A 72,089-nucleotide genomic window follows, 5' to 3' on the forward strand; every position below is an offset into this window, starting at 1 on the left:
ATGCGTCAGTACATTTGACAGGCGCACAGCTAAAGGCTCTGATCAACAATGCTGTCCAGGCAGCTATTGATCGTCAAAATACTGAGTCTCAAGGCAGAACTGTGTCAAAACCACCCTCTAAACCAAAGACACACTCCAAACCACCCTCTGAACCCAAGAAAGATGACGACAAGCACTCGTCTACTGAGCACAGCGTTCATCGCGATAGAGAATATACTGATGCGTCAAGTGCTAAGGGTTGCACCTACAAATACTTTGTATCATGTAAGCCCCGTGAATTTACAGGGGAGAAAGGTGCGGTTGACTGTATCACCTGGCTGGACGAGATGGACACGATTGTGGACATCAGCGGGTGCGCTGAGAGGGACGTGGTTAAGTTTGTGTCCCAATCATTCAAGGGCGAGGCCCTGGCATGGTGGAGAGCTCTGGTGCAGGCTTCAGGTAAGTCTGCCTTGTACAAAATGTCATGGGGGGAGTTTATTACCCTCATAAAAGAAAACTACTGCCCTCAGCACGAGGTTGAGAAGATTGAGGCAGATTTTGTCTCACTAGTGATGACAAACCTGGATTGTCAAGCTTATTTGACAAGCTTTAACACTATGTCACGCCTGGTGCCATATCTTGTGACACCAGAACCTAGAAGGATTGCCCGATTCATTGGGGGCTTAGAGCCGGCGATCAAGGCCAGTGTGAAGGCCTCTAGGCCGACGACCTTCAGGTCAGTTACTGACCTCTCCTTGTCTCTTACACTTGATGCTGTCCGTCTGAGGGCACAAAGGAGCAAGGAGGCTGAAAAGCGAAAACGTGAGGATGATACCTCACGAAAGTCTGGGAAGAAGCACCGTGGAAACGGTGAAGGAAAGAGAGGGTCGGAGGCAAAGAAGGAGGGGCAAGCTGATGGAAGACCTCACTGCAAGGTCTGCAAGAAACCTCACTCCGGGAAGTGTAGGTTTGCGTCTGGTTCACAGTCGCAACAAAGGACTCCACCCTGTGGGCTATGCAAGTCCAAGGATCATAAGACAGTGGAGTGCAAAAAGATAAAGGATGCAACCTGCTTTAATTATAACGAAAAGGGGCACATAAAGAGTAATTGCCCGAAGTATGCCAAGAAGGCGGAAGAGACGAAGAAGACAAATGCGAGAGTTTTTCGCTTGGATGCAAAGGAAGCGGTCAAGGACGACAATGTGCTTACAGGTACTTTTCTCGTAAATAATATATTTGCAAGAGTACTGTTCGATTCTGGCGCTGACAAGTCCTTTGTAGACCAGAAATTTTGCCAACTACTAAATATGCCAATCAAAACCCTTGACGTGAAATACGAAGTAGAGTTAGCAGACGGCACGATAGAAACCGTCTCTACTATTCTAGAAGGATGTGAAATATCCATTAGGAACCATTCTTTTCCTTTATCTCTACTTCCTTTCAAACTTGCGGGTTTTGACATCGTGCTAGGCATGGACTGGTTATCCCATAACCAGGCCCAAATCATTTGTGGCAAGAGACAAATAGTTTTAAAGACGCCGAGTGGTGAATCTCTTACCATTCAAGGGGATACGCATTACGGATTGCCCAAAGACGTCTCTATGCTGAAAGCTTCAAGGTGTTTGAACAGAGGCTGTGTAATTTACATGGCTCAGGTGATAATAGAAGAACCAAAGCCGAAGATCGAGGATCTTCCTGTCATTTCTGAATACCCCGAGGTTTTTCCTGAAGAACTACCTGGTTTGCCACCAGATAGACAAGTGGAGTTCAGAATTGACATCATTCCTGGAGCAGCTCCGATAGCCAGAGCACCTTACAGATTAGCTCCGACGGAAATGAAAGAACTGAGGACCCAGTTGGATGAACTGCTGGCGAAAGGTTTTATCAGACCTAGTTCATCTCCCTGGGGAGCTCCTGTCCTATTTGTAAAGAAGAAGGATGGATCGATGCGGTTGTGCATCGACTATAGAGAACTGAATAAAGTTACCATAAAGAATAGATATCCCTTACCAAGGATCGATGATCTGTTCGACCAGCTGCAAGGAGCAAGCTACTTCTCCAAGATCGACTTAAGGTCGGGTTATCATCAACTAAGGGTCAGAGATGAAGATGTACACAAGACTGCATTTAGGACTCGCTATGGTCATTACGAGTTCCTAGTGATGCCTTTTGGGCTCACAAATGCACCGGCTGCGTTCATGGACCTCATGAATCGCGTGTGCAAGCCGTATTTAGATAAATTCGTCATAGTCTTCATCGACGATATCCTTATCTATTCCAAGAATCAAGATGACCACGAGAAGCACCTCCGTTGCATTCTCGAATTACTACAGCGTGAGAAACTCTACGCCAAATTCTCGAAATGTGAATTCTGGCTACGAGAAGTTCAGTTTTTAGGACACGTTGTAAGTGAGCGTGGTATCCAAGTGGATCCCGCTAAGGTGGAGGCAGTCATGAACTGGCAAGAGCCAAAGACGCCTACCGAAATTCGTAGCTTCCTGGGATTAGCAGGATACTACCGGAGATTTATTGAAAATTTTTCGAGGATTGCTGCGCCCTTGACTTCCTTGACCAAGAAGAAAGAAAAGTACATTTGGGGCCCGAAGCAGCAAGAGTCCTTTGAAATACTGAAGCAGAAGCTAAGCAACGCACCTGTGTTGACCTTACCTGAGGGTACAGATGAATTCGTAGTTTACTGCGATGCATCACACACAGGCATGGGGTGTGTGCTTATGCAGAAGGGCAAGGTGATTGCCTATGCTTCAAGGCAATTAAAGGTGCATGAAAAGAATTACACCACCCATGATTTGGAGTTGGGTGCCGTTGTATTTGCACTTAAGTTGTGGAGGCACTACCTTTATGGTATCAAATTTGTGATTTATTCAGATCACAAAAGCCTTCAGCACTTGTTCAACCAGAAAGAGTTGAACATGAGACAGCGCCGTTGGATGGAAACCCTGAATGATTATGACTGCGAAATCAGGTACCATCCCGGCAAGGCGAATGTAGTCGCCGATGCCTTGAGCAGAAAGGAAAGGGTAAAACCCATTCGAATCAATGCCAAGAGCATTGAAGTTAAGAATAATTTGATTGAAAGGATTTTGGCTGCACAGCGAGAGGCTGTGTTGGAAGCTAATTATCCTAAAGAAAAGCTGGGAGTAACTGAAGAGCAGTTGACTCTTAGCAAGGATGGAATTCTTAGGCTGAATGGACGTATATGGGTTCCGATTTATGGGGGACTACGAGATGTTGTTCTCCAGGAAGCCCATAGTTCCAAATACTCGGTCCATCCTGGTGCTGACAAAATGTACCAAGACTTAAAGGCAAATTATTGGTGGATAGGCTTGAAAAAGTCTGTTGCCGCCCATGTAGCAAAGTGCTTGACTTGTGCTCAAGTCAAAGCCGAGCACCAAAAGCCGTCTGGCTTGCTACAACAGCCTGAACTTCCCGAGTGGAAGTGGGAATGCGTAACTATGGACTTCATAACCAAGTTACCCAAAACCAGGAAAGGAAACGATACAATATGGGTCATAGTTGATAGGCTGACTAAATCAGCTCATTTTCTACCCATCAAGGAGACGTATAGCTCCGATATGTTAGCCCAACTTTATGTTGATAAGATTGTAGCCTTACACGGCATACCTGTGTCTATTATCTCTGACAGGGATACTAGATACACATCTCACTTCTGGAAAAGTTTCCAGCAATCTTTGGGCACGCGTTTAAACTTTAGTACGGCTTACCATCCACAGACGGACGGTCAAAGTGAGCGTACTATCCAAACGCTGGAAGACATGCTACGTGCATGTGCAATCGATTTAGGTGGTAACTGGGATAAAAACCTACCCCTGATCGAATTCTCCTACAATAATAGCTACCACACCAGCATAAAGGCTGCGCCTTTTGAGGCATTATATGGTAGGAAATGTAGATCGCCTGTTTGTTGGGCGGAAGTAGGAGAGGTCCAATTATCGGGACCAGAGATTGTTTTCCAGACAACGGACAAGATTGTCCAGATCCGGGAACGTCTCAAGGCTGCCCGCGATAGGCAGAAAAGCTACGCTGATCCAAAGCGTAAAGATTTTCACTTCGAAGTGGGTGAAAAAGTATTACTTAAGGTGTCACCCTGGAAGGGGGTGATGCGTTTCGGCAAGAAAGGCAAACTGAGTCCGAGATACATAGGACCTTTTGAGGTCATTGAACGGGTCGGATCAGTCGCCTATAAGTTGAACTTGCCTGAAGAGCTCAATGGAATTCACAATGTGTTCCACATCTGCAATCTCAAAAAGTGCTTCGCCGACGAATCGTTGGTGATTCCACACACAGATGTGCATGTAGATGACAGGTGAAGAAGCTTCGCAGAAAGCACGTACCGATTGTAAAAGTCAAATGGGATGCTCGTAGAGGTCCTGAATATACGTGGGAAGTCGAAGCTACAATGAAAGAAAAATACCCCTATATATTTGAGTAAATCTCGGGTCGAGATTTATTTTAAGGGGGTGAGGATGTAACACCTCGAAATTTTGTGTCCAATGATGTGTTAACACGTGTAATTCGTTTACACGTGGCATCTATAATAAATAAAGGACTAATTTTGACAAACCTTGAAAGTATATAGATTCGAGGGTTATAAATGTCAACAAGGGTAAATATACTGTATAGTATCCCTAAATAATGCTTAAACCTTCAAACGAATAAATTATAGATCGTACAAAAACAAAACGCGGAAGAAAGTGAGAGATTACAAACTACAGGGGTTAACTGTGTCAACATGTTTAATAATACCTCTGAGTGACCCTTTAACGTTCCAAAGACTTTGTAACGGTATTATACCCTCACTAAAATAATATATATGAATTTCGCGAAGTTTCGATATGAAACGAGAAAGTTACGATCGAATTCGTAGAAGAAGGGTTAAAAGCGTCAACAGTGAAAGTTAAGGCTTTCCAATATAATTAATAAATAAACTGGGGACTTAATAATGCGGGTAATTAACACGAGGCCCCTATCGGTAAATAACCGAGGGCCAAACCGCAAAGTTACCCCTTCAAAACCGAAAGGTCAGGTGAATCATTACGAAAGATTTCGTTATTAATGGCCAGATTCTGTAATCATTACAAAAAGATTTAAAAATCCTGAAATCTTAACCTTAGGCGGCCCGCGTGAAGGTTAAGGATTAGTTGAGGCGGGCCGCGAGCCTCCTTTGTTTCGCGTCTGTTATTTGATCTTTAGGCGACCCGCATTAAAATGCATGGGAACTCCCATGCGGGCCGCGTAAAGTGCCCAGATGCAGAATGGTTGTAACTACTTGGCTTTTGGAGCTTTTGAACGATCAAACAACCAATTAATTGAGCATGGGTGCCCCCTACACGACCCATACCACTTAGGGACACCTGCCCATGATCCATGATCAATTGTAGATTGTTGTGTAATGATCTTGAAGGCTCTTAAGCACTATAAATAAGCTACATTGGCTCATACCATTCACAACATCAAAACACACAACTACTGATCATTCTAAGTGCTCCCAAGCATTCTCTTCTGCTCCATATTCAAGTTCTAACTTCTGTAAGTTACCTTGATCATCCATTGTTCAGTTTATGCTTAATTTTTAGCTAAAAACCAAACCGTCGTAACTACGGTTTGACTTTACGATAAATCAGTAATGGTTCAGTCTTATGACGAATCAAAAGTGGTTATGAGTTGGTATTTATGTGAGTATTAAACCTCTAAAATGGTTCCCCCTGATCACCACTCTAACTATGTCAAATGTCGAGTCAAACGTGCGGTTAAAAAGTCAACAGAAAGCTATTTTAGCGATTTATGCATAATCTGTAATGTATATGTTATGGAACCTGTTTTGATAATCATAAAACATGATAATAAGTATATAAACTTGTTTGCGCTCGTTTGAATCGATCATTTACTATATTGAACCGGTTCGGAGCCGAAAGTCGCATAAGTTTGACTTTTGCTTTGACTTCGGTTCTGACCCGTTTTAGTGAGGTATAAAGATACCTTAGGACTCTCTTAGGACCAGGTCACATGTTGGTATACGCCTCTGTGGTCGGTTCATGAGTTATCCGAGTCTTTTACATATTTCCGTCATTCGCCTAAAAGTTGACCGTAACGGCCTTTTAAAATTAAAACGAGTATTTCGGACACGTGAACGGACCAAAACCTTGCTTGTTAAATTATAAGCATGTCCTTAAAGTTTCACGTCAATCCGAGGTCTAGAATGAGAGTTATGCTAAAAGGCGCACTTTTAAGAAAGTTTTGTAATTAACGGCGCAATTAGCATAACGCCCATCTAACCCAAGTTTTCGTCACCAAAACTTTTACCCACTGTGGTAAAATAATATTTTGGGAATTTTAAAGATTTTTAATAATTTTTACCTTGCTCATAACCTGCGGTTATGGCTACGGTTCGGTAAATACCGAATATGCCCTTTTCGGCCAAAACGGGAGTTCTACAAGGTCTTTTGACCCGATTCCAGTTGCCACTGGTTTTAAATAATAAATAAAGTATTTTAAGCTTTATAAGCTGTTCGGGAAACTCAGATTTCCTGTAGAACTCGAAAAACCTTTTTAAAGTCTTTAAAATGACCGAAAAGCCCCTACGGGGCATATTACCAACTTAAACTCGTTACGGGCATTACGGAAGGTATCCTACTGATACCAAAATACTTTTAAGGCATATTGACTTAGGAAATAAGCGTACGACTCTTATGATTAACCGTTTCGCCTATTTGCGCACACGGTACGGCTCATGGAACTAGTTTTCGTGCAATAGCCGATATGGGTCAAATTATATTATTTGAACCCCAAAATCCAGAGTATGAACTATAAACCCATATAAAACAAGTCACTGAACTTGTTGGGTCCAAATCATACTCCATTCTCGGTTTTCGCCTTTTCGTGCGAATTAACCATATCTATATATCGGAATCAACCGGTTTAAGCTACGGCTAATATAAGGACCGTTAGGATTCTAAGAGGTTAATTAAAACCTTCGTTCCAGATTAGGAGCCCCAGTAAAAGCTATCGGTGACTTGATCTAAATTAAGGATTAATACTTGCAAAGGTAAATACTTTTGACTTATTTCCCCTATATGGGCTTGGGTTACGGTATATTAATACCGCTTGATTGAGCATTATATAATTCCATCGCTTAGGTGGTTAATTGATTAAATATGATCGGCTCATTTAAACAGTTTTGTTGCTTATAAGCCTTTGGGGGGTTTAATGACCGTTGTCCCGGATATCCTTGGCATCATTTTACGAAATAGCCACGACCATCGACATCCCGGTGTAGGCGTACACCCGGTATAAAGTGTCGACATTAAAATTAAAAGACGTAGCCGTTGGTTTTCATACTACGGTTTTACGCAAACGTGGTGTGTCTATAAATCTTTAACCCGGCACGACCCGGGCTACTGAACGCATAAAAGAACATGTAAAACGTTCACAAGATTTCATTATAATTTTCCCAAGTTATAAAAGAGTTTGTGCCTTGTGCATTCAAATCAATTTTAATAAACATTTTCAAATGTGTCAGTTGAATGTATTTACCAGTGTAAACTGACGTATTTTCCCCAAAAAGATTAAGTGCAGGTACCTAAACGTAATTGGCTGGTATTAGCTCCCTAGCGTCGGGATAAGCCTCGCAAGCTTGATTGCAGTATCTAATGGAACAATACTTTACTTTTATTTACGATCCACTGTGGATATATCCAACCCCTGTAATACATTTTGATATTACATTCAGAGGTTGAAATTTATATATTTATCTTATGCTTCCGCTGTGCATTATATAATTGTGTGGTTTGACTATATTGTTGCCAACATCGTCACGGTAATCCCCCACCGGGCCCACCGGTGAGACACGTGGAAATCGGGGTGTGACACCTTGGCACCATACTGCAAATCGTCAAGTTGGCTCACCGTCTCACTGATCAGGCAGTTGAGCAGAACAAACTGCCCAAACGTATTAGCGCCACTACTTCTGATGCTCCCAACGACAACAAGCGAAAATGGGATGAAAACTCCAGTAAGGGTTCTGCTTCGGTTCAGTCTCAGCAGAGAAAGACTGATGGCTACCAGAGTCCTGGTCAGCAATCCTCCGGTAATCAAGGATAGGGTGGGTATCGAGGAAACCACCCGAAGTGCAACAAATGTAACAGACACCATAGTGGTCAATGCAACAAAGGTCGTTGTCAGAGATGTCATAAGTTGGGTCATGAAGCTAAGGATTGCAGGAGCCCGCGTCCTGCGAGTCAGAATCGCCAACAACAACAAGCCCCACAGAATCACCATCAGCAGCAGCAGGGAAATAAAGGATGCTTTCAGTGTGGCGCTGAAGGCCACTTTAAGAAGAACTGCCCCCAGCTGAACCAAAACCAGAATCAGAACAACCCAAGAAACGGGAATCATAATAGGAACAACAATGGAGGCAACAACGGGGGTAACAATAATGGCAATGGCGCCCAGGGTCGTGTGTTCGTGATTGGTCAGGGAGAAGCAAGGAACGATCCCAACGTTGTGATGGGTAAGTTTCTTCTGGACGACTTCTTTGTTACTGTTTTGTTTGATTCGGGTGCCGATACTAGTTATGTGTCCGTAAAAGTTGGCCAAATGCTTAAGCGCACTCCAACACTTCTGAACACCAAACACACGGTAGAACTAGCTAACGGTAAAAGTCTTGAAGCCACACACGTAGTTAAAGGTTGTAACCTTGTCTTAGCTGGTCAGACTTTCTCTATCGATCTTATTCCTATCACACTGGGTAGTTTCGACGTCGTTATTGGGATGGATTGGCTATCTCATCATCAAGTGGAGATTGTTTGCAAGGAGAAAATCATCCGCATTCCCTCGTTCTGGTGAAGAACCTCTTGTGATTCGTGGCGACAAGAGTGGTGCTGTCGAAGGCATCATCTCTTTCCTTAAGGCCCAAAAGTGTTTGCGAAAGGGCCACACTGCCATTCTAGCACTCGTTACCGACACATCAACGGAAGAGAAGAGAATTGAAGACATACCTGTTGTACGCGATTTTCCTGAGGTATTCGCTGAGGAATTACCTGGTCTTCCTCCTCACCGCCAAGTTGAATTTCAAATCGAGCTAGCTCCTGGAGCAGCGCCAGTAGCTCGAGCACCATATCGTCTAGCTCCATCAGAACTCGAAGAACTGTCCACACAACTACAAGAGCTCTTGGAAAAGGGTTTTATACGTCCTAGCTCTTCGCCCTGGGGAGCTCCAGTACTATTCGTAAAGAAGAAAGATGGTACTTTCAGAATGTGTATTGACTACCGCGAACTCAACAAGGTGACTGTGAAGAATCGTTATCCTCTTCCACATATTGACGACTTGTTCGACCAGTTGCAAGGGTCGAGCTATTACTCCAAGATTGACTTGAGATCGGGATACCATCAGCTGAGGGTCCGAGATGAGGACGTCTCCAAAAGAGCATTCAGAACTCGTTACGGCCATTACGAGTTTCTGGTTATGCTATTCGGGCTGACGAATGCACCAGCGGTCTTCATGGATCTCATGAACCGAGTGTGCAAGCCTTACCTAGATAAGTTCGTTATTGTGTTCATCGACGATATCCTGATCTATTCTAAGAGTCAGGAGGAACACGAGCAGCATCTACGACTTATGTTGGAACTTCTTCGAAAGGAGCAATTGTATGCCAAGTTTTCGAAATGTGACTTCTGGCTTCGCGAAGTCCACTTTCTAGGCCATGTGGTAAACAAGGATGGGATTCATGTTGATCCATCCAAGGTTGACTCAATCAAGAACTGGCCTGCACCCCGCACACCAAAAGAAATCCGCCAATTCTTGGGTTTGGCAGGATATTACAGAAGGTTTATCAAAGACTTCTCCAAGATTGCGCAACCTCTCACTTCACTGACTCAGAAGGGTGTCATCTATCGTTGGAGTGATGCACAAGAGTCCGCATTTCAACATCTAAAGGATAGACTTTGTAGCGCGCCTATCCTCTCATTGCCCGAAGGCACCGATGATTTTGTGGTTTATTGCGACGCTTCCATCCAAGGACTTGGTTGCGTGTTGATGCAACGTGACAAGGTCATTTCCTACGCATCGCGCCAACTCAAGGTTCACGAAAGAAATTACACTACTCACGACCTGGAGCTGGGAGCAGTTGTATTCGCGCTTAAGATATGGAGACATTACCTGTACGGTACCAAGTGCACCATTTACACCGATCACAGGAGTCTCGAGCATATCTTCAAGCAAAAGGAGTTAAACATGTGTCAACGTCGATGGGTTGAGCTCTTGAATGATTATGAATGCGCAATCAAGTATCATCCGGGTAAAGCCAATGTTGTGGTCGACGCCCTCAGTCGAAAGGATACCATACCTAGGCGTGTACGTGCTTTACAGCTTACCATCCAATCCAACCTTCCCGCTCAAATTCGAGATGCCCAGGTCGAAGCATTGAAAGCAGAGAACATCAGGGCTGAATCCTTACGAGGATCGAGACAACGGCTAGAACAAAAGGAAGACGGCGCCTACTATGTAACAGGGCGTATTTGGGTTCCACTTTATGGCAACTTGCGCGAGCTTGTGATGGATGAAGCACATAAGTCTCGTTATTCAGTACATCCTGGTTCGGATAAGATGTACCACGACTTAAAGACCACATACTGGTGGCCTGGCATGAGAGCCCACATAGCAACCTACGTCAGCAAGTGCTTGACTTGTGTGAGAGTCAAGTCTGAATATCAGAAACCATCAGGCCTACTTCAACAACCGGAGATCCCGAAATGGAAATGGGAGCAAATTTACATGGATTTCGTTACCGGCCTGCCCAGATCTCAACGCGGAAACGATACCATTTGGGTGATCGTAGATCGACTAACCAAGTCTGCACATTTTCTGGCTATCAAAGAAACGGATAAGTTTTCTACTCTTGCAGACATTTACCTAAAGGAAGTGGTATCGAAGCACGGAGTGCCAACCTCTATTATATCTGATCGTGACGCACGTTTTACTTCTGAACTGTGGCAAGCAATGCACAAGTCCTTTGGCTCACGTTTAGATATGAGCACCGCTTATCACCTGCAGACGGATGGGCAATCTGAACGCACCATCCAAACCCTTGAAGACATGCTTAGAGCATGTGTAATCGATTTTGGTAATGGCTGGGAAAAGCATCTCCCATTAGTGGAGTTTTCATACAACAACAGTTACCACACCAGCATCCAGGCCGCTCCATTTGAGGCATTGTATGGACGAAAGTGCCGATCACCTCTTTGTTGGGCAGAAGTTGGTGACAGTCAAATCACTGGTCCAGAACTTGTGGTAGATACCACCGAGAAAATTGATCAGATACGACAGCGAATGGCAGCAGCTCGTGACCGTCAGAAAAGCTATGCTGATAAGGGAAGAAAACCACTCGAGCTCCAGGTTGGGGATCGAGTGCTACTCAAAGTCTCACCTTGGAAAGGTGTAGTCCGCTTTGGCAAACGAGGCAAACTCAATCCGCGTTATGTCGGACCATTCGAATTCATTGAGAAAATTGGCAAAGTCGCCTATAGGTTGGATCTACCCGAAGAACTCAGCGGAGTTCACAATGTTTTCCATGTGTCGAATCTGAAGAAGTGTCTGTCAGATGAGACCCTCATAGTTCCTCTGAAGGAACTCACTATCGACGAACAGTTGCGGTTCGTCGAGGAACCAGTAGAGATTACGGATCAAGAAGTTAAGATCCTCAAGCATACCAGGATACCTCTGGTCCGAGTTCGTTGGAATGCTCTTCGTGGCCCAAAGTATACCTGGGAACGAGAAGACCAAATGAAACTCAAGTATCCCCAACTGTTTAAGAAAAACGCAACCACTATTGAGGCTGAAGCTACTGCAGAATTTCGGGACGAAATTCCAAATCAACGGGGGGATGATGTGACACCTCAGGAAAATCAGGAAAACAACGCAACTTAACTAGCTTCCTCAGTAACCACGCGCTAAATTTCGGGACGAAATTCTCTTAACAGGGGGAGAATGGGACAACCCTCAATTTACATGTATTCCGTACAATTTATTTAATAATAATTTAAGTGCTTGGTAACTGTGTTGAAATATTTAACTGCTCTCTGATTACTGAACTATACTTACATGTGCGTGTTAGCATACTGGTAGTATACAGAAAAGTCACTAAATGGTCCGGTATATTTTCCTATGTGTTAGGAATTTATTTCGTTACAAAAGAAAATATAAATAAGACACTTTACGATACAATTAAGCACTTTAACGGAACAGTATCCGACCGAACAACCGGACATTACCCGGGACACCAAATATTTGTCAAACACGTTATTTTATTATTTATGGCTAGTCATGATCCCCGTATGTCGTAACACCCACTTAAATTCAATTTACGACACATAAAAGTTCATACTTACAATCTTACTATCCTTTGCATTTTAGTTACACATTTTGTAATTAGACCCCCCCCCCAACCGAATTCTTGGCTCTTGATGGACCCCACGATATCAACCTCCCATACTTCAAATATATGTATTGATTTTATGGCATTTATTTATTGGATGTTTACTTGTGTATCTAAACATAATATATGAGAGATCTTATAAGGACATGGCACTAGATTTATCATAATATCACCTCCACCATTTCACTCAACCTCTCACTTCTCTCTCTCTCTCAAAATCGGCCAGAACTGGGCTGCCATCACCACCACCATATCACCCTCATCCTCCTCCATTTTGAAGCTTCATTCAAGCTTTAGAAGGTGATTCTAGGAAGCTTGCAACTTGTGGAGCTTCAAAGGGCCTTGTTTCTTGCTTTCTCATCATCATTTTCACCATCATCTTCAAAGTGTTCTTCCCTAGCTTGAAAGCTAGTTGTAAGATTCTGATTTACCCTTGTTCACTTCACATTTTAATGGTTACAAGTTGTTGTTTATTGATTCTCACTATAACACCTTTAATCATAAACAAAAATCATGTTCTTGAAACTTAAAATTTATGTAAACCTGTTGGATAGATGTTGTATAAGACATGCATGGCACTTGATCATTGTTTACTCGAAATTTATATTGTTATTCTGCTGTGCATATGTGGATTGTCGCTTATTATGATTATCGGAACCGAAATAACTCACTAAAGTTTGATAGAAAGCTGAAACAGAAGCTGTTTGATTTTTACAGCCAACTTCAGTTGGCTGTAACCGGAGTTTAACTAAGCGAAAAATGTATTTTCTGAAGTCTAAAACGTACCTTTTCGAAATACCGTTCCAATGGCTCTGGATTCATAATTTTTCGACATCGTTTACTATTTTAAATGGAATTTCTCGTAACAGCGCGCTGGGCTGTCTAGTTTCAGCTGAAAATGCAGGTCACGATTTCTGTTATATCTAAGGGGTTATTGGGACTTAATTTACGAAATTTAAACTGGAGAAAATATGCGAGTAAACTGAAATTCTCCAACTGGAATCACCTCATTCGGAGACTCAGTGATTGTGGAATAAAATAAACAATGGGCAGGGGTAAAATGGTAACAAATCAGACCACTGTTCATTGCTGGAATTTTTATGAAAAATCTGTAAACATTTAGACCTTGAAAATTTTACAGGAACATAACGAGACTTTTTCACATGTCATATATTTTTCTGGGAATTTATTGTGACCTGTAACTATTTTATTAAAATGTCCGAAAACAGCCCGGTTTTGAATATTTATGCTGAATTGACATAAGTTGTGACTTGCGTGTCTAAATGTCGAGTATGCTATCGGTGAATTATCTAACATGTTATATGTGTTACGTGCAATATTGTATGTTTGTTTATGAGTGGGGAATGGATGGGAAACTTAGAGGGGCATAAACCGTTAAAACGATGCATGTTGTGTGATAGATACGTGTAGGAACTTTGTATTCTATTTGAAAGCCACTAAATGACTAACTGGTAAATTATATTAGGACGTGATTGACCGACCTTGACTGTTAGCTATATTTGAGAATCTAACCGAGCGAACCGAGGTGAGTTCACACTCTTTCTAAGGCATGGGATTCCCAGGGGTTTGGGAATGGGATTGATTAACTACTTGTACTATCATTACTATTAAACTACTTTTTACTGTCCTCGGATTGAAAGGCACGTACGTAAAACCTACGTACACGATCATAAGACCATCAACTCTATCACTTTAAGTCCCTCATTTATCGACTTAATCGCCGAGGCCTATGGCGAGCGGGTCATTAGTTAATAGCGCTATTAGGTTTAACAAACCTCACACCGTGCCAGTCGGACGGGCGTGTATTAATGGACTATGGGCAAAGGGTCAATGCTGATAGACATTGACTTAGGGCACCTCTTATATTTTCATAGCAGTCGATACGCGTGGTCTAGTAACACATGGGAAACCCCCACTAACCTTCGCAAACATGTCAGAAGGACCGCGATGCAAACTCATACGATACATGGTTTTCAAAACGAACAAATGATTTACGAAACGAATGCTATAACTAAACAACCAACTGTGAATTCACTCAACTTTGTCGTTGACTCGTTGTTACATGCCTTACAGGTCGCTAAATGCTTGGAGCTTGCACGAGGAAGGAGTCGTTGTGGTGTACGGACGGTTATGTCCCGTGTTTAATATATAATCCTTATGAACTTATTAAGCTTGCGTTTGAAACTTTAACTTATAAACTATGGACTCATATTTTGGACTTTACGTTTATGCTTCCGCTGTTTAAATTAAAACTTGGTTAACTAGCTTTCGGTCACCAATCGTATTGTGGTTGGCTTTAATTACTTAAATACATAGTTCAGTATGATTGGTGGCTCGATCCTGGTCATGTCACGCCTCCAAGCGGTAGTACTCCGCATGGTGGATTTTGGGGGTGTGACAGGTTCTAACGAATTATATGGTGTTGATTACATGTTCTTGCATGCGGTTTATGATCCTTGTTTAGTAGTTTTGGTCTGAAATTGCTGACATGGTAGATTTGTATTCAAGACTTGTAAAGGTGAAATATGTTGTTATATGATCTACTTAAATGCTTATCCTCGTGGCTGTATTGTGACCATCGGTATTGCTTTCTTTGATAAGTGAGGTTAGAAAACTCCTAGTGGATGACTAATCTATCTTTAAAGGTTTACATGAATGAATATCAATAGCTCGCTAAAGAATGATTTTAGGTGGTTAACGTGTGTTTATCACGTTAACTTTCCGAAGAAGCATCATGTTAGAAAACTCCTAGCGGATGACTAACTGTCTCGAAATTGGAAAATTGATTAAGTGCTTTTGTGACATATCTGATAGATAACATGTCTAGGTTGTTTGTGAAACAAATAATAGTATATTTATGTTTTAGATGTAATTTAGATAACTTAGTTAAACAACCATTCACCTTTCCTTATATCTGGTAATCTAATGATAAAGATTTAGTACATTATAACGCCCGTGTTCCATGGATCGATATCTGGCTCTTACCAATACTTTGCTGCATATATGACGGGATACACTTGTCCTTTGTTGTGTGTGTTTTAGTGTTAAGGTATAAACCATTTTTATAAATATAAAACACATTTCGTCGGGCGCGTGAACATACTGTAAATAGATGTATAAAACCGCCCACGTCAAATATACATAGCAATATTTAGTACTATCATCAATAAACGTGATGAAGTACTTATTTCCACCTCTTGTGGGTACCGCTTTTAAATCACAAATATCGGTGTGAATTAAATCAAGGGGTTCGGTTATTCGTTCAACCGATTTTGATGATGATCTTGTAAATTTGGATTCAACGCATGTTTCACATTTATAATGTGAATCAATATGGAATGTTGGTATACAATTTAAATTGATTAAACGGCGTATTGAATTAAAATTAACGTGACCTAATCTACCATGCCATTTATTCAAATCAGAAAACTCAATCATATAAGTAGAAGTAGTAGCAATTTTATTCATGTTCTTGACAGCCATTACATTCAATTTGAACATACCATTTTGGGCATAGCCCTTGCTTACATACATTCCTCGTTTAGTTAGTACAAATTGATCGCTCTCAAAAACTAAACGAAATCCAAACTTATTAATCAACCATCCCGATACTAGATTCTTGCGCAAGTCCGGGACATACAACACGTTGCTTAGAGTGAGCTCCTTCCCTGAAGTCCACTTCAAGATCACCGTTCCTTCACCCATGATGTCAGCGGTGACTGCATTTCCCATATACAACTTCTCTTCTCCAGAAAGCGCCTTGAAGGTGGTAAAGAGGCTTTTGTCTGCGCAAACGTGACGGGTCGCGCCCGTATCAACCCACCATCCTTTTGGAGTGTTGGTCACAGTATTGACCTCATCCGTCATTGCGCTTTTGTCGGAAATTATTGCCACCAAAGGCATTCCGTCTTCATCCACCATGTGCGCACGCTCAAGCTTTGGTTTCTTGCTTTGGTTTCTTGCATTGGTTAGCCCGATGCCCCGGCTCATCACAGGTGTAACAAGTCCCTTGGAACGTTTGAGGTTTCTTTTTCACAACCCCTTTCTTTGGTCCAAGGTTGCTAGCCTTTGCTTTCCCTTTGTCCTTTTTCCCCTTGCCCTTCGCGCCCTTAGAGGATTGCCCATGCTCAACCAAATTTGCGCTAACACTAGTCTGCGCAAGGCTGCCTTTTAGGGCAATTCTATTGTCCTCTTCAATCCGAAGACGAACAATAAGGTCCTCTATAGTCATCTCCTTTCGTTTGTGTTTAAGATAATTCTTAAAATCAACCCAACTAGGAGGTAACTTTTCAATCATCGCTGCCACTTGGAATGTCTCGCTAAGTGTCATGCCTTTCGCAGAGATGTCATGAAGTATAATATGGAATTCTTGGACTTGATTCATAACTGTTTTAGAATCAACCATTTTGAAATCCAAAAAACGGGCTACCACAAAATTCTTTGTGCCAGCATCCTCCGTTTTGTACTTCTTGTCTAAGGCATCCCAAAGGTCTTTGGAAGTCTTGACGTTGTAGAACACATTATACAACGCATCCGACAAGCCGTTTAACACATAGCCACGACATATGAAATCCGAATGCTTCCCCGCATCTACCGCACACTGTCTTTGTGTGTCGGTCTCCCCTTCCACATCTTGGGGAGCGGTTTCCGTTAAGAACCTCGCAAGGTTCATGGTGGTCAGGTAAAAGAACATCTTCTGCTGCCACCTCTTAAAGTGTAGACCCGAGAACTTCTCGGGTCGTTCAGCGTGATTGGCCACTGTGGACGCTCCCACAGTGGTGGCGTTGAGGGGGGTTCCCATCACAACATTCGTGTTGTAAACGTTGACGTTTTTGTTCGACATGCTGAAAAATTAAAATTTTTAGTCAAAAAATCTGATTTACGCAAAAACAAGAAGTAAACTATTAAATTTTAAATTCACCACAAATTTACTGTTTAGGCTTCTAAGTCCAACTTTGAAGACCAAAAACAGAAAATTTTTAATAATTAGAACTTACTGATTAGCTTCTAAGTCCAACTTTGAAGACTAAATCAGAAAGTTTTAGCAAATTTAAGGACAGTCTGAATGTAACCAAAATGGTTTTCAACCAAAGTCGCTCCTTTGAAGATGAAAACCAAAAAAAAAAATCTGTTTTTAAAACACAAACTGAGTGAAAACAAAACTGGTTTGAATCACAAACAGAATGGTTTTGATTACACGAACGGTTTTAAAAATTTGTTTTAAGATTGTAGGAACCGTTTGCGTAATTAATTAAAATAAAACAAATTTTATTACTAGATTACAATACAAAGAAAGCTGAAAGATACAATTACAATACAAATTACAACTGAAATAAACTAAAATACAAGAAAGGGGTAGAAGCAGAGTGGCTAAGTCACGTGTTCAACACGCTTCCCTTAAAACAAATTCCGAGTCTCCCAAGAGTACTCGTTTTGTTTCCCAGGGTACAACAGCCGGAGCAGCAGTACTGCCGGAATTTGCCTACAACCCGAAGGTTACCTTGAAACTGCAAGAGAAAGAAGAGAAAATCTGTAGAGAGAAAGTGAGATTGCTGTTGTGTTGCTGGTGTTCGAGGTGTGTTCAGCAGCAAGGTATGGAGCTCTATATATACAGCTCCTGATATGAAACAGCCAAAAAACGAATTAAATGAGAGGTTTAAATTGCACTAAACGTCTTCAATGCAATTTAATACGTCATTTAATTCTCAGTCATAACCGTTTGACTTCGCAGTTTCGTTGCTGAAGTGTAACTGCAATTCTATTGAATGCTAAAAGCTTCTGCGCGCGCGCAGGTCTGCACGCTCATGTGCGGTGCGTCCAACTGGCTCACTGCCATACGCGCATGCGCCACCCTGACTTAGGACCATGCGTGCGTGCGCCACGTCACCTGTGAGCCTCTACGAGAACGCCACACAGTCGCGCCGTATTGGCTCACTCTGGTGCGCCGCGCACGCACAACCAGGACCCATGCACCATGCGCAACCGCGCGTCTTCGTGCCACTAGTGCTCGCGCGCGGACTGCCACGTCACGCGCGTCGAACCCGCACGCTACTTGGTCCTTGCAGCCCCTGTGATCAACCACGCGCACGTGGTCAAAAATACAAAGGCGGATTGGAATATGTTTAAAACATAGTTCACTACACGCATTAATATCAATATAATACTTAAAAATAGTTCAAAATTCAAACGACGACGTTTAAAACATAGCAATTTAAGTATTTAAACATTCAAACATTAACATATCAGTCAAGGCCTCATGGAATATGTTTTAATGGGTTAGAAACATGTTTTTTTGGGGCCAGATTGGAACTAAACAACTTGGGCCATGTATTTAATGGTTAAAAACATTTTTTTGGGCTAGATTTAAACTAAAAAAGAGTGGGCCAACTAGAAACGATTTGGCCAACTTGGGCCGATTTGGGCCGCCTTGCACCGACTAGGACTGACTACCGACTAATGGTCCGACTAGCTTAAAATTAATCAGCTAACGCCCGACTAGCGCCTAGGCGCCGGCTAATACCAATTTTTACAACACTTTACCGGTACCGGCCCATGGTTATTGTGGTTTGGGTTTTTAGTATTTATATATTCATCAAATACATATATCATCGGTCAACATTCAAAACCATCATCATTTACGGTTCATCACTTCATCCACAAGATTCAGCTCCATCTTCATCGGTTTATCACTCCATCTTCATCATGCTTCCAGTTCCATCTTCATCGATAGTTTTACTTATTTCAGAAAAATAATCTGAGAGTAAATAGATCCACAAGTGGGTCAAAAAGTGAAAGACTTGAAGCAATTCGATGTATCTCTCTCCCTCTCCACGTATGTATGTATGTATGTATGTGTGTGTGTGTATGTGTGTGTGTGTATCTATGTATGTATGTATGTATGTATGTATGTATGTATGTATGTATGTATGTATGTATGTATGTATGTATGTATGTATGTATGTATGTATGTATGTATGTATGTATGTATGTATGTATGTATGTATGTATGTATGTATGTATGTATGTATGTATGTATGTATGTATGTATGTATGTATGTATGTATGTATGTATGTATGTATGTATGTATGTATGTATGTATGTATGTATGTATGTATGTATGTATGTATGTATGTATGTATGTATGTATGTATGTATGTATGTATGTATGTATGTATGTATGTATGTATGTATGTATGTATGTATGTATGTATGTATGTATGTATGTATGTATGTATGTATGTATGTATGTATGTATGTATGTATGTATGTATGTATGTATGTATGTATGTATGTATGTATGTATGTATGTATGTATGTATGTATGTATGTATGTATGTATGTATGTATGTATGTATGTATGTATGTATGTATGTATGTATGTATGTATGTATGTATGTATGTATGTATGTATGTATGTATGTATGTATGTATGTATGTATGTATGTATGTATGTATGTATGTATGTATGTATGTATGTATGTATGTATGTATGTATGTATGTATGTATGTATGTATGTATGTATGTATGTATGTATGTATGTATGTATGTATGTATGTATGTATGTATGTATGTATGTATGTATGTATGTATGTATGTATGTATGTATGTATGTATGTATGTATGTATGTATGTATGTATGTATGTATGTATGTATGTATGTATGTATGTATGTATGTATGTATGTATGTATGTATGTATGTATGTATGTATGTATGTATGTATGTATGTATGTATGTATGTATGTATGTATGTATGTATGTATGTATGTATGTATGTATGTATGTATGTATGTATGTATGTATGTATGTATGTATGTATGTATGTATGTATGTATATACGGGTAAAACAATGTTATGTGAAAGATTATATTTTGAAACTTGAAAAAGAAAGAGGACATGATAATAGTTATATTATAATTTATTTGGTTAGTAAAAAAAGTAAAACTGATAAGTTCTGTCAATATAATTCATGTACGTATGTATCTCTATGAAATTATAGGGTTAACTAGTTCATCCGGTTGAACCACCCGATACAACCCGGTTCTACCGGTTGAACCATTTTTAAGGCCATCCCGGTGTCACACCCCGATATTTCCCTTCCACATATTACCGGTGGGCCCGGTGGGGAGTACCGTGACGTAGTTGATATCATCATAGTCAAAAATTTACACAATTTATAACACAGCGGAAGTCTTGGAGGAAAATACTATTACAAACCGAAATGTAAAGTACGAATAAAATATTATACAGACAGTTGTAAGATAGGATCCACAGGCGGATCTAAAATATAATACAAAACATTGTTCAACAGACTTTAAGCATTAAGAACTTGCAAGATTCTTTAACTAATGCTCAGGAGCTTCCAGCCAATTTCGAGTAGTACCTGTCACTTAGTTTTTTTGAAAAATACGTCAGTTTACACTGGTAAATAATTTTAACCGACTCTTTTGAAAACATTTATGAAAATCGATTTAAAATGCACAAGGCACAAATATTCTTTTATAACTTGGGATAATTATTTAAAATAATCTTGTATACAGATTTATATGTTTGTCGTACGTTCAGGGCCCGGGATAGAAGCCGAGACGTGATTAATAGACACACCACTGATATAGTCCACAAGGAGTTATCCTCACGTGTGGTTATATCTTGAGTAAACTTCCATTTTGCTCCCTGTGGTTTGGTCACTTTAACGGTTTTGCTCCAAACCTTTAAAAATAGCCATTTTACTCCCCAATGTTTCGGTTTTTTTGCCAGTTTGCTCCCCGCCTCTAACTCCATCCAAATTGTTTGTTTTCCCATTTTGCTCCCCGCAGGGAGCAAACTGGCAACAAAACCAAAACATCAGGGAGTAAAATGGCTATTTTAAAGGTTTGGGGCAAAATCGTTAAAGTGACCAAACCACAGGGAGCAAAACGGAAGTTTACTCTTATATCTTTTTACATACGCAACTGTCAGGTGTATGCCTACACCTCGTGCTTAAGTCGTGGCCATTTTCAAATGAAATGAGCCGAGGATATCCAGGACACGGTCATATTAACCCCCAAAAGTTTATATATCAAACAACACGGATTAAAACGGGTTATGTTAATGAATTAACCACTAATCGATTAAATATTCCATACCCGACCAAGCGGTAATAATTTACCGTATCCTCACGTGTGGTTATATCTTTTTACATACGCAACTGTCAGGTGTATGCCTACACCTCGTGCTTAAGTCGTGGCCATTTTCAAATGAAATGAGCCGAGGATATCCAGGCCACGGTCATATTAACCCCCAAAAGTTTATATATCAAACAATAAGGAGTTATAGTCCACAAGGAGTTATCCTGAGCTTAAAATACAAGTTTAGTATTCTCAGCCGTACAATCTACTCAAACAAGTGCAAGTATCTTTTACTGGGGCTCCTAATATGTAACGAAGGTTATATTAACCTATGAGATTATTAACGGGACTTATTTAAGTAGTAAACTTAGACCGGTTAGTTTAAGGAAAGGTTTGCGGTACGAAACGCTAGATTAAGCGATGACCAGATTGGAATGTAATTTAGACCCGACAAGTATGGAGACTCGTATTATATGGGTAAACTAATTACATTATGGAATTTGAAGTTAAAATGATAAGGTTTAACCCGTTTCGGCTAATTTATGCAAACTTGTTACATAAATCGTACCGAACGTGTATATGAATAACGGATAGCTGGATGAGTCATGCACAAGTTCCATAAGTTATTATGCTTTAAATATGTTATGATATCAGTAGGATATCAACAATTTTGCCCAAAAAGATTTTTAAACCAAATTAAGTCCCGTAAGGGCATTTTGGTTATTTTAGGATTTATAAAAGAGGTTTAAACATAAACTGATGTTCTGGTCTAAAACATTCTGTAAAAACATTTATTTTATGATGTTAAATCAGTAAGATATCATACATATGTGTGGTTTACCATTTTTTGGCCAAACTATGCACGGTAGAGGCATTTTGGTAATTTCACATATGTTTTTAAGGACAAATTTGAAGTCTGAGTTCATGACTTGTACTTACTGTAAAAGTATTAAAATTTATTTATAAACTCAGTAGGTAACAAGTCTTAGGTGTTAAATATGGTTTTAAATCATACTATGCACCCAATTAGCGTAAAAGTCGACAATTGACGATATTTGCGATGTTTATGAAATTCTGAGTTGTTGATCAGCCTTGAATGTTTAAAATATTTTATTTTTCATATAAAATCTGTAGTAAAAGGTTTGGCATGTTAATCATATGTAAAACTCATTTTATTAACAAAAATGGCATTATCGTCATTTATCGAATTTATATAAGAACTCAATGATATGGTCAGTTTATAAACTGACCCAATATTCCAAAAATCCCTAAAAATAATATCATAACAGTAGGTAATGAGTTTGGTGCCAAAATTTGGGTCTAAACATGATTTATGCGCAAAAGCGTAGTTTAATTAATAAAAAGTTTAATTTTACGATATCTTGCATAACTTCGTTTTGAGACCAGAAAATAATGTCAAAATAATTTTGACATGTTTATATATCAGTAATAAGGCTATCTATATGACCATATATTCAAAAATCTCATTTTTAAGCTATAAAGGCATAATAGTCAAAATTAAGCATAATAACGGAAACACGCAATAAACTCAGATTACTAAGGGACCAGGTAGTATAACCTCAGAGGGTTATACTAACATATAATATGGTCACAAAGGAATCTTAAGGCATAAAGAAACTAAGCTAATTCGGCTCAGAACTGAAAGTCAAAGCAAAAGTCAACTTTTGCGACTTTCGGTTGCGAACCGAGCCTAAATTCAGAATTTGTTGGGTTGAACATGTCTAGACATGTTCTAATATTATTTACCAAGTTATTAAAGTGACAAAACATATTTTATAGCTTCTACATTAACAGATTTAAATTTATTTAAAAACTGACCCGTTTGACTTTTTATGTTAATTACTTTGACCCGACAATTAACTAAGTAAACGTGGTAATCAGGAGGTGCCCTTTTGAGGGATTATCACCTAACTAATTACAATCACGTAACCGCTTTCATTTCGAATAATGGCTGGACCGATAAAGATTAAACTGAAAGTCAAAGTGTAATTACGACAACTTTGACTTTCGATTCTTAAACATGCAAAAATTGAACTACTGAAGCTAAGAACACTTACACAAGGTCCTAGCACGAAAGTTTGAACTTAGAGAGCTTCCTTTAAGACCAGGATGCTCCAGAGAAGAAGTAGTGAGTGAAAACTTGAGAGTGCAAGTTCAAATGAGCAAACAAAGGCCCTATTTATAGAGAATTGAAGGCTCTTGAGATCATTCCAGCTGTTGTGGGGAGTTACCAAATGTTTACAAGTGTTATGGTGGCAGTAAAAACCATTAACCAGCCCCTGGCATCGCTCAGAAGCCATGCAATGGCGGTGGACAGCCTGCAACATGCAGCTGCCAGTCTTTTGGTCGCTGGCAGCTTTCTCGCGGCTCGCGTAGACCTTAAGTGGGTTTACGCGCCCCGCAACGCTCCTCTATTCCGGTTAAAAGCTTTCAAACTTTGCAATTTCAGTCCCTGGTCCTTTAAAACTTGAAATAACTTTCATTTATTGCACTTTTGACCCCCAAAGTTAACTTTCAAGTATCTTGGGGCATATACAAACACCGTTAGGCTTCCGTTTAGTTACGAGATCACCCGAAAGGTACTAGTTTCTCCTGTTGACGCTTTTAATCCCTTTTTCATGAAATCTTGCACAACTTTTAATTAATAATACCGAGACCATATATATTTATCATTTGGCATTCTCGGAAGCATAATTGGGCATTACGAAGCTCCGGGTTTGTTAAAGGGTCACTCCGAGGTAAGAATTAACATGTTGACACATTTAACCCCCTTTTTATATAAGTTTCACTCGTTTATCACGAATGGCCTCTTATGCCCAATAATTTAATCGTTTAAGAATACGAACACCGTATATGGTTATTTAAAAACATAGTTTTCACATGTTGGCACTTTTTGTCCTTCCACATACATCTTTTCACTATTTGACAACTTTAGTCCCTCAAAGTCAACTTATTACGCGATTAGGGTATATGACACGTGTCATCACCATATTGGACATGATTTTACGAGATGTTACACCCGGTATGATTTAAAAACCGGTTTTTAAAACATTGGTGTGGAGAGGCTTGAAGAGTAGGAGTTATTTGACACGTGGACGACACGTCAGCGCGCGTCAGAAACGGGGCGTGGTGCAAAAACACTGGTGTGGGATGGGGCGTGGAAGAGTGGGCGTTATTCGACACGTGGCACCCAATTTTTGTTATTATTTTTATTATTTAAAAATATAAATGTGTATTTAATTTTTTCCTACTCGGCCTCGGTTTTTTTATGGTTTCATTTTTTCACGTAGAGGATTCGGGTGGTGTAGGTTGAGTTTCCGGTACGGATTCGGGTGTAGGGGCATTCGGGATAGAGGAGTGAGTGGTTGTTGAGCTTGCATTTGACGTGGAAACATAAAAGGTAGGTTCGCAAGAAGTTGGCCGCACGCCATTATGATCGGATCGGAGTTGCGGACCGGTTGAGCCCCTTGAGAAGAAGTGGTGTTCGGTACTTTGTCCACATCATAGGGGTTATTCGGATTGAAGTTGCGGTTGTGTGGATGCATTTTTTTTATAGAAAAAGTTGAGAGATTTATAAAAATGAAGGTTGAAATGGAGTTGGGTAGAAGAGAGTGGGTTAACATATTTTTTTAATCGATTTTTTTTTAATTGTGCCGTTGGGGTCCAACGGCTATAAGGCACACCAATCATCAAACGTCACGTCGACCTACACTTTATTTCAACGCCTGTGAAAATGTTCAAGTCCAAGCAACAACGCTGTAGAAAACATCAATGACGATGTGGTGTGTGCAGCGTGGAAGCGCATAAACGCCACAGATCCACGCATACACCATGTGGTCAAACAAGAAATAGATACATGAAACTGAAAATTCTTTTACATAGGTGAATGTACTCGTTTCCACATCTTAGTCATTGCTAAATGGTGAGAGAGTTGAGCGGAGGGAAGTGGACCGATAGGGTGGAGGCAAGCTCGGACAGTAAAGGATTTAAAAAAAAAATTCAACGGGTTTTTATGGTAGATTCTTACTAATTCTTATTGTTTTTTTTTCCAAATCATAAGATTATCACTAATTTTTTTCCATTTTTTCTAAATTAAGTAGGTTCTTAAAAACCCAAAAAATAAGGCTGGATCCGCCTCTAAGATCGGGGTCGGTGCTGAAATTGATGGTGGCAATCAAAAGAGACAATGATAACGACAACAATTAAAGATTAATATGACGATCGTGCAAAGAAAACATAATTTTTGCTCAAATCAATAAAAAAACAAAACTAATAAAGAAATATGTCTCATCATATTTTTTTTTTGAATAGCCAAGCCAACTTTATTACCGAACATAAATGAAAGTTCAGCCAGAGGCTGATTACAAACTCAGAAAGAAACAAAAACAGAGAAAAATAAGACACAAGAATTCAATCGGCCAAGTTACACAGGCTACATACTTATGCTAAAATCCCACCACTCTTGTTTAGAGATTGATTTATACTTTGAACGTTTCAGCACACCAATTAACGAGGAGTCCTTGATCTCTTCCAGTAGCATCTGCACTGATCTGTTTCTACCTCCGAAAATTCTATCATTCATCATATGACTACTAGGAATGTGATATAACACTGTTTTAAGTAATTATCTAGTGCAATTAACCTAAGAAACCAAGTCAAAGAGGAATTCGTGAATGTATTGAGATTGAAGCCTTGTCTCCTTTTTTCAAGAGTACCCCTTTATACGTGTTAATATAGATATGTGTGTTTGATCACCTAAGAATTAAGGAATGTAATTGACCTAGTAAATATTTAATTTTTTAGTCATTGTGTCTAATGTATAACACCTCAAGATTATACGAATGAGAACAAAACACACACATATTAAATAAGTTTTTTTCCCTTTTAGTTTCGTGCTTGAAGTTTCTTTAGGGTATTTCAATTTTTAAGATCAATACAAACTATTAAAAAACAATTTTAAGATGTTATCATTCAAAATAAAGCTCCGAAAATTCACGTTTAGATGATAACATTTCCATAAGTAATTTTTCGATAAATTAAACTTTTTTTAAATGGTGAGAATATCACTAAACAACGAAAAAGAAAACGTGGACTAGCAAGACACTAGGCCATATACAAAAGGGCGACTACAACTTACAAATAACATCAAAATTACACCACATGTTCCAATCTAATCAAAACTTTGCTCTATGTTTAATCCATGAAACGATAAAACTTTGATCTCCTCCACTATTAAACTATGACTTTAACTTAGTTTTGTATAGCATAACTCGACATGTAAACAACTCGAACCACTCATAGGTTACTTAGAATCCGTCTTTCAGCATGAATATAACTTCATTATCTAAGGTTATCTGTGACTCATTCATGAACAAGGTGTTACCACCACATATGTCGGAGCCACATCGACAAAACCCGTCATCTCCCATTCACGCCTCCCCCCCCCCCCCCCCCCCGCGGCCCCTCCAAACGTTAGAATCCGTCTTTCAGCATGAATATAACTTCATTATCTAAGGTTATCTGTGACTGATTCATGAACAAGGTGTTACCACCACATACGTCGGAGCCACATCGACAAAACCCGTCATCTCCCATTCACACCCCCCCCCCCCGGCCCCTCCAAACGTTACTTAGCTTACGACCATCCTCACCATGCCCCATCGACATGATGACACCCATTATGACATGATAAAACTCTCTTATAATGTTGAAATTGAAATCCAATCATTACTTTATCTTTTTCAAACCATTATTAAACAAATTGTTATGTTTGTAATCAAGTTACATTACAACCAAAACCATTTTAGCTTTATAACAAAAGAGTTTTGTTGTCACATGTTGACTTTGACTACATAATGTCTATCCAAACCACCTAAATAAATGTTAAACCAAGTGGTGTTCATATTTTCATAATACTTTATAATAGTTTACAACCAAATTAAACTATAGTATTCCACACCAAATGTTTCACGTAAACCTTCCCTTTTGTCACTTCCTACCATAACCTTGCTCCTTTAAAATCCCCATCCCACCACCCTCAAAACAAACAAACAAACAATCAATCCATCAATGGGCATGAATTCCTCAATATTCTTCTTAACCTTCATCTTTGCTTTCATTATTTTTTCAACCCATTCCAACCCTCTAATATTCCCACTCACCCACACCCTCTCAACCTCCCACTTCACCACCACCCACCACCTCCTCAAATCCACAACCACCCACTCCACCACCCGCTTCCACCACCACCACCACAACCGCCGTGTCTCTGTCGCACTCGCACCCGGAACCGACTACACCATGTCCTTCTCACTCGGCTCATCCCCTAAACAAACAGTCACTGTCTACATGGACACCGGAAGCGACACCGTTTGGCTCCCATGTCAACCCTTCACTTGTATTATGTGTGAGGGTAAATACGACCCCAAAACGACGCCGTTGCCTCATAACTTATCCACCTCAGCTTCCCCCGTCTCGTGCCAGTCACGTGCATGCTCTTTTACCCATTCCGGCGCCAAAACCTCGGACTTATGCGCCTCCGCGCGCTGCCCTTTGGAGTCGATTGAAATGTCGGAGTGTGAAAAACATTCATGTCCTCCATTTTACTACGCTTACGGCGACGGCAGCTTCGTCGCTCGGCTCTACAAAGACAGCTTTGAAATCCCGATGTCGGCACCGCCGGCTTTGGTTGTTAAGAATTTCACATTCGGCTGCGCTCATGAAGCGCTTGGTGAGCCGATTGGCGTGGCTGGTTTCGGGCGCGGCGCGCTATCGTTACCGACTCAGCTGGCTCAGTTTTCTCCTCATCTCGGCTCGCAGTTTTCTTATTGTTTAGTTTCACATTCTTTTGATACCGACCGAGTCAGACAACCGAGTCCACTCATCTTAGGCCGAGCTGACTCGGTTGGCTCAGGTGTTGATCAAAACAAAGAGAAACGAGTTGACTCTGCTGACCCGGAACCGGATGACTTTGCTTACACTAATATGCTTGATAACCCAAAACATCCGTACTATTATTACGTGGGGTTAGACGCCGTTACCGTTGGTAATTACCGGATAACGGCGCCGGAGAATATGAAGAAGATTGACAGAAAAGGTAACGGCGGGATGGTGGTTGACTCGGGTACGACTTACACGATGTTACCGGAGAAGTTTTATAACATGATAGTAAAGGAGTTTGGGAAAAGGTTAAAACCGGGTTTGAAACGGGCTGGGTCGGTTGAGGATCGGACCGGGCTCAGCCCATGTTATTATTTGGATCAGCAGCCCAAAGGGGTGGTTGTTATGGTGCCGCAATTGGTGTTACATTTTGGGGGGAATAATTCGAGTGTGGTGATGCCCAGGAGGAATTATTTTTATGAGTTTATGGACGGTGGGGATGATGATGGGGTGAAAAGGAAGGTGGGGTGTATGATGTTGATGAACGGTGGGTATTTTCCGGATTCGGGTGGGCCGGCCGGGTTGTTGGGGAACTACCAGCAGCAAGGGTTGGAAGTGGTGTATGATTTGTGGAAAAAACGGGTCGGGTTTGCGAGGAGGAAGTGTGCGTCTTTGTGGGATAGGGTGGGTTGACTTTTTGGGTTTGGGTTGGGTTGGTGAGGTTGACCACACGTGCGGGGTATTAATGGAAGTTGTAAATATGCGTGTGCAGTGAGGGGATGAATGATGGTATAACGTTGTACATTGTACAGTAAGTATGGGTTGGGTTGGGTTGGGTTTATCACTTTTTGCTATTGACACGCCACTTTGTGTAAAGAAATAAGCGATTGTGGAGTGGAATTAGTGAAAAGTAACTTGGAATATAAAATATTCAATTTTTCATTCTTGATTCAAACAAATGTATATCATAATAATAAAGGACATGTTAACTGTGGAGATGGTAATATTTGTACCATAAAATAGTATTTTCATTTTTTTGAACCACTAATATTACTTGGTTATAGGTAGAGGATCCTGTAAAAAAGACTAAAAGTGTGAGAAGGATAAGAAAGAATACACACCATTAGATCTTTCATCTAATGGTTTAGATTAATAGGGACCAAAATGTAAAATTTATTTTATTTTTTGGACTGAATTGAAAATTATAGGGGTAATAAAGTCTTTTAAATCCATTCAAAAGAGGTAACTGTAATTAAAATCCCTACAATCTCTCTCTCTCTCTCCAATCGCACTACTACCAGGGAGCTCTCTCTCTCTCCAATCGCAGAAATCGTTGATAACATGAAACGAAAATAGGATTTCAGCAGTTGTTCTTTGTGAATCGGCTTTATGTAGGGCATCGATTGGAGTTTTTTTTGTGGTTTTTGATCCGATTGATGAAGATCGCATGTTTATTGTGGTGGTTCGAGCGGCGGCGGTGGTGGTTCGAGCGGCGGCAGTTTGTTCTTTGTGAATCGGCTTTATGTAGGTCATCGATTGGAGTTTTTTTTGTGGTTTTTTGATCCGATTGATGAAGATCGCATGTTTATTGTGGTGGTTCGAGCGGCGGCGGTGGTGGTTCGAGCGGCGGCGGTGGTGGTGGTGTTGGATCGGCAGTGGTGGTGCCGGAAGTGGCAGTGGTGGTGGTGCTGGAAGTGAAGAAGATGATACAGAGGTGTTATATTTTATTTTCTGAATGGTGTTTTTTTTCTGAATGGTGTTTTTTATTTTCACTAATGGTGTTTTTTTTGTATTGAATGGTGTTATTTTTGTACTGAATGGTGATATATTCTTTGTACTGAATGGTGTTATATTCTTTGTACTGAATGGTGTTTTTTTTTACTGCTGAATGGTGTTATTTTGTTTACTGAATGGTGTTATTTTATTTGCTGAATGGTGTTATTTTGTACTGAATGGTGTTATTTTGTTTGCTGAATGGTGTTATTTTTTCTGAATTGTGTTATATTTAAAACATCATGTATGAACATGCTATGAATGGTGTTATATTTATGGACGGTTATAAGTCCTAAAATCCAGGTTTTTCTCTCTTCAAATCCTTAAATCAAGGATTACCATATTTGAATTTACAATCTTACCCTTTTCAATTAATTTAGATCTAATGGTTGAGATTCTTTCTTACCTTTCTCACACTTTAGGCCTTTTTTACAATAACTCCACCCCTTGGTTATATTCATAATTCTAAATTAATCTGTCTAAGTTTTGAACATATGACCTCCCTTTACAAGCATGTGTCTTTACAAAGTGAGCTAATTCACAATAGCAACATGTATTGTAAATACATACTCTTGGGTGGCAGCGCCTAAAATAAAATGAGACTCGTTTCTAAAAACCCTTTATTTGTTTTATTACAATCTAGTAGTCTAGGTATGAAGCTAATATCAAAATTGTGATACAAATACATTAAATCAACTTAATAAAATTGTGAGTTTAAGAAGCTAACTCAATTTTGTGAACACTTTTTGCTATACAGATTATGTGTAGGTCAGCCCGACATGTTTACGAACGCGTCATATTTATAAACTTTTTATAAAATATAATACGTTTAAACGTAACTTAAAGTGAGTTGTATTTTATGTTAAAAGTTAGAACTTAAGTGTATTATTTTATATGCATTTGTTAATTTTAGAGCATTAAGATAACAAAAAATTAATATGAAAAGAAAAGCAAATAATAAAACAATATAAAACTTTCGAGTGAAATATGGCATATCCATGTTGACCTATAAAATTCATGCGGTGTTTATCTTTCATAGTTTTTAATGGATTTAAATTAAATTTAAATAATATATTAAACACTTGATTAGAAGGAGATCAAAGTTTTTTTTTTGTTTTTTAACATAAAGGGAAGTATTATTGCCAATAAACTAGCCAGTGGCTAGCAATCACCACACAGAAGGAGATCAAAGATGGTTTTTTAAACTTAATAAAAGCAGAAGATGTTAAAATTATATTAAAAAATATTATCCAAGAGTATGACGTAAGAAATTTATCGGGAGGGATGGGCGGAGCTGAAAAGCTCAAGAAACAGCTGTCATCACGCACCAAAATCTTTACTTACGTAATGCTTTCTGTGGACCCCAATCAAACTTTTTTTTTTTTTTTTTTTTTTTTTTGAGTAAACTGCTAAAATCGTCCCTGTGGTTTGACTCAAATTGCGATCAGTCCAAAATCAACTTTTTTTGCTAAAACAGGCCCTGAGCCTAGTTTCTGTTGCTATTTCAGTCCAATAAATTAACACCGTTAGAACCTTCGTTAATGAATGGGTAAAACTGCTAAATTCGTCCCTGAGGTTTGATTCAAGTTGCTAGATCAGTCCAAAATCAAGTTTTTTGAATTTGTTAATTATAAACTTATTTAGTTATATAATTTTTCTAGACTTGCATTAATTTTTTGAATTTGTTAATTATAAACTTATTTAGATTATAAACTTATTTAGTTATATAATTTTTCTAGATTTGCATTAATTTTTTGAATTTGTTAATTATAAACTTATTTAGATTATAAACTTATTTAGGTATATAAATCATTAATATCACAAGAGAAAAAATCCTTTTGTTAGTTATTTTGAAAAATTATTTGTTAGTTATTTTGATTATTATTATTATTATTATTATCTTTAAATGTTTACTAATTATATACTTAAGTATTTAAATAAGATAATACTTAATTTAATTTAAATAAAATTAGTTTTAAAAATATAAATGTAGCTTTTTTGAAGAGCGTAATTTAACCGGCCCAGCCTTAAATACTGATTTTATTTTGATGTTGTTGTTGTTGTTACCATGTAAATATTTAGTATTTATTTAAGGATTTAAATAAGACAACAGTTAATTTAACAATATTTAGTTATGAAAAATACAAACATTAGATGTAAATTTAAATATTAAGAAATTAACATAATTTTTATTTGTTTTTATTTAATTCGTAATATTTAATGTTTAATATTTATCAATTATTTTAATTTAATATTTGTATTATAAAGTTCTTTTATTCATTTTTTCTACTTAATTAAGTGGTTTCTTATTTAATAATATTTATCATTTAGGTGAGGTCGGACAACATGTCGTGCCAGAACAAGTCTCATAAAAAGGATTATTTTGGTTTGAGTCAAAACGGGTTCGGGTCAAACCAGTGTTTAAGACAGGTCAAATAAAATTGCGCTCGCCAAAAGAGCTACATTCTGTTTATATTTTTATAACTAAACACAAATTTAAATTATATATTTAGGGTAAACTTGTAATTTATCTTAAATTTTAAGACATTTAAGAAAATATATAATGCATTTGGTACAAGTATTGATGCATTAAAAACCTGTCATTTACCATTTTTTTCTCTTGTGATATTAATGATTTATTCAACGAACATAAATATAACTGGACCCGCCTTAAATAAGTTTATAATCTTGTGATATTAATGATTTATATACCTAAATAAGTTTATAATCTACATAAGTTTATAATTAACAAATTCAAAAAATTAATGCAAGTCTAGAAAAAATTATATACCTAAATAAGTTTATAATTAACAAATTCAAAAAACTTGATTTTGGACTGATCTAGCAACTTGAATCAAACCTCAGGGACGAATTTAGTAATTTTACCCATTCATTAACGGAGGTTCTAACGACGTTAATTTGTTGGACTGAAATAGCAACAGAAACTAGGCTCAGGGACTATTTTAGCAAAAAAAGTTGATTTTGGACTGATCTAGCAATTTGAGTCAAACCTCAGGGATGATTTTAGCAGTTTACTCTTTTTTTTTGGAAAATTATCAAAACTGACCAACCAACATTACTAAAATGTCACCCTGGATTCCTGCAACATGGGATGTGTCCGTTTGTAAACTTGAAAAGTCCATGATTGAGGAGTTTACACCTGTTCGACAAAGCTGATGCGTCGACAGCCGACTCCTCCCATATACTTGCAGACTTCTCCTATATACTTGGCAGACTCCTCCCATTGGCTCGGCTGACTCTTCCCAACGGCTTGGCGGACTCCTCATATTTTGGCTGACTCCTCCCATTGCTCGGCTGACTCCTCATATTTCTTTTAATTCTATCAAATATTTATATCTATTTAATATAACATAAAACATTACAACATAATTTAAAAATTAGAAATACTAGGGAGAAAGCCCGTGCGATGCACGACATGCATAATAGCTATTGTTTGTTCGTGGTAAGACGTCTGACACGGTCGGTGCATAACATGTAAGACAATACGCCTACAAAGGGGCGTGCTAAAACTTTATTAAACCATGGACCATAAGTTGTTTCTTGCAAAACTTGCCGGCCAAAAAGAAGTGAAAAAAGATGTCTTCCAAGGAAAAAAAACATGAAACAGAAAAAGGAAAAACGCATAAACTCTCGCACGCCTTCCTATCTTATTGGATAACACATAGACCAAAATTTAGCTAACGCATGCCACCGTCATCCCCAATCCCATCACCAGCCAACTGACTGCAGTGAAATAACGAAAAGAAAACTATTAAAAATGGTATACTATGTTTACGTATATATGCATCGAAAAGTAGTACGGGTTTTCATTACTAACACTAAGTGCAGACGGTATACCTTTCACACTGTCAACTGTTTCTTCTGAATCCGAATCTGCATAAGCAGACCTGGGAAGGAAAAGCACGAAACATTTATGTAGACGGTTATCCAAAAATAAATATGCACAATTACATTGTTTATGGAAATCAATCAATTATAGTTGAAAGTTTTTTTGTTGCCTTTCCATTTATAACGACACCAAGTTTATTTTTTTTCAAAAACCAACTTCTCCCCTTATATGTCTTTACACATTCGAAGTGATGCGTTACCAAGTTTTTCTATTCCTAATTTTTTAATGTAGAACAATGCACTTTTATATTTACGAACTCAAGTTTCCGACTGTTGTAGCCTCCTAATTTTAAAATAGAGTAAACATATACCAGGTATGTAAATAATATTTCAGATCGAGTAGAAAGGTAAATAGCACATCTTTAATTAAAATGGTTTATTAAACAGGGCGCGAATAAATTGTAAGCCGATATATACCTTCCGATCGCTTCAACGCACTTAACTGGTGTCAGTATGGGTAGCACCCCTTTGTCTTTGGCGGGGATCGATGGAGGTATGGAAGAACCAAAGGGCTTACAACCATCCCCATCTAGGAGGACATTCTTGCAGTTGAAGGATTCAAAATGGCCATGATCATAATACGTACACGAATCTAGCTGGAGGGTCTGAGTGCTGCCCACAAGAGAGTTCAAACAATTCGGCAGTGTTGAAATGCTTCCATCAGCGTTCCTTACCATCACCGGAGTGAACTTATCCTGTATGTCAGTGGAATAAAGGTTGTAGACGTGTGACATGCCAGACTCTGCTGTGAGTATACTATGAGCAGTGGTCTTTGTCAAGCGTTGAGCGGTGTCTTCAAAGCAGACAACGACAGCTTCGGCTGTTGAGTAAAACACCTCGAGTTCTAGCCTGAAACTGTGTAAGGTTTATAATTTATTTTCAGTTATAAGCCTGCATGAGAATGGCTACAAATTAATACAACTAAACATTTTTAGAAACAAACCTTGCTTTCGGGAAGACAACGGGGTTTTCGCACCCATCACACCACATATCGTTGTCTTCACGCCCCACACCTTTCATGCAATTCCCACGGCCACATGTCAGCCTGAACCACTCTTGGCTATTGCGTATGCGTTTGACTTCAACATGACAGGTGAATTCAGCACTCTGCATATATTACCAGTATAACTATAAACTTTAACCATTTGATTCAAAAATGATAACCAATATTGTGTTTATCCAAAATGACATATCCTAAGTGTATATTACATTCTAATGCAAACCTGATTTGACCTTAACCAAAATGACATTAGTATATTGTAAACAGAGGTAAAGTTGATGAACATCTTTTTTTAATTGTAAAGTACTTAAACCAAAATAAGGAAAACATTTTGCTTAAGAAAAACTTATTATTTGAAAGCAATACATGTAGTCAAGATTATACCACCATGCCGACATACATCTTTACGCTTCTAATAAACTACTTATTATAGGAATAGTATAATATAGATACCATGAGCCCAACTTTTTTAGCCTTTACGTTGTTTATGTATAATAAATGTTGATTGTATATTATTTAAAATATGAAAAAAAGGTTTTTCTAGCACATAAAATTTTAATACAACTTTATGTTTGGCTTTTGTAGCACATAATATTTCGTTATTTTTCATAACCTTGTCATTTTAAAGCCATGTTTATTAATTCAACAATGATCTCTTACTTTCATCAATCACCAACTACTATCAATGTTTTGACATGGCCAAGATCACGGTAAATCATTTTTTGCTATGGAAGCCAACATTAGCATCATTTTTTTGCTATGGAAGGCAACATTAGCTAAATCATTTTTTTGCTATGGAAGCCAACATATGCATATAATAACCTAAATAAAAATACTAACTTTTTAAATGAAAAATCAACCCTGCCTTGGTTCTAGTAACACGCAGATTGCAAGTTGACATTAGACCATTAGACCATGTGTAGTGGTTAAGAAAAATAATGCCCCCACCATGGGACATTATCCGATACGTGCCAGTCCAGTCAGCATGGAACGTTATTGCAAAAGTGGCGTAGTGGGAATAATGCCCAAATAATGCCCCTTCCAATCATTAAACAAAAAAAAACCAAACTAATTTCTCATTGGCCAGTCAAAACCCAGTCAACCCATCACAATCCAAAAGTGGCGTTTTTATAAACACGCCTAACCCATTTTTTTTGAAAAATAATGCCCATAATGCCCTATGTAATGGGGTGGGGGGCGTTTTTTTTTTGGATTTTTTTCAAAAATAATGCCCCACTACGGATGGTCTTAGAGATCAATGGTGTCAAGTGGTAAACAAATTCTATGCATTAGACACTTTGGGCGCTACCACCCATTTACTAACAATCAAAACTGACAATCACAATCAAAACACTAACGTAACCATCAAAAATCAAAAATTAAATCATTGCAATTCTAATAAAATTCTTTGAAAATTACCAGAGTGATTGCATGAGTTGAGATTTTAAAGGTTATTCGACTCCTTGCTGAATTGAACGCTCCGGGTTCCATTACCGAACTCCCTTACGTGAAGTCGCCATTTCTGCTACTACTTAAGCCTATGTTAATTAACAAATTTAGATGAAATCATACATCAATAACATATAGTTTGAGATGAATTGATATTCCTCACCGTCTAGGATTTTGCTAAGGCGGCCTTGTGGTGTCCAATTCAACTGCCAATCACAATCAAAATCAATATATGTGATGATGATACACCTTAATAGGCAGTGAAAATAAACAAACAAAAGCGTTCAGTACTTTAAAAAATCGAGATCAATTTGATACATTGAGCAATACAATATCGATTAACATTGACCTTAACACAAAATCGGCAGACGGCTTCTGGGAAAAGACGGAGGAAGACAAAGAATGGACCAGAATCTTATTCAATTTGAGTTGAGTTGAGTTGTGATTATCATGAATTAAAAAATTGAAGAGAATAATAGAGATATAAAGAATAGGAAACCCTTTCCACTTTCCATTATTAAAAGCCTCACTATAGGGTTCTTTGAATGTTGAGGAATGAAAGGTTTTGTAACCGATGGATTGAGTCCTGGGAATGTCTGATCAGTTTCGACATTACTTCACATTTCTTATATGTATTTATTGTAGCTTTTGTGTGAGTAGGAGGTACATAAGACCTTTCATATGTCATCTTAAATAATGTAGAAATTTTAATTTTAATTCAATTAATAAATTATGGTTTGAGAGATGTATTAAATGGGATTCAATTTTCATTTAAGCCAATTCAGTTTAATACTATAGGGTCTGTTATCTTATTTTAATTTAATATTTTATGATTAATTGAATAGTTATGTAGAAAGACAACTTTATCCCTAAACTAATCTCATTTAGTATTATACTATAAGCATTAAAACTTGCAATATTATTTTAAGTACTGCATTTAAAACATCATAAATGTTGATTTTAAGACAGAACATGTAACTAAATTTTAGATTATATATAGATAACATAAAACATTACAACATAACTTAAACATTACAACATAACTTAAATATTACAACCTAAAAACATGACATAGCGTGTTATTAAAAAAAAGACACTTAAATATAAATTTTCAAAATTTCAAACACCGAAAGGTGTTAAAAGTCCTCCCCGTAAAGCATATCGTAGTCGAGCAGGGCCTCTTGAACACCTTTAGGTGTTGGAAATTTTGAAAAATTATATTTAAGTGTCTTTTTTAATAACATGCTATGTCACGTTTTTAGGTTGTAATATTTAGGGACAATTGCATATTTCCGCTTAAAAAACTGCTAAATTGCGTATTTACCCAACTTAAAATTACAATTGCATATATCCCCTTCCTTAACTATTAAAATTGCATATATCCCCTTCCTTAACTAATATAATTGCAAATTTACCTACTTAGGGGAGTACCAATTCAGATGTGGGGCGAAGGCGTGTTTAATTGCATAGCGGAAAGGTTTGGGAAGATCATAGAACAGTCAGAGGCCGATGCTAGAGACTTAAATTTAAACTACGATGTGGTCGGAGTAGTTGTGAGCGATGGAGCTTTTATTAATGAAAGGTTAAAAATATGGTGGAAAGGGACGATGATTGATGTATGGGTATCGGAGGCAGATTACACGTGGCAACCAAAGCTCATACCAGACATGACAAAAGTTAAACAGATGCTACCAAATGAGCTACCGCCGGAGGAGGATCCAACGCCAGAAAAAGAAATGCCGATGAATGTGGACGGCGATGGCATTCCAAAATACGGGGAAGAAATATCGAATGGAGGGAACGATGCGGTAAACGAGACATGGGAACAAATGGGAGTTAATGATGGGAGAGAGAAGGATGTTAATGGGGCGGTTAACAAGGACGCAGACAACGACTGTGGAAGTAGGGGACAGTAGGGCCCAGGTCACACCAGTAAACAAACCTAGTGGGCTAAATGAAGATAAAGGCCCAGCTTAGTAGAGAACCATCTAGGGAGTTTAAAGCCCAACCAAACAGTACTCAAAAGGAAAATCCCAGACCTGAATGTAGACTTATCAGATGAGTCTAGATTACATCCTAAAAGAAGAGCTTTAGGCAAGAAGAAGAAAGTCAGCAAGAGGAGGAATATGGCTACAATAAGAGTGTCGGAAGAAGAAATCAACAGCCTTGATCAAATAGGAACCGGGATTGAAGACGAGTATGAATCAGATTGGGAGGAGGAATCATGTCCGGAAGTAACACACATGGGATTCCCACCGAAATGGAGAAATTGGGTTATGGGGATACTTTTTGCAGGTAGAGGTTCGATTCTTGTAAACGGATCCCCAACTGGGGAATTCCAATATAAGAGAGGTTTACGACAAGGGGATCCGTTGTCACCTTTCTTGTTTATTGTGGCAATGGAGGCTTTACATAATATGATGAAAAAGGCTAGGAGTGTAAATCTGTTTTCGGGGGTCAACCTACCAGGCAACGGCCTGCATATATCACATATGTTATTTGCAGACGACTCAATCTTCGTTAGAGAGTGGAATGAAGATAATGCTAGGAATCTAAAGAGAATACTAAGAATTTTCTACCTCATCTCGGGTTTGAAAGTCAATCCGAGGAAAAGCCAACTGTTTGGTGTGTGCCGATCAGAAACAGAAGTAATTGAAATGGCCTCAATCTTCAAATGTAGAGCAGGTAAGTTCCCGTTTATCTACTTAGGTTTGAAAGTGGGAGCAAATATGAATAGGATAGCAAACTGAAAACAAGTGATAGACACTTTTAATAGAAGATTAACAAACTGGAAAGCGAAAAATCTATCTTTCGCGGGAAGGGTAATCCTAGTTAAGACGGTCCTGGGTAGCCTGCCAAACTACTATTTGTCGTTGTACAAATGTTCGAAAGCTGTGATCAAAGTTCTCGAAAGGATTAGAAGAAAGTTTTTATGGGGAGGGTGCAATGTTAACAACAAAATTAGATGGGTAAGATGGGAAAGAGTAGGGGCATCTAAAGATTTTGGGGGACTTGGAGTAGGCAATATTAGAGATCTAAACTTGGCTCTATTATTAAAGTGGTGATGGCGTCTAAAGATGGAACCAAACCAAATATGGGTCAAATTGTAAAGGCTATACATGTTAATAAAAGAAAGATTAAAGCAATACCGGTGAAAAAAAACATTAACGGGGGTGTGGAAAAATATAGGCGAAATCGACGGCGAATTTGCAAAAAATAACATCAATATAAACAGGTTTTTAAAAAGTAATGTAGGAGTTGGGGATAAAACAATGTTCTAGGAAGACACCTGGCTCGGAAATGAACCGCTGAAGACACGATTTCAAGAATTATATCAGTTGGCAGTGGATAAAAGTGTGTTAGTGATGGAAAACTATAAGTTAAATGGAGGGGGTCGCATATGGGATTGGAAATGGACAAGAGTACCTGAAACAGAAGGAGAAAAACAGCAAATCGAGAATTTGAACGAATTACTAGTGCAGCATCCAATGTCTGTTAACACCGATTATTGATTTTGGAAGGATAGCGATGAAACGAGCTTCACAGTTAAAATGGTAAGGCAATCATTAGCAAAGCAATTTGATTTGAATTCATAGAGCGAAGAGTTTGTATAGAACAAATGGGCATCCAGTAAAAGCAATATGTTCGTGTGGCGAGCATAGACGACAAAATACCAACGGCAGTAGCACTAAGGGAAAGGGGCTTGACATTAACAGATTACAACTATTGTATGTGTCATGCAGCGGAGGAGTCGGCAAATCATGTTCTATTATTGTGCAGCTTCGCGAAATAAGTATGGAAATCAATCTTGGAGTGGCTCAAGTGCCGAACAATAAGTGTAGAAGGTTCCCTAAAACAACTGATACAAGACGTGATCGATCTGCAGAGGAGCCGAAGTAAGAGAAAAGCCATACACGCAATCGTTTTACAAACAATATGGAGCCTATGGAAAACCAGAAACGGGAAACTATTTAGAGGCAAAACGGGAGTCATCCAAAGAACGACGGAGGAGATTAAAGAAGAATCTTATCAATACATCAAACAAAGATCAAAGTTCAACTCAATTCAAAGGCAACAATGGTGGGATTTCAATTTTGTTATGTAATAGCTATAAAGTAATTTTCTTTTCAATGTAACTGTAACTTTTGGCTCCCAATTTCTGGCTGGGAGCTTTGGTTTGTTGAGTGAATAAAGTCCCGTTTGCTATTAAAAAAAACGTATTGCTTTCTATGGACCCCACTCAAGCTTTTTTTTTTTTTTTTTTTTTGGAAAATTACTAAAATGTCACTTGACCAACCAATATTACCAAAATGTCACCTTGGACTCCTGCAACATTGGATGTGTCCATTTGTAAACTTGAAGAGTCCATGATTGAGGAGCTTACATGTGTCCGACAAAGCTGATGCGTCGACAGCCGACTCCTCCCATATACTTGGCAGACTCCTCCCATATACTTGGCAGACTCCTCCCATATTGGCAGACTCCTCCCATTGGCTCGGCTGACTCTTCCCAACGTCTTAGCGGACTCCTCATATTTTGACTGACTCCTCCTATTGCTCGGCTGACTCCTCATATTTCTTTTAACTTTATCAAATCTTTATATCTATTTAATATAACATAAAACATTACAACATAACTTAAAAATTAGAAATATAACATAAAACATTACAACATAAATTAAACATTACAACATAACTTAGATATTACAACCTAAAAACGTGACATAGCATGTTATTAAAAAAACCACTTAAATATAAATTTTCAAAATTTCAAACATTGAAAGGTGTTAAAAGTCCTCCCCGTAAAGCATATCGTAGTCGAGCGGGGCCTCTTGAACACCTTTCGGTGTTGGAAATTTTGAAAAATTATATTTAAGTGTCTTTTTTTAATAACATGCTATGTCACGTTTTTAGGTTGTAATATTTAAGTTATGTTGTAATGTTTTATGTTATATTTTCAATTTTTAAGTTATGTTGTAATATTTTATGTTATAATGTTATATTAAATAGATATAAATATTTTATAGAATTAAAAAAAGTGTGAGGAGTCAGCCGAGCAATGGGAGGAGTCAACCAAAATATGAGGAGTCCGCCAAGCCATTGGGAAGAGTCAGCCGAGCCAGTGTGAGGAGTCTGCCAAGTATATGGGAGGAGTCTGCTAAGTATATGAGAGGAGTCGGCCGTCGACGCATCAGCTTTGTGGGACACGTGTAAGATCCTCAATCATGGACTCTTCAAGTTTACAAACGGACGCATCCCATGTTGCAGGAGTCCGTCCAAGGGCGTATGAGGGTGACATTTTGGTAATGTTGGTTGGTCAAGTGACATTTTGCTAATTTTCCCTTTTTTTTCATGTCAAATTTGAATCACTGACTGACTACTGAAGTATCATCGTGTCACCAGCGAAATCACCCGATCATATCCATCTCCACTAGGCAATTATGCTTATACACAAATTCAGGAGAAAATCTAATAAATATGAGAAAAACCCCATTGTGGGAATCAAACCATGGCCCTTATGGTCAGTAAGTCTTATCCCACCCCAAAAATTTCACTAGGCTATAATGTCATGGACGACCCCACTCAACTTAAACCTCATAAATATTTTTTAACGCCCAACTAAGTCACCGAATAAGCATTTTGAGATGCTCTCAATCGAGCAAAATGCATCCCCTCCTCCATAACGGTCAGAGTTGGATGCATGCCCAGCCATGAAAGTCACCAGTTCCGGGGAAAACTCGCCTGCCTGAAAGCCCGCTACAGTAAAACCCGGCTCAGCTCGGTTTCGAACTGGCAACCTCCAGAGAGGCCTAGTTCTAAATATCATTGCCACCACCAATGTCCTTCTATCTGCGCCGCGCAGACATTGTCTTCTGCAGTTTTTTTTTTGTTTTTCCGAAGACGTTTCATTAAAAAAAGTCTGCACGAGCTCTTCTTGGTAGAGACTTGGCCTAACCACTTTCAAGATCTTCTAAAGTCTGCAGAGGATTAAACACAACCACCACCACTACCACCACCACTCAGCACCCCCCATCCACCACTACCCACCGTCCACATCCAGCACCACTGTCCAGCACCACCAACATCGTCCGTACACCACCACCAGTTTATTTTAAAAGTCTATGTACATTTAAAAACAACCAACATTGTTCTTGTAGACCGCAGAGGTTTGGTGGATTATACAATGATGGATAATGCCTAGCCTCCTTGTAGAGGTGCCAGGCTCTATCCTGAGCCCACCTCTAAAGAATCATGCTCATGTGGTGGTACAACGACTACCAAGTGACAACTGGCGATAACCTGTGTGTTTCTATTTCCATTTGTTGTATGCTTGGTTGGTTATGAACTATCGCCTTTCAAGAAAATAAAAAGAGTATTGTTTACTTTTTATGCAATTTCTTTAAATATATTTATTTTTTAACAATAAAAATTCTATGAAGTATGGAAAAGGAACAACAAAAACTGTAAAACCCAAAGAATAATACAAAAATTAAAAATTCTATGAATTACTAAAAAGGACCAACAAAGACTATAAAACCCAAAGAATAATACAAAAACAAAAGAAAATACCAAACAAAACCGATACAATCTAAAGAACTACAATACTAATGTTGAAGTCACACCGTATCATAAGCCTATGTGCTATGTTTTTTTCTATATTTTTTCACTCCACGTCATTGCTACGTAGTCATGAGTTCTCACTCACTTGTTTTCACCTTTAGTGTGTAATAGTTTAATAAGTTTCATTATCCCCAACCTATTAAAATAATATTTAAATTATATAAAAATAAAACTTAAAAAAAGTGTTAAAGTGATGATGTAATTTTTTTACGGAGGTATGAAACTGATTTATCAGCTAAAAAGTAAGCCTGACACTTTTAAGGGCGTTAATGGCTTCACGCTTTCAATCTTTACGTAAATTTTAGGGTTTTAGTTAGATCAGGGACGGAACTAATGTGTAAGTAGCCGTAGCACAGGCTACGACTCAATCCCGTATTCGAAGTGTATTTTTTCGGTTTTATACATAGGGTACCTCTAAACATATACGAAGATACCCCTAAGAGAAAAAATATAAAACTTGATATTATCAATTAAGCCCAAAACTTATTTAATAATTAAGCCTAAATTAATGGGCTAACTCCACCACCGAGTTAGATACTTCTAATTTACCAAAAAACAAAAGTAACGCGAATTGCTTCAATCAGGATTGAAACATCTGTCTTCTGGTTTAAAACCTGCATTCTTTTTCGTCACACCACTTTCATTATTCGTGTTACAATTTATCTTCATATCTATACATACTAATGCTGTTGTTTGGAAAAAATACTTTAGTGGGTGTCATGTGACACCAGGTGTCCTTATTCATCAATTATCATCAGTTACTATTTTCCCCATTGTTATTGTATGTATAGGTAATTTGTTTAAATAAAATAGTTTAAATGAAACACGTTACATTGTTAATGTAAATTAATTTTTTTTTGAAAAGTGTTAATGTAAATTAATAAGTTCTAAAAGATTTGGTGCATAGAGTGAAACAAAATTTGATGTAAAAGATTCATTTTTACACTAAATTTTATGTTAATGTAAATTAATAAGTTCTAAAAGATTTGGTGCATAGAGTGAAACAAAATTTGATGTAAAAGATTCATTTTTTACACTAAATTTTATGTAAATTTATAATATACATTTGAGATGTCCTCTGATCGTATTTGGTTATTCCTAATTTAACAAAACCCATAAGACCAAGCGGTATGGGGGTCGGCTTAGGCCTGGTGAGGCCCGGCGCCGATCCCCCACACCGCCCCCCTCGCCCCGTCCCGTCCTTTCCGGCTCCCACCAGCCGATCTCGCCGGGCCTCCCTTCTCTCACATATACCTATACATACATACATATATATACATAAAGGGGTTCATCCCCCACCCCCTAGGTCCATCCCCTCCAAGCCACTCCTACGTGGCGCCGACGTGGCGGCCCATCCCCTTGGGGATGAGGCTCTCCATACCCACTAGTCTAAAAAGAAATAGGGGTGTGCATGGTTCAGAAACCAAAACCGAATCCGAAATGTCGATTTTCGGTTTTTTAAAACCGTTCGGTTTCGGTTTTTTCGGTTTTTACATCGGTTCGGTTCAATTTTTCGGTTTCTGGAACAAAATTTTGCAAGATTCAAAAAATAAAGTGTATAATTTAAAATATCAGAATCTTTCTTATATGTTTTTTAGTTATTATAGTTAATCTCTTTAATTAATATTGCTTACATAAATCTAACATTCTAATTTATTTTTATGTTTCTCCAAAGTTTTTATTAAGACATTTTTTTTATAATAATTTGAAGATCATTTAATTTTTATACGTTAATTTTGTCATTTCTTGTAGGTAATAAATAAATCATTTCAATTATAAGTAAATATATGATGTTTTAATTATAAAAACTTAACATTCAAGAATAAAATTAATAATTTCTACTAGTATTGGGTTAAACACTTAAACTACTTAAATATAAACATAAAAATATATGGATTGTGACTTATCAGTTCGGATCGGTTTTTTTCGGTTATTGAAAATGGTTATCGGAAAACCGAACCGGAATTTTCGGTTATTAAAAATCCAAAAACCGAACCGTCGGTTTTTGTTTCAGTTCGGTTTTATCGGTTATTTCGGTTACCGTTCAGTTATTTCGATTTTCTGCTCACCCCTAAAAGGAAATTCAAGATTTCCATTTACAAAATTACATTTTAATTTAAAATTATGAAGTACTTGAATGTCATTGAAAATATTTTTTAATGGCTAAATTTGCACGGGGCCTCTCCTATCCTAGAGGCTATCTAACTCACTAACATCAATGTGCTATTGCCATGTGGATAAAATATTTCTTCAAATAATTTTGTTACTTTGAATTTTAACACATAAAAACTTAGGGATGTAAACTAGTAAAAACTTGATTGTACTACATATAGAGGTGACTAAGACATGAAGAATGATTTAAATTTACCTCGATTCCAAAAGCATTCAAGAATCTTAAAAGTTATGCCGGCAAAATGTCATGCTTATTGTTTTGGCTACTAGAAAACAAGTAATGATATCGATGAGACCTCACTTCACAAACGAATCTATACGCCATTATAGTTTATAGTATCTCCGCTTTAACTAATACAATCAATAAGCATCCAAAATCCTATCATCCAGTCAGGGCCGGTTTTGGGCATGTGCGGGAGGTGCCACCGCACAGGGCCCAAAACATCTAGAGGCCCAGAATTGTTTAAAATATATAAATATATATACAATAGTGTAGAAAAGAATACACAAAATCATGCTTTGGTTCAGTGGATGCAAAACCTTCCTAGGGAATAGGCCATGCTGGGTTCGAATCCCTTGCTCACCATTTTTTTTACTTGGCCTCAGTTGGTGCTGATTATTATTAAACAAGGGGAAAGCCCCATATAGTCGCACGAATTGCAACTTTGCAATTTTGTAGTTTTTGTTTTTTATTTAAATTTAGGTATCAATAAATTTGTAAACTCTTTCAATTTTTTTATTCTCGTTTAATCATTTACACAATAAACTTTACATGTTTTCATGTTTAATTTGTGGGTTTTTTATTTCTTATTTAACCATCTACAATATAAACTTAGAAGAACTCAATATCTAACTCGGTTTATTTTATTTGTATGAAAAGGTATGTATTGCCAAATTGGTGTTAGTTATTTTTGCTTGTATGGAGAGTATTGAAACTAATGTTAGGTATATTAATTTATTTGTAACATAAAACTAGGATTTATTGTTTTTAATCAATGCTAGCATTCACTCTATCAACATGGATAATTATGATACATTGAAATATAGGTAGCGTTCGTTTCATGGAATGGAATGGAATGGAATTGGGAAGCTTTTCTTTGTAAAATTGATCTTGGTTTGGGGAGGGAGGAATTTGAAATCCAATGAATTTCTTTAATCAATGAAATTTGTGACTATTTCAACATTCCATTCCATTCCTTCATTAGAGTGAAGGATTTCTAAGGAATGTTGAAATAGCCACAAATTTCATTAGAGTGAAGGATTTAAATTCCTCCCTCTCCCAACCAAGATCAATTTTACAAAGAAAAACTTCATAATTCCATTCCATTCCATTCCATGAAACGAACGCTACCATAGTGAATAATCAGCATGGATTATAAATACTTGATAGAGAGCTTTACTTTCAAAAATGCTTAAAAAAGCTTCACGCTTCACTTAAGTAAGTAATTTTGTTCATTTTGCTACACTACTTTTGTTTTGTTTAGTTCACAACAATTATCGTCGTATTGTGGCCTTTTATATATGATTGATGAGTGTTTATTATAGGAATGAGGCCCAAATATTTTGTCTCGCACGGGGCCCAAAAGTTTTTTATATTATCGGAGACGGCCCTGCATCCAGTAAGGGTTTTATTTTATTTGTTTGTTTGTTATCTTATTTTTAAAGAAGCTGATATTACACAAAACATAGCTTGCATTATTCTTCAAAGCTTTCAACCCCATTGGCTACACATGATGAGAATGACAAACTTGTACAATGAAGATTCAAATAACCGCGTATTATGGACATGCATGGAGTGACTGCTTGGGAATTGTGACAGTTAAGGATGTGATAAAAAAAATCTTAACGGTCTTCAACCTGCAAAACAACACCAGTTAGCCTCCTTACAGAAAGACAGTACCACCAAAACAACACCAGTTAGCCTCCTTACAGAAAGACAGTACCACCATCCGACGTGACAAATCAAATATTTATGCAATTGGAGGATAAATAGAGTAGCATGGTTCGGACATGGTGAAGACAATGGACCTTTCTCTCATAGTGACTCGTGAAATCCTTAATCTCTACACATCCTAGTACAAGGGTTTATTAGTAATTAGTGTAAAGTATGGCGGTTACAAAGTTCAGGGGGTAGTTATGACATTTCAGAAGTTTGTAACTTCCACCCCAAGGGTTGCGAAATCCCTTGGAGAGGCACCTTTTTGATCTCGGCCACAAGGAAAGGAAGGAAGGGACGCAACCATTCGTTTAGAGACGCACCGGTTCAAGTTTGTGGCTACAAATCAACGTACCCCTTCACGATCAATCTCATCCACATATTCAAGGGACACGTCTATTCACAAAGAGACACAACTCTTCACTCGTACCCGTAGAAAACTATAAATAGGATAGATTGTTTTCATTTGTAATCACTTACTCATTCGATTGTACATACATTCAAGTTATTATTTATGCAAGTTTGTTTAATCACGCTCGTTCTAGAGATCAAGATCCATTTCGGGCCAACAAATTGGTATCAGAGCATCAGGCTCTAGGCGTGGGAATCGCAAGGCATCGCAGGGAATTCGCGATCAGGTTTCAATTTCGTTTTCAATTCACAAGTTCAATTCAGAATTTTTGATTTCGGTTCTAGGGTAATCGGTTGAACCGAAGGGTTTGGTTAGGAATCTAGGGTTTGTTTGATTCCGGGGTTTAGTGCGAATTAGACTGGTTGATTGTTTGATTATTACACGATTCGGGTAATCGTGGGTTTGAGATTTATTGAAACCAAGAAAGTAAAAGTTCAGTAAAGGTGAAGATTGTTCGGCAAGAAGTCATGTCAGGAACATCCGGACAAAATCCGATAATAATACAGAAGGAAGGAAGTTCTCTTTCCCAGTTTCAGTGTCCGATTCTGAAACCAACAAACTATACGGTTTGGGCTATTCGTATCAAGACGATTCTTGAAGCGAATGGTTTATGGGAAACGATTGAACCGGCAGAAAATGCAACGGTAGACACTAAGAAGGATAAATCTGCAATTGCATATTTGTTTCAAGCAATACCAGAAGATGTTGTATTGCAAGTTGCAAGTTGTAAGACTGCAAAGGAAATTTGGGATAATCTAAAGGTTAGACACGTTGGTGTTGATCGGGTACAAAAGGCGCGTATGCACACGCTATTGTCAGAATTTGAATTGTTGCAAATGAAGGATGATGACACTATTGATTCGTTTACCGCAAAGATTAATAGTATCGTTACCCGGGCAACTGAAGTAGGAACGACGTTGAGTCAACCGACTCTAGTACGCAAACTCCTAAATGGCGTACCAGATAAGTTTACTCAAATCGTTGCCTCCATGGAACAATACTCCGATCTAGAAACTATGACGCTAGAAGAAGCGGTCGGAAGATTAAAAACGTATGAAGAAAGGTTAAAGTTGAAGAAAAAGGAAAGCCCCGTGAACAATCTAGAAGAACTTCTGTATGCGGGTCATGGACAACATGTTGGATATCATGGACGAGGGAGATTCCATCCGTCACGAGGCCGAGGGAGAGGAAATTATCAACATAGGGGTGAAGGGCACACCTCTTACGAGTTGGAAGGAACCGACAAACCACAAAGTGATGATAGCAAGCAAGAGTCACCGACTATGAGAGATAAGTCGAAAATCACTTGCTACAGATGTGAGAAACTTGGGCACTATGCCTATGAATGCCCAACCAAGAAAACCAAAGAAAATGAGACACTATTGGTCGAAATAGAAGAAGATGATGATGAACTGGCACTTCTGATGTGCCTAGACGCTGAAGAGAAATAGAAACGTGAAACTTGGTCGTGTGATACGATCAAGGGGAAGAACCGTGTGATGCGGAGATAACCTGTGAAAGGTATAACAAAACAGTCCAGTGAGTGGATCGGATCAAAACGAAGAATCCGTGAGGGAAGCAATCAATAATGAAGAACTCGTTGTGAGAGACAACCGTGAAGAAGATAAATCAAGGAGAAGACGCGCGTATCCTGTGACTGGGTCAGAAGAAGTAATTGTTGTGTGATACAACCGCAAGAAAAATCTAGGGGTGTTCAAAAAACTCGTGGCTCGCAGCTCGCTCGAAACTCGCTCGAAAAAAGCTCGAAGAAAGCTCGGCTCGAAATTGGCTCGGTTGTAAACGAGCCAGCTCGGCTCGGCTCGGTTTATAAACGAGCCGAGCTCGAGCTTAGCCTGGCTCGGCTCGTGGGCTCGTGAGCTGGCTCGATAAGGTTTACATCCTTCATTTTTTTGTCCCACATCGCTTAAAAAACAAAAAATAAGGGAGCATCTCCCCTATAAAAGAAGGTAAAGACAATGGAGAAAGTGAATTAACTATTTATACTTGCATATTTAACCATATGGTTAAATTAAATGGCAATTATGGCCCTTAGGCTATGAAGAAATTCATTTTTAAGGGCTTTTTAAGTAATAAATTTTGCGGTTCTTTGTTAGTTCGAGCTAGATCGAGCCGAGCCGAGCTAGCTCGAATTTTAATCGAGCCGAGCTCGAGCCTCAAATCTCAGCTCGATTTGAAATTCGAGCTCGAGCCGAGCCAGCTCGAATCGAGTTCGAGCCGAGCCAGCTCGAATCGAGTTCGAGCCGAGCTCGAGCTGGTTCTAGCTCGGCTCGACTCGGCTCGTTTACAGCCCTAGAAAAATCTAAGTGAGTTAGATTATCCAAAATCTATGCGAGATGGATTTAATTCATGTGATATGATGGTGGCAAGTTAATCAAGAGCGTTGGAGTTCGTGTTGAGACAACTACACAAGAAAAGATTCGTGTGATACAAATCAAGTGCGGTCAAGACAAGTGTGAAGCAAGTTCGTGTGAAGCAAAATGTTGGTGTGAAGCAAGTTCGTGAGGAGCAAGGTTCGTGAATAAGAAGATACATGTGAAGTGTTAGATACCGAGGAGACTCGAGATGATAAAGCTACTCGGAGTTCAAGATCTACGACTCAAGGATGTTCAAGATTAGGGGGGGTGAATGAAATCCTTAATCTCTACACATCCTAGTACAAGGGTTTATTAGTAATTAGTGTAAAGTATGACGGTTACATGGCGGTTACAAAGTTCAGGGGGTAGTTATGACATTTCAGAAGTTTGTAACTTCCACCCCAAGGGTTGCGAAATCCCTTGGAGAGGCACCTTTTTGATCTCGGCCACAAGGAAAGGAAGGAAGGGACGCAACCATTCGTTTAGAGACGCACCGGTTCAAGTTTGTGGCTACAAATCAACGTACCCCTTCACGATCAATCTCATCCACATATTCAAGGGACACGTCTATTCACAAAGAGACACAACTCTTTACTCGTACCCGTAGAAAACTATAAATAGGATAGATTGTTTTCATTTGTAATCACTTACTCATTCGATTGTACATACATTCAAGTTATTATTTATGCAAGTTTGTTTAATCACGCTCGTTCTAGAGATCAAGATCCATTTCGGGCCAACAACTCGTATTTATACCTTTAGACTCTCATGACCGACAATGTGGTTCCATCCGGAGCAGTCTCTTTTGCAATCATGGTCCCCAATTAGTTGGAGAAATCCGTTTCAAAGTTGTGATGTGGTTCGGATGATGAACAACCTGTTATGTTATCTCATTTATTCTGGAGCCAATGTCTAAATGAATTGTGGTACGTCCATGATGTGTTGGTTCGAAGTGTCCTTGCTTGTAAGACGTTAGCTCATATTATATAGAAATCTTACATATACCAAAATATAACATGCATAATCAAACCACTCATATAGTATATATACACATCATTTAAACATAGACTTGTCACGTTCAAGAGACATCTCATGGAAGAATGGTCACATGACACCCCACTCCCATTGTTTTAATAATTTCTGCATATAGTACTATTGGGAGGTTTACACTATCTTATGAATTCATAATTCAATTTACATCTTTTTATTTGCAACTCTTGATATTCCATCTAAAACCTTCTTGGCCTTGCTTCAAAACAGTTATTCTGATGAAGGCAAAAACTTTGTTCCTTTAAGAAAACCGCTTGATTTTGGTTAAAAAGAATTTTGCATATATGAATTCTTTTGAGTCAAATCAAATTAAATAACTACTAGTCATTTTGGGCCAGTGGCGGACTCACCTTAAGGGGTGGGTGGGCGGCCCCACCTCTTGGAAAAAAAAATTTAGTGGTATTTTTCGCGAAAAATCTCGACCGCACCCCTTGGAAATTTTCGTCCGCACCCCTTGAAAAAATCCAACCGCACCCCTTGGAAAATTCCGACCGCACCCATTGGAAATTTTCGTCCGCACCCCTTAGGAATTTATATCAAAAATTGTTAACACTGATTGAAATCCGATCAAATTATGAAACAAGTTAGCCCACTAACCCCTTTAATAAAACTTAAATTCAATCCATCAACCCCAATAACTTAATACTCATTCAAGCCCAATGCAACTACTAGTTTTGTTAAACAAAATCAGTCCACATAATAAAAAAACCCAAATCGCTGCCGCTTACCAACGACTCCCGCCCTCCCTCTGCCTCACTTCAGCGCCCAACGACAACATAATTCCGGTCGACGGCTACAAAATTCCAGCTGCAAACAGGTTAATTCAGGCCGCCCCTGACAAGTACATGTTTTGTTTTTTTTTTTTTGTTTTTTGTTTTTGATGTTTATGTGATTTTGTTCAAGAGTCATGAGATAATAGGATTTTAGGATAGGTTAAAATGTTTTAAACTTTTATGTGTTTTGAGGTAAATTGGGGTTGTTCTAGTCTTTATAGGATGAGTTTATTGTTTCTTAGTTTCTTATTGATTATATGATTCTAGTATAGGGTTTGAAAACTTCGTTTTTTTGTTTACTTGTTTTACATGACCCGACCCGATCTGATTCGACCCGCTATAAAACTTCGTTTGTTTATGTTTACTTGTTTTACATAACCCCGACCCGATCCGACTCGCTATGAACCGATTTTTTTTTGTATAGCTAGGGGTCTAAAATCTTTAAAAAAATTTCGCACCCCCAGGAAAAAAAACCTGGGCCCGTCACTGTTTTGGGCCCAATCAAAGTTTACAGCATATCAAAATGTGTCACTCTTGTAAACTATGTTAATTGAAAATATAGCTGTTATATATGAAAATATAGCCAGTAAACCTAAATTGAACTTTCTTTTTTCCTTCCTAAAACCAACTCATTTCAACCAGAGTCCATTATGGTTAGAACCCGTTTTAACCCGAACTCTTTTTGTTCATCACGCGACCTAATCGGCCCATTTTACCAGGATTTCAATTTTCGGCTGATGCAATTCTTATAAAAAATGAGCAGAAAGACATTGTTATATTTCCAAGGTTTAAAGTGCATACTAAAAAGTTCATTGGACTGTCGTTAAAATTTGTAGAAACTGTTCACTGCCCATCATTCCCTTGAGCCCTTGACCCTTTTTTCTTCTATCCTTTTGTTTTTGATTTAAAAGCCCAAAGTCAGTAGCCCATTGTTTTGCATATTCTTTTTAGCCCATTACATTTGACCAACACCAACCTATGATTTAAGATCTCCATGCATTCTGACTCCAAACTAAGAACATGTGTAGTGGTAACACCTTATAATACCCCCATTATGGGGCATTATCCGACACGTGGTGTCCTAGTCAGCAAGGGGGTATTATAGCAAAAGTGGCGTAGTGGGGCTTTATGTTAATAACCCCCATTCAATCATTTCTCAATTTTTTTTAAACTTAAATACTTCATTAAATAAAAAAAATACAATACTAGAAATAAAAAAAAAAACATCCGATTAAATTAAAAAAAAACACTAGTTTTCGTCTTCGCTTTCTTCACCCTCGCCAACTTCGTCTTCCTCGTCCTCCGTTTCTTCCTCTCCCTCAGGTGGTACGTACCGAACCGACCATGCGTGGTGTACCAAATCAACCATTAACTGGAATGGTACGGTTCGTAACGCAACTCTCGCGCATTATTCACTCTTTCTTCCATTGACGCATGCGGATGCTCCTGTTGAACGGCTTCTGGCACATAATTCTGGCATATCGCCTTTCCTTCGTCTTCCAAAATCATGTTGTGCATGATTATACAAGCGTACATAGCATCTCTCATTTTTTGCTTGCTCCATGCACGACAAGGATTTCTCAAGTATTGCCAGCGTTGTTTAAGAACCCCAAAGCATCTCTCAATGTCTTTTCGTGAAGACTCTTGAACCTTTTTAAAGTATGCTCTTTTGTCATCAATAGGATCACTAAACGTCTTCACGAAAATCGAATACCTAGGATAAATTCCGTCGCTCAAATAATATCCATGGGGGTAGTAGTTTCCATTTGCGTAAAACGACGCTTTTGGAGCTTTGCCAGAAATCCACTCCTCTAACAACGGCGATTGTTCAAAAACATTGATATCATTGCATGACCCGACCACGCCAAAGTAAGCCGACCAAACCCAAAGGTCCTGTGAAGCAACCTCCTAAAGAATAATAATGGGTCCTTTTTGGTCACCACGTGTGTGTTGGCCTCGCCATGCAGTCGGGCAGTTATCCCAACGCCAATGCATGCAATCTATGCTCCTGATCATACCAGGCAAACCATGCTCGGCATTATGTACCTCGTAGATCTTTTGAAGGTCCTCCCATGTAGGCGTTCTAAGATAACGCGCACCGTACACATCAATTATACCGTTATAAAAAAATATAGATAAACATAAGATTCAAAAAAAAAAAAAAAAAATTCTAAGCATACTCGTCGTTTAAAAAAAATAAAAGTAAAGTATAAGAATTATACCGCGACAAAAATGTTCCAAGCTATCTCGTGTTGTTTTCTCCCCCATTTTTAGATACTCGTCGTTGATGTCGGTAGTGTTACCATAAGCAAGGATTCGTAATGCCGACGTACACTTTTGGATACCGGTAAATCCAAGTGCCCCTCTCGCATCCGGTTTTTGTTTAAAATAATCGTAGTTGGCTTCCAAGTCGTTGACTATGCGTAGAAACAACCGCTTACTCATTCGGAAACGACGCCTAAAAAATTCGTTTGAAATGTCGGCGCCTCGTCAAAATAGTCTTTCATCAAACGATCGTGTGCCGCGCGTCGGTCTCGTTCAACATAGCCTCTTAATTTATTTTTTTGTGCTTGGGGCCGACGAGAATGCTTGACATATCGCACCGCTAGTTGACATGCACTCGTAACCGCCTCTTGCTCAAGCTCCTCATCGGTCGAACCATCGCCATCCGCAAAATACTCGTTGTAGTAAAAATTTATCATGGATGAAGAACTAGGAGAATCCATAAGTTTTTTTAAAAATGGTGGGATTTTTTAGAGAGGTTTTGAGATTGTTTTTGTTGAAAATGGATGAGTTTTGGTTGTTTATATATATATATATATATATATATATATATATATATATATATATATATATATATATATATATATATATATATATATATATATATATATATATATATATATATAATAGGTTTAAAAAAAAATTAAATCAAACTAGCCGTTAGGAAACTAGCCGTTTGATTGGTTGTTGGTTTTCGATTAAGCGTTTTAATTTAAACGCCGGGAACAATTTTTTTGATTTAAAACGCCCTATAACGCCTGGTGTAGTGGGTTATGAGGCGTTATAGGGCGTTATTTTTGAAATTTTTATGGAAAACGCCCCATTACACACGGTCTAAGAAAGAAAAACAAGACACATTTATTCATTAAACCAAAATTACATTTTATTTAATTAAGAAGTGACACGTAACGTATATCAACTAAAAAGTGAGTTGATACTTGGGTTGCTGAGTTGTTGGATAAAACACTCCAAAGTTTTTCTCTAGTTCTGGTTCTTTGTTGTTCTCATCAAACATGGCGAACAAGTATGTCTCTATGGCTTTTCCAGGCCTCTTCGGTGTACCTCGTGAGACATGTCTAACCACATTCGTGTAGAACGTGCGTGCGTTGTCAAGTGTTGCTCCAAATCCTCCACCTGATGGCCATCCATTTTCTGATACCACAATGTCAAGTGAAGCCCCTCCAGCTTTCTCCAACGCCGAATACACCACATCTAACATTGCATCAAAAAGGTTCTGGTAACCGTTTGCTCCATCTTGTACCACGGTGCCAGGAGATGTAAATGTAGCATACGCGAGTGAGATATCACGTTGATTATTTGCATAACTACATGAACAAAACCAAGGATACTTTATACAAGTTTAGTATGTAAGTACCATGAATATGATCAATGAAATGTAATGTACCTAAAGTATGTATATATGTTAAGAAGCAATGGCGCTTTGATGTCTACTAGGAAACCGATGATGGGGTCGATGTATGACCTAACATCACTATTAAAGGCGCCTTGCGACGGAGGGAAATTGACCCCGATCAAAGTTGTGTCAACCGCAGTTGAAACTTTGACTTGATCTTTGAGTCCATGAAATGCAATTGCCTCGTGCACATTAGTCAGAGCCGGATGGACTAGTCGAGCCAATGTAGTATCAGATGGTTTAACCTCGTTTCCAACGGCTATGTAACGAAATCTAACATCTGGCGAATGATCCCTGACGTTTCTCTTCACCCATTCTCGTGCATTTTCACGACTTGAGGCCACGTATTCGAGTTCCGAATTTGGAACTCCAAGCATCACTTCGATGTTTGATCCCCGTAGTGCTTGGAAAACATCTTGATTAGGGTCATACACCCTCATGCGTCTTATGTTTCGTGAGTTGTATAGGCTTATGACTTGTGATGGGGATGGAAGATTGTTCCCTAGCATCCCATAACATACTCCAACTGATTGTGATTCTACATACATTAAAATTTTAAAAGCTTATTTTAAGTTTTTACTCAAACTTCTCAACATATTATTGGTTCATAAATGAACGCATGTCTATATACACACACTATACATGTTTATCTCTGAACCAATACAATGCTAATAATTATGAAAACCACATAATGCGTTTGTACATAGGTTGTGCATAAAAGATAACCGAGACCAGTGAGAGAGAGAAACACAATCAGTTACATAACCGTCTTGTATCATATTTAGAGTAATATATGCACACATGTATATATATATATATATATATATATATATATATATATATGTGTGTGTGTGTGTGTGTGTATTATTGATTGCACCAATGGAATGTTATGTGCCCACTAACTCATTCCATGTTCCAGTAGTTGTCAAATTTATTTTAGTACGTAGCTTATTTATTAATTAAGCATGTTTTAAGTTATAGATAGTGGGTCAAGATGGTGGGATAGTGGTTAGTTATTTAGCTTAGTATTTATAATGTAAATCATTGGATGTTTTAGAGTTATTAATGAAAAATATGAATTAGTCACTTCCAAAAATCTTCAAGTTCTCTCAAGTTTCTTATCTAATTTCTTTGGATCAATTGGTTAACGATTTGGTTCGTAACATGGAAGTTGAGAGAAGTAGAGATGAACCTGTGATGTCTAAGCTTGCAGCAAGGAGCCCTAGAAACAGAAGTTGAATAGCCATGGTAGTTTGTAGATGTATTTGCTTATGTAAAATTATGTGTATTTTGCCCTTTATATAATATGAAAAAAACTCACAACATGGAATTAAATATAGAGGCTGCTCAGTAAATGAAAACAAGATAATATATATATATATATATATGAGATATTATCATATGTTTTGCCTAACTCAATTGGAACCATACTCCATTGATACATTCTTAGTAAATAAACTAATATACACATTATAAGATACATAAGGATATTTTCATCAGGTTTAGTATCTTTTTATTGAACAGCAGATATATTTTTTTAAAAAACTAGCAAGGAGCTAGATGAGCCAATATATCAACATTATAAGGATAATAATGGGTTTTGTAACCATCAAACTTAACTACAGTTTTACTTCCGATTTCTATTGACATACGAATGAAACGAAAAGAAACAATGGAATCAAAAATATTATCTGGAGACTTGTTTCCATGAACTAGATCATTTCGAAAGCCCCCAAAGAACCCATAAAACCGTACCAAAAATAGCTTCAGCTAACATTGTTTTTGTCTCATTGAAACCCGCCGAATCCACCCAATCAAACATATCAATCGGAAGCTTAGTCCTTAGATGCCGGTAAAGATAAAGCTAACCATCGAGCCATAGCTGGCCAAGTTCCAATAGCCATATCACACTCCCCGGACAAAAGGTCTCTTGAGTCTTGATTCCGCCTGAGCTGAGCATAACGCGCATGAAATAGAAGAAATATCCATAAGTTTGTTACTCAAATTCCAATGAACAGGTAATCAATCAGAAATCACACGCGAAACCAATATATTAACTTTTCTTGGTATAAACCGGTTCCATTTAGTGTCTTAACACTCACATATAAACATCCCTTACTACAGATTTGGTATTCCATATTTAGAAACGGTTAGCACTTTCGACGTTTTAGCGACAACCTTTTAAAAAATAAATTCATTTTCCGTGTGACTAAAAGTTAAAAACTAATTCATTATTCAGTCGATAAAACTATAAGTAAACATTAAAATTATATTTTGGTTAAATCCGTTGTTATATGATTAATAAAATAACTTAAAAAAATAAATTAAATCCAACGGCAGAATCTGGACCAATAAGTCAATAACAGTGGTCCATTGAAGGTAAATTCCAACTGCATTTTAGTCCAATTTGTTTTAAATGAGATTTTTCCAATGAGACTTTTCAATGACAGGGATTTTCCAACGAGATTTTTTATTGATAGGAATTTTCCAATGAGATTCTTTTAAGAGTAAATTACAAGTTTTGTCCTTTATATTTTTCCCAATTTCATACGTTGTCCTTTACCTTTAAAATTGATGTGTTTTGTCCTTAACGTTTCAAAATCCTGCACGTTATTTCCTTTAAAGCAAACCCAGTTAATTTTTTTTTGTTAAATCCGATCATGTGCAAGGCACATGAGGGTAAAACTGTCTTTTTACCTATTATTTAAAAGCACATTTTTAAAGAAAAAAGAAATGTAAATATTAATATTCAATCCACCTCTTTGTCTCAATCCTCTCTATGAACAAACACTCTTTCTCTGATTCTCTCTCTACTCCGTCACTTTACCACCACCACCATTCTTCCTCTCTCCACCTCTCTCTCTCTCTCTACACTACACCGCCCCCACAGCCACCACCAACCATCATTGCCCCACCTGCTATCCATCAGCGCCACCACCACAGTCCCCACCGGCCACCACCGCCTCCACCATGATAGCCAAATCTCTTAGCAACCGGGTCTCCAGGAACCTGATCTGGATTTGATGACTTTGGAGTCAACGAGGTTTGAAGCTGTACGCAGATAATCTCTCATCCCTTCGTTGAATTTTGGGGATCTGATGACTTTGGAGTCAACGAGGTTTGAAGTTGTACGCAGATAATCTCTCATCCATTCGTTGAATTTTGGGAAATAACATTGTATCAAAGGCTTTTTTAGCTCGTCTTTTTGGAATTTGGTGATTTTAGAAACAGATAAAACACTTTTGAAACTTTCATTGCTAATAACTATTATTTGGAACTTGGTGATTTTAGAATATGGGAATTTTGAATTTGTACGCAAATGGGGCATTAGAAATTTGATGATTTTAAAATTTGGGAATTAGGGTTCTTAATGATTTATTAAAAAGGGGGGGGGGTGTTTGTTCAGATGACTTGGGGATTTTTTGGTTGTTCAGAGATTTGGGGATTTTTTTGTTGAATCTGGTTCAGGCGATGTAATTGATGGTGATGTTGGAGACGGTGGAGTGGTGATGGTGGGTGGTGTTTTTGTTGAACCAGGCGATGTAATTAATTGATGCAGATGAACGAATAACCATTCATGACTTATAGCCAAATTTACATCCAGGCCCACTTGGTTCGTGATATCTACCATTACTTGTTCAACCATGTTATACTTCTCATCAGATGTAAGAAGGCAGGTGATGTTTTTAGAGAGAGAATAATATAGAGAGAGAGGTGAGGGAGAGTGACTGGTTGTGGGGGCGATGTAGAGTGGCGGTGGAGGACCTGGAGGTGGCGGTGGAAGAAGGTGTTGGTGGTGGAAGTGGTAGAGAGAGAGGAAGAGAGAGAGTTAGATGTAGAGAGAGAAGGTTTTGTTTAGAGAGAGTTGAGTTAATATATATTATTTTTATTTTTTCTTTTAAGATATTTTTTAAATAATAGGATAAAATGTCAAAAATGCCTTCATGTGCAAGATCAGATTTAATAAAAAAAAAATTAACTGGGTTTGCTCAAAAGGACATAATGTGTAGGATTTTGAAACGTTAAGGACAAAACACATCAATTTTAAAGGTAAAGGACAACGCCTGAAATTTGAGACAAACATAAAGGACAAAACTTGTAATTTACTCTTCTTTTAAATTGTGTTAAATCCAATTTGTAATGAAGTTTCGTCACTAAGGCCATGCAGTGTGGGTTCACGCCCTTGTCCACATCAGCTATATTACGTCCCTAATAGCATTGCAGGGGCGCTATAGGAGCGTCATAGTTGGGTTCATGAGTTGCTTGGCAAGCGCCAATACATGAGAATTTGGAATCTTTATTTTTTTTGACCGTTAAAAAATAGTCACTTTAATTAAAAAAAATTAAACTTCTTATATATAAATTTATATCAATTATCCAAAATCACAAACAAATCAATCACACACTTAGAACTCATTCTAAACTCACAGATTCTCTCTACTTTTTATAAAAAAAATGTCTTTTGACCCTTCATCCGACTCATCCCGTTCTAACGCGGGAATGACTGACGACTTGATTATTACCATGGCTAAGGAGGCATTTTAACTTTTAGTAGACGAAGTTGAATCCATAGAACCACGTACTAGACAACCAGTGCTTAAACGAGATCGGTTGGGTACTCATCAACATTTGGTACATTATTAATTTTCTAAAAAATCCTATGTATGATGATGCACAGTTTTGGTGTCCCTTTTCGTATGAGTTGGTGGCCTTTTTTTGAGAATTTCAGGCGATTTAGAAGGTGAACATACGTATTTCAAACAAAGAGAAGATGCTAGACGTAAACTCGAATTCTATGGTTTGCAAAAGAGTACAGCCGCAATTTGTCAACTGGCGTACCACACGACAAGAGATACATGGGACAAGTATTTAAGAATGTCAGAAAGAGTATGTCGAAAAGTCTTGACAATTTATGTGAAGGTATACTTTTAATTGACAATTATTATTATTATTAGGAATATTGGATTTTAATAATCCCAACTATTCGCCGTTAGCCGCCACATTCCCAACTTCAAAAATAACCACTAACAGTCCCAACTATCAACATATTGGCCTCCAATGGACCCTGACTAACAGAACCCTAACAACGTTAGTCTCTGGTCGCCAGAAAAACGTTTTTGGTCGGAAAATTTCTTTTTTTGCCCGAAAACTCAACATTTTTTTCCCAAACCTTTTTGTAACCTTATTATGGACCTTTAGGAACCTTTTTCTAGTAAAAGCCGCAATTATTGAGGTCGCCGAAAAACATCTTTTTGGCTGAAAAACTCAATTTTTTGGCCGGAAAACTCAACATTTTCTTTCAAACATCTTTGTAATCTTAGATTGGACCTTTAGGAACTTTTTTCTGGCCAAAAACGTTTTTCCGGCGACCGGAGACTAACGGTGTTAGGGTTCTGTTAGTCATGGTCCATTGGAAGTCAATATGTTAATAGTTGGAACTGCTAGTGGTTATTTTTGAAGTTGCGACTCTTGGCAGCCAACGACGAATAGTTGGGATTATTAAAATCCAATACTCCTTATTATTATTATTATTATTGTTGTTGTTGTTGTTGTGTATGTTTTTGTTGTAATTTATAATTGTTTAGTTATTATTAGGTATTATCAACCTATACGAAAGTCAAAATTTGAGGAACCCGACGTCTACCGACATCTCACTTTTATATGAAGCCCATCAAGGAATACAAGAGTTTCCCAGGATGCTAGGTAGCCTTGACGCATTGGTCGTGGGCGGCTTGTCCAACTCCTTGGAAAGGCCAACACCATTGAGGTGACCATTAGGGATGAGATCGGTATGATACTGGTACCGTACCGATACCAATACCGTTACCGAAATTGAGGAAATGTGGATACTAATTATCGTACCATATTTATAGATGCGGTACCGGTATCGGTACCGGTACCGGTATTTCGGCACTTTACCACATTGGTACCGCTTTGGTGTCATCCATTGTTTTACCTAAAAACTATCATGTGCAACTCGTCCATCCATTATTAACTGAACTAGAGTAACATAGAGAGGAATGTAAACAAAAGGTAAACATGTAAAATAGTCAAACAAAATCAAAAGGTAAACATCCATGGGTTCGAGTTTTAACATCCAAATTCCAACATGTCTAAAAAAGCATCATAATTGTCACACCCCAACCGATGGCGGAAACATCGGGGCGCAGCACTGAGCGAAACAAATTGTCCAATAGAAATCCATAACAACTAAATTACCAGATAATTGACATTATGTCCCATACCATAACTTATCAGAGTAAAACAATTATTACAGACATAGATATCTCAAGGCAAAACATTGTTCCGACAACTCAGAATTTAAATTGTTTGTTTCTAGACTCTCACTCCTACTTGATTCCACAAAGCAGGTAAAGCACAACATCCTAAACACCTGTCACATACGTTAAAATAGAGATCAGTATGAGCATACAAGTTTGATAGTATAATAGTAGCGAAGCGAAAGCGAGTTTACGCATAACCAGCATGTAACACGTATAATGCGAAGCTAGTAGGTTATCGACAATGAAATATGCGATTAAACCTCGATTACTAATAGATACTCCACATAATACAACTAAAGCAAAAAAATAAAAGGATTCGATTACAAGTCAAGGTGTACAATCAATAGTTAAGCAAGGAGTGACAGATCGCAATTAGCAATCTTTTCTTTCTTTGACTTTGACTTGTACTTTGACTTTCGAACACGGGGTGTTACAACCTCCCCTTCTTAAGGGAATTTCGACCCGAAATTATGGCGCAGGCGTAACAAAGAGCTGAGGGTACTTCGCCTTCATGTCACTTTCGAGTTCCCAGGTGAACTCTGCGCCGCGTTTGCCTTCCCAGCAAACCTTCACAATGGGAATGCGTGAGCGCCTGAGCTTCTTGGTTTCTCGATCCATGATCTCGACAGGCTTCTCCACGAAGTGTAATGTTTCGTCCACTTGTAGATCCTCAAGTGGTACTTGTAAATCCTGCTCAGCTAGACACTTTTTGAGATTTGAAACGTGGAAAGTCGGGTGGACGTTGCTAAGTTCCTCCGGTAGTTCGAGTCTGTAGGCCACCTTGCCGATCCTTTCCAGAATCCTAAAGGGTCCAACATATCAAGGTGCGAGCTTTCGTTTCTTGCTGAATCTGATCACACCCTTCAAAGGTGATACCTTTAGGAGTACGTGATCGCCAACGTCAAATTCAAGGGGCTTGCGGCATCTATCGGCGTAACTTTTCTGACGACTCCGAGCTTTCAGCAGATTGTGTCGAATTTGGAGGATTTTGTAAGTCGTTTCTTGCAACAGCTCAGGACTGGTAATTTGCGCGTCTCCAATCTCGTGCCATACAATAGGCGATCGACATTTTCTTCCGTATAATGTCTCAAATGGTGCCATCTGAATGCTAGAATGATAACTGTTACTGTACGAGAATTTGACTAATGGTAAGTGCGCGTCCCAATTACCACCGAAATCTATGACACACGGGCGAAGCATGTCTTCAAGAGTACGAATCGTTCTTTCAGTCTGACCGTCGGTTTGGGGATGGAAAGCGATACTTAGATTGAGAGTAGTACTGAGAGCAGATTGAAACGTTTCCCAAAGACGCGAGGTAAACCGACCATCGCAGTCAGAGATGATGTCACGAGGCATCCCGTGTCGACAGATGATCTCGTCGGTGTAGATTCGGGCTAATTTTTCTACCTTAAAGTCTTCTCGTATCGGCAGAAAGTGAGCGGATTTAGTCAAACGGTCAACGACAACCCAGATGCTGTCGTGACCTGATGGCGTGCGAGGAAGTTACGTTATGAAGTCCATAACTATACTCTCCCATTTCCACACAGGGATCTCGGGTTGGACGAGTAAGCCAGAGGGTCTTTGGTGCTCGGCCTTGACTTTCGAACAAGTCAGGCACTTCGAAACATAGACTGCGATATCCTTTTTCATTCCCGGCCACCAGTACTTGTAGCGAAGGTCCTGGTACATCTTATCGGCACCGGGATGAATATAATATCGAGACTTGTGGCCATCGTCTAGCAGAATCTGTCGTAGGTTGGTGCGCTTAGGAATCCAAATTCGATCTAGATAATGGAATATCCCGTTTGATTTGTTCACTAACTGGGCGCCATCATTGAGAATCCTTTCCTTCTTCAAAGTGCGTTCGGTAAAACAAGCATGTTGAGCGTCACTGATGAGAGCTTCGAGATTATGTTGGGCTTGGATATTACGGAGGCTATGCAAATAGCTTCGTCGGCTTAGAGCATCGGCAACGAAATTTGCTTTGCCATGATGATAACGAATCTCACAGTCGTAATCATTAAGAAGTTCAACCCATCGGCGTTGGCGCATATTCAGTTCCTTTTAGCTGAGGATGTGTTGTAGGCTCTTATGATATGTGAAGATCGTACACTTGGTACCGTAAAGGTAGTGTCGCCAACTCTTCAACGCAAAAACAACTGCGCCTAACTCGAGGTTGTAGGTTGTATAGTTCTTCTCGTGGATCTTGAGCTGACGAGATGCGTAAGCGATAACCTTGTCCCGTTGCATGAGAACACAACCAAGACTGAGGTTCGAGGCATCACAATAGACAACGAAGTCATCGTTTCCGTCAGGTAAAGCGAGTACAGGAGCATTGTAGAGCATATGCTTGAGAGTTCGAAAGGCAGTCTCTTATTCAGTTCCCCAAACAAAAGGCTTGTCTTTGTGCGTGAGAGAAGTAAGCGGCACAACGATAATATCCCGCTAGTCCGAGAAAAGAACGAACTTCAGACAGGTTCTTGGGTGTAACCCAGCTCTTAATAGCTTCGATCTTCACGGGGTCAACGTGGATAGCTTGGCTATTGACAATATGACCGAGGAACTGAACCTCCTCTAGCCAGAATTCACACTTGGAGAACTTGGCATAGAGTCGATTCCCTTGGAGAAATTCGAGAACCAAACGTTGATGTTGCGCGTGTTCGGCTTTCGACTTGGAATAGATCAGGATATCAACGATGAACACGATGGCGAAACGGTCGAGAAAGGGTTCACACACGCGATTCATTAGATGCATGAAAACCGCGGGTGCGTTGGTTAAATCAAAGGGCATAATAACAAATTCATAGTGGCCGTATCGAGTGTGAAAAGTGGTTTTAGGTATATCCTCCTCTTGAATGCGTAATTGGTGATCGCCTGAGCGTAAATCAATCTTTGAAAAACACGTAGCACCTTGCAGTTGATCAAACAAATCAACGATTCGGGGAAAAGGATAGCGATTCTTAATAGTCATCTTTTTCAACTCCCTATAATCTATGCACATCCGGAACGACCCGTCCTTCTTTTTGACGAAAAGAACTTGTGCGCCCCAAGGGGAGGTGCTAGGGCGAATAAAGCCTTTGTCAAGTAATTCTTGGAGTTGACTTGAGAGTTCGCGCATTTTAGACGGAGCGAGTCGATAAGGAGCTCTAGCAACAAGATTTGCTCCAGGAATGAGATCAATACGGAAGTCGATATCACGACTCGGGGGTAAACTAGGTAAATCGTCGGGGAATACACGAGGAAAATCACGAACCACAGGCACCTTATCTATTGCCTTCTCTTTCTTTTCCTTCTCCGCTACTACAATGTTAGCCAAGAAAGCTATATATTCCTTGCGGAGATACTTGCTCGCTTGGACACATGACATGAGTTTGAGACCTATCGAAGGAGTTTCGCCATACACACAAAGTTGATCACCATTAGCGAGCGAGAAACGAATCATCTTATCGAAGCAAACGATTTCAGCATGATTTCCACGAAGAAAATCCATGCCTACTATGATGTCAAAACTACCAAGCTGCATCGGAATAAGGTCGATAGGGAAGACATGATTGTTGAGTTCAAGGGTACAATCACGTAGAACGGAATTGACAGCGACGGTTCTTCCAGTGGCAACTTCAACATCGAACGTCGAGGGGAGATGGGCGCGCTTACGATTAAGGAGCTTTTCGAATTCAAACGGTACAAAATAGCTATCTTGCTCCAGTATCAAACAAACACGAAGCATATATACCATTCACAAGGAACGTACCATTAACCACATTGTTTTCTGCTTGAGCCTGGCGGACATTAATGTTGAAAGTACGTTCGCGGGCTGCTGGTTGCTGCTGCTGCTGAGGCTGCTGCTGTTGATGTTGTTGCGGCTGCTGTTGTGGCTCTTGCTTTACCACTCTGTTGGGGCACATGTTTGCAAAGTGGTTGGGATCACCACATGCAAAGCAAGCTCTAGCGTGAGCAGCGGGTGCAGGAGCTGCTTGTTGGCCTTGAGGAGCAGGAAGGAGAGCTTGTGGTGCAGGAGCTTGGCCTTGCGCTAGAGCTTGACGTGGACCAGTACGGCAATTAGCAGTAAAGTGGTCGTACAGGTTGCAGTGAACACAGAATCTGCAAGCAATCCCAACGGGATGATGATAAGTGCAGGTAGGGTAGAGCGGGTGAGGACCAGTATATGCACGCTTGGCCGGCGGTGCAGTGGTCACTTGGGCCGCTACTTGGCGGTTCTGGGGTTGCGGTTGAGCAGAGATAGCTTGGAGTGGAACGGCGGCTGTGACAGCGCAATTCTTGCTACTTTTGTTGTTGTTCTTTCTCTTGCGGCGGGAGGATTTTGATGCTTGCGGTGCGGCGGCGGTTTTAGCGGTGGGTGCAGCGGTAATTTGGTGAAGATTCTTGGAGGCTTTATCAAAGTAACCAGCCCTGACTCGCTTATCGTTGATCTCAGCAGCGAGCAGGTAGGTTTCCTCAATAGTGGTCGTCTTCGCAGCTTGCACGAAATCAACCACACAATCCGGAAGAGCACGGATGTATTTCTTCATGGTAATCTCGGGGGGTAGTAACTTGACTCGGACAGATGAAACTCATCGGCTTGAAGTGAGCAGTTAAACCAGTGTTGTCACCACCCTCCTGTTTGATATGCCAGAACTCGTCCTCCAACTTTTGGAGCTCGTGGGGAGGGCAGAACTCTCGCATCATGATGTCCTGCAACTCATCCCACGTCAACCCGTAAGCTGCATCATTCCCTCGTTTGTTCCTCCCGGCCGTCCACCAATCTAGAGCTCGGGATTGGAAGACGCCGGTGGCGTTAACAGTGTGAAGGTTTTCCGGACAACCACTCTGGCGCAGGGTGACTTCGATTGAATCAAACCATTGAAACATGGCCGTAGGCCCATCCTCTCTGGTAAATTCTTTCGGGCCGCAGGGTTTGAATTGCTTGAAGCTAAAAGTAGCTTTAGGGGAATCTGTCCTGGATTCTTCTGAGGACTTACTAGCATTTTCATTCAGCTCACTGACAATTTGTGGGATAACTTTCGCCATTTGCTTCGCAACTAGAGCAGCGATGCGCTTGTCCTTGTTATTGTGTCGAACAGAGCGAGCGGGGTGAGATCCGAATGACGACATTGTCTGCAACAGACATTGCCACAGGACTCAAACATAATTTCGATTAATCCTAGCATAGTCTAGCGAATCTCCAAAAGCTACTTAGTCAAAACGCTAATCACGTAGTCACGTAGGCACATAATCCACATAAGCACAGAAGCACATAGCCCACGTAAGCATAGAAACACATAAGCATATAAGCACATAGGCACGCAATCCACTATATTTTGCATGTATCCACCTACATATATTGCACGTATTCACCTATCTATCACAGCTGTCGGAGTGCGAATAGCGAAATTGCGAGTAACATAGCATGCGATTTGTTAACGCGGTGTCGGAGTTGTGTGTTTTGCAGAGCAGAAACGTTAAATCGAAACCATCGGTACCTCAAAACGCTAACAAATAAACATTTAAAACCACATAAAACACATAAAGCTCCATATAAAAGCGACAAATATCAGAGTTAGCGGCGGCGAAATCCAGAATCGAAAACACATAAAATCGAGAATAGATTGTCTTGGCTAGATAGACGTTGACTACCCAAAGTGGTTCGACTGTTCACAAGGACTCTAAGTGCACACTTTGGCCTTCTGGACTGTGCTATCGCCTCGATTTTGGGCGAACGATACGCATCGTTCTAGTTACAGCGTGACTCGAGTCATTGGAGTCCATCGAGGCTTTGGTGAGAGTTTTGTAAAACCAAAATTGAGGGTGGAACAAGTCATCAAGGTTCGGGTTTCACCCCTGACTTAACAACTTTATTCCTGTTGGTGTGATAAAATCATGAGATAGAAAGGAAAATTTGCGTCAAAGTATGGATTTCACTCACGATTCAACGCAAATTCTCTTGTTTATTGTAAAAATACGTCGAACAAGCGATCCAAATCGAGAGTTCGCGGTTTTCACACCTAATCTCGATCTAATCGCTCGTTCATTTTTGAAAATAGTGTGCAGTGGTAGTGTTGAGCGGGTGCGAGCGAGATTAGCAAGTAAGCTCATACAAAACCCTGACCGGGTATGCACAAGTCGGTCTGTTGGTACTTAGACTATAGACTAGGTCATTTCAAAGACATCGACCCAGACTAGGTCGAGTCTTGCTTAATTCCCTATAGTTATGGCTCTGATACCAATCTGTCACACCCCAACCGATGGCGGAATCATCAGGGCGCGGCACTGAGCGAAACAGATTGTTCAAGAGAAATCTATAACAACTAAATTACCAGATAATTACATTATGTCCCATACCATAACTTATCAGAGTAAAACAATTATTACAGACATAGACATCTCAAGGCAAAACATTGTTCCGACAACTCATAATTTAAATTGTTTGTTTCTAGACTCTCACTCCTACTTGATTCCACAAAGCAGGTAAAGCACATCATCCTAAACACCTGTCACATACGTTAAAATAGAGGTCAGTATAAGCATACAAGTTCGATAGTATAATAGTAGCGAATGCGAGTTTACGCATAACCAGCATGTAACACGTATAATGCGAAGCTAGTAGGTTATCGGCAATGAAATATGCGATTAAACCTCGATTATTAATAGATACCCCACATAATACAACTAAAGCAAATAAATAAAAGGATTCGATTACAAGTCAAGGTGTACAATCAATAGTTAAGCAAGGAGTGACAGATCGCAATTAGCAATCTTTTCTTCCTTTGACTTTGACTTTGACTTGTACTTTGACTTTCGAACATGGGGTGTTACAACCTCCCCTTCTTAAGGGAATTTCATCCCGAAATTAGGGCAGGCGTAACAAAGAGCTGAGGGTACTTCGCCTTCATGTCACTTTCGAGTTCCTAGGTAAACTATGCGCCGCGTTTACTTTCCCAGCATTCATCGAATAACACGTATAACATGCAGAGCGGTTAGCGTGTAAATTGTGTTTGCGTTGTGTGATTGATGTGATTTAGAATAAGTAGCGTATGTAACACCCAAAAGTGCGTAAAGCAAAAAGGGATCGAGTATACTCACAGATCGTGTTTAGTAAATAAACACTCTCTTGGATTGAAGGGAGCGCTGAGAGAGATTAGCCTGAACAGTTAACGATAGCATAAGCGAAGAACGGCGCGTTAAACGGTGCAAGTGAACAAGTGACGAAAGGTCATCCGACCGGATGACAATCCAAACGGATGGTCATGCGATCGGATAACAATCCGTTCGGATGGCCATTCGTTTGGATTGCCACTCGTTTAGGATGGATGTGTTTATGTATGATGGCTTTGAAGTTTTCGTTGTAGCATTTTAAAAACAGAGAAGTATCTCTACCTTTCAGGTCGTTCGATCGGATGGCGATCCGTCCGGCGAGGCATTTCTCAGAAAACAAGTTCATAGCAGGATTGTCATTCGATCAGATGGTCTACCGATCGGATGGTAATCCGTCAGTAACCGATGATCCTTAAAAATTATGAAAATGTTAAGTGTTGTCGGTCAAGTGCAATCCGATCGGATCGCAATCCGATCGGAGGCAGCCCGTCCCACAATCTGATTGTTTTGAACATTGAAAAATTTGCGAAGTTTTAAAGTTTTGCAGTGTGCTCGAGACGGTATAACAACGTGTTTAAACAACAGGAACTCCATCAGACCCAGGTTATTCGATCGAACGGGAATCACCCCAATCCGATCAGTTATCTGTTCGAGATGGATGTTCATGTTCAACCCGGAATCAGTTGTCTCTTTGACAGGAACCAGATCTCGAACCGACACCTCACTAGTAGAAGGCCTGGATGAGCTCCGATTCTATCAGTTTTTTAGTGCATTGAGTGTAAAAGTGTCACACCCCAACCGATGGCGGAAACATCGGGGCATGGCACTGAGCGAAACAGATTGTCCAGAAGTTTCCATAATAACTATTATTACCAATTATTTAAAGCATCATGTCCCATACCATGACATAAAAAGTAACATAATTATTATAGGCAAAGTCAAGACAAATTGTTCTGTTTCGACAACTCAGAATTTAAGTACAAACAATTCGTTTATTGGTTTCTAGACCTTTCCTAGCCTCGATTTCACAGCAAGCCAAGCATTTAAACATCTTAAGCACCTGCCACATACGTTAAAGTAAAAGTCAATACACATAGTGTAAAGGTGAGCATACAAGTTTAATAGATATAATAGAGTCCGAAATCGTTTACGCATAACCAGCACGTACACAATGTAAAATGAAGCACGTAAGTTATCGACATGATCCTATCAATACCAATGACTGTGGGTTGACTGCGCAAGACACTTCGTAATACATGTTCACCACTGCGACCCATGTGATTAATTGTCCTTAACAACCCCTGAGTAAACAGGTGCTGAGTCCAAACTATAGTACTATCGTTGCTAAGGCAGGTAGACAGCAATACATATTAAACATAACAAACAAGCATTCATTAAATCACGTATAACATGTGGTAACGGTTAGCGTTAAAGTATTGCGTAGTGTGTTCGATATGACTTAGAATAAGTAACGTATGTAACACCCAAAAGTGCGTAAAGCAAAAAGGGTTCGAGTATACTCACAACGATAATTGATTGAAGGGAGCGCTAGAGTGAGATTAGCCTGATCAGAAGATAGCATAAACGATAAGCGACGCGCATAACGGTTAAACAGGAGACACTTTACACCGTATGTTGGATGGGAATCCGATCAGATGGCAACCCGACCGGATGGCCAGTCGATCGGGTGACAATCTGTTCGGATGGTCATCCGATCGGGTGACCATTCGATTGGATTGTTACCTCGTTTGGGATGGATGTGTTTGTGTATGATGGCTTGACTTTTGAAGTTTTCGTTGTAGCATTTTGAAAACAGAGAAGTATCTATACCTTTCAGATCGGTCGATCGAACGACGACTCGATCGGACGACGATCCGATTAGTATGACACTTCAGTGAGAACAAGTTCACAGCAGTTTGTCACTCGATCGGATTGCAATCTGATCGGGTGGCAATCCGTTAGAACTGGTAATGCATTGAACATGTTGAAAATTGTTTAAGTGTTGAAGTCCCAAACGTCACATGGTCAGATGGTCGCTCGATCGGGTGGCAACCCGATCGGATGGTAATCCGTTTGACTTTCAGTTCTCCTAAAGTTGAAACAAAGTTTGAAGTGTGGGACCAAGGTGCAAGCCGATCGGGTGGCAATCCGATCGGAAGACTGTCCGATCGGACGACAATCCGTCCCGGTAGCCTGATCGTCTTTACACTTGGTTGTTTAGATAGTTACAGTTTTCTCGAGACGTTGTGACTACGTGCTAAGCAACAGAACTTCGTCAAGACCCTTATGACCCGATCGGACAGGAATCACCCAAATCCGACCCATTCACAGATTCGTGACGGTTGTTCATGCTTAACCGGGATCGGTTGTCTCTTTGGTAGAACTCAGATCTTGAGCCAACACATCACCAAGAAGGAGTAGAAGGTAAGAACAAGGTCCGTTTCTATCGGCTTTGAGTGCATTGAGTGTAAAAGAATTGAAAGAAACTTAGAGACCATGTTTCAATCCTTTTTCACCATGAATATGTTCAGATCTATGAAGGATCTTTGTTTATTTATGTGGAAATCGTTTAGATCTAAGTTGTTCTCGAAGGATTGAAGCCAAAACATGAAGTTCTTATGAACACCATGATGACATCATCCTAGAACACCTCAAATCTAGTGATTTCACGGTTAAAAGTTAAGATTCAAAAGATAGAAAGGTGTAGGAATGCGTGTAGATCAAGAAAGTACAAGATTTAGGTTGAAAACTTACAAGAATCGCGAGAAATCGGAAGAAATAGAGGCTAGAGCGAGCTGGTCGAGTGAGAGCTGTCAACATCAAGTGATGTTGACATATGAGGGGTATTTGTAAGGTTTCCATAAAAGGAAAGTGAGGAAAGTGGCTGGTCGATCGGGTGGCAGCTCGATCGGGTGACAACTCGATCGGGTGGCAGCCCGATCGGGTGGCACCTCGATCAGTTGGCCACTCGATTGGAGTGTTCGGCGCGACGAGTTTCGCTGTTTCGATTCGCGTGTCGAGCGTTGCGATGCGATAGAGTTCCCAATTCAAATTACTTTTAATCCC

The 72,089-nt window shown here is 39.1% G+C and overlaps 3 protein-coding genes across 3 annotated transcripts; 2 read left to right on the top strand and 1 right to left on the bottom strand.

The window, feature by feature from the left end:
- Positions 1-27,563: 27,563 nt before the first annotated feature.
- LOC110920997 (probable aspartyl protease At4g16563) lies at positions 27,564-29,485 on the top strand. Its single transcript, XM_022165259.2, has one exon. It carries the CDS (start codon positions 27,672-27,674, stop codon positions 29,172-29,174), a length of 1,503 nt encoding a protein of 500 aa, XP_022020951.1. The 5' UTR covers positions 27,564-27,671; the 3' UTR covers positions 29,175-29,485.
- Positions 29,486-38,738: 9,253 nt separating this feature from the next.
- On the top strand, positions 38,739-39,362 carry LOC110924211 (uncharacterized mitochondrial protein AtMg01250-like). The gene has a single exon (XM_022168246.1). The coding sequence runs from the start codon at positions 38,739-38,741 to the stop codon at positions 39,360-39,362; it is 624 nt and encodes a 207-aa protein (XP_022023938.1).
- A 15,713-nt stretch (positions 39,363-55,075) lies between these two features.
- LOC110922393 (lichenase) lies at positions 55,076-56,977 on the bottom strand. Its single transcript, XM_022166702.2, has 3 exons — positions 56,840-56,977; positions 55,639-56,185; positions 55,076-55,558 (listed from the first exon to the last, which is right to left on the bottom strand). Exons 1-3 carry the CDS (start codon positions 56,892-56,894, stop codon positions 55,153-55,155), a joined length of 1,008 nt encoding a protein of 335 aa, XP_022022394.1. The 5' UTR covers positions 56,895-56,977; the 3' UTR covers positions 55,076-55,152.
- Between the last annotated feature and the right edge of the window lie 15,112 nt (positions 56,978-72,089).

Source organism: Helianthus annuus, chromosome 17 (assembly GCF_002127325.2).
Source record: "Helianthus annuus cultivar XRQ/B chromosome 17, HanXRQr2.0-SUNRISE, whole genome shotgun sequence".
Lineage (NCBI taxonomy): Eukaryota > Viridiplantae > Streptophyta > Magnoliopsida > Asterales > Asteraceae > Helianthus > Helianthus annuus.

Excerpts from the sequence above, each read along its gene's own strand:
- LOC110920997 (XM_022165259.2), top strand. The coding sequence starts at position 27,672 with ATGGGCATGAATTCCTCAATATTCTTCTTAACCTTCATCTTTGCTTTC.
- LOC110924211 (XM_022168246.1), top strand. The coding sequence starts at position 38,739 with ATGGCTACAATAAGAGTGTCGGAAGAAGAAATCAACAGCCTTGATCAA.
- LOC110922393 (XM_022166702.2), bottom strand. The coding sequence starts at position 56,894 with ATGGCTATTCAACTTCTGTTTCTAGGGCTCCTTGCTGCAAGCTTAGAC. Across the intron at positions 56,186-56,839 it reads TGCAAGCTTAGACATCACAG|AATCACAATCAGTTGGAGTA; the intron begins GTTCATCTCTAC and ends TAATGTATGTAG. Across the intron at positions 55,559-55,638 it reads AACATATATACATACTTTAG|TTATGCAAATAATCAACGTG; the intron begins GTACATTACATT and ends TTGTTCATGTAG.